This window comes from Hypanus sabinus, chromosome 3, assembly GCF_030144855.1.
Source record: "Hypanus sabinus isolate sHypSab1 chromosome 3, sHypSab1.hap1, whole genome shotgun sequence".
Lineage (NCBI taxonomy): Eukaryota > Metazoa > Chordata > Chondrichthyes > Myliobatiformes > Dasyatidae > Hypanus > Hypanus sabinus.
The window spans coordinates 68,845,234-68,917,322 of NC_082708.1; positions in this window are offsets into that span (position 1 = coordinate 68,845,234).

Below are 72,089 nucleotides of genomic sequence, written 5' to 3' on the forward strand. Positions count from 1 at the left end.
CTTCTCACTATAGATGCTGCCTGGCCTGCTGTGTTCCACCAGCATTTTGTGTCTGTTGTTGTTTGAATTTCCAGCATCTGCAGATTTCCTCGTGAATGCTTTCTAGAAATGAATAGAATCATGGATCACAGTAACGACAGGTCAAAGCCTCAAACGTGTGTCAAGCAACTCCTCAACCCACAGCATCATCTGCTGCAATCCTTATCCCTGTTGCAGAAGCACACTACATAGCAAACCCAAATGCAAGTAGCAGCCCAGGACTTCATAGCATTTCAAGCTCTACAAAGGCTCCTCTTGGAGAAATATGAGAAAGAACAAGCAACTTCTAATATAATGATTACAGTGATTCCAGTTGTCTCTACATGACCTTTGGGTAACTGAAAGCTGCCAGTGGATCAGTGTGGACACACAAAGCTGAACAGCAGAGGCAAGAGCCATGCGCCTGAAACAGCCATTTCTGAAGGCAGCTGCACACATTTGCCATCTGACCAGTAAAATATAATAAAGACTCCACTCCAGCTGAGGCTACTCATATTAAGACAAAACTATATAAGTAAAATGAAATTATATAGGTAACAAATAAAAACTCAATTATGCTAACTGGAAAAGTCATCACTAGGCAAAGAAGGCAAGATTTGTCACAAAATAATGACTCATATAGTATGATTCTGATCCAATGAATGCTCAAGAAAATTGCATTATTACACAATTAGCAAAAAGGGCAAGCAGTTAATACTGTTCAAGTAAACACCATCCCCAGTTGTATTCTACTGTCCCTGACAACAATAAATGGAAAAGTCTTTGGCCTGGTCAGCCACAGTCACAATTTGAGGCAAAGTTTTCATCTAGGGCAGAAACAATTGTAAAGATAAAACAAACTTTACTCTCGCATTCATTCTAGTATTCCAAGGTTGTAACAAGAGAAAATGCAAATGTACTTGAAATGAAAATGCAAGGTGTGTTCGACAGCCTTGGATGAACAATGAAATCTGGAACCTGCTGACAGCCAGATCAGAGGCATTCAAGTCTGGAGATCAAAAAGTGCTCCAAGAGGTGAAGGTATTATCTCCGGAAATCCACCTCTAGGATGAAGTGGAAATTCCAGCGTAATCTGGAGTCAATGAGAGATGATCAAAAGCTGAGGCAGAGTTTGGACATCATAATTTTGTGACATAGAGGACCGCAGAGCTTTGCTTCCAGAGGAGCTCAATGCTCTCTATGCTCACTTTGATCACCAGAACAGAAAGGAAACACCACATATCCCCCACAACTCCCAATGATCCTTTGGTATCAGTGTCTGAAGATGACATGCAAACTGCCTTCAGGGCAGTGAATCCAAGGAAAGCATCTGGTCCAGGAGTACCTGGCTGTGTACCGAAGACCTGTGCCGGCTGGTGTACTCACGAATATCTTCAACCTCTCGCTCCACCTGCTTCAAGCAGACCAGTCATACCAGTGCCCAAGAAGAGCATGGAAACCTGTCCAAATGACTATCATCCAGTTGCACTTACATCCACAGTGATGAAGAGTTTTGGGAGGCTGGTGTTGCAGCTTATCAACTCCTGTCTGAATTGTGACTTGGATCCGCTCCGGTTCACCTACCGAAGCAACAGGTCTACAGCAGATGCTGTCTTGTTGGCTCTTCACACAACCCTGGAACATCTGATCAGCAAAGCTGCATACATCAGAAAGCTCTTTATCAATTACAGCTCAGTATTTAACACCATCATCCCCTCCAAAACCTGGGCCTCCATACCCCCTGTGAAATTTGATACTGCATTTCCCCACTTGTAAACGTCAGTCAGTTCCGATTGGCAAAAATATCTCGTCCACAATCTCCATCAGTGCAGGAGCACCAGATGGATGTGTACTTAGCCTCCCCTGCTCTACTTGTTTTACAACAATGATTCTGTAGCTAAGTACAGCTCCAACACCGTATACGAGTTCACTGATGACATCACGGTTGCCGACTGTACCTAAGGTGGTGATGAATCAGCATACAGGAGAGAGTTTGAAAACTTGGCTGAGTGGTGTCATAACAACAATCTCTCACTCAATGTCAATAAGACCAAGGAATTGATTGTAGACTTCAGCAAAGGGAAACCAGAGGTCCATGAGCCAGTAATTATTGGAGGATCAGAGGTAGAAAGGGTCAGTAACTTTAAGTTCCTGGACATCACTATTTCAGAGGACCTGTCCTGGTCCCATCATATAAATATTATTGTGAAGAAAGTACAACGGCACCTCCACTTCCTCAGGAAAAACCTTGGCAAACTTCTATATGTGTGTGGTGGACAGTGTGCTGACTGGCTACATTCCGGCCTGGTATCGGAACACCAATGCCTTTGAGAGGAAAATCCTACAAAAGGTAGTGGATTCGGCCCAGTACAATACGGGTAAAAACCTCCCAACCAGTGAGCTCATCTACATGGAACATTGTCATAGAAAAGCAGCGTCCATCACCAAAGACCCTCACCACCCAGGTCAGGTTCTTTTCTTGCTGCTGCCATTAGTTAGAAGGTATAGAGTTAAGAGCAGTTACTATCCTTCAGCCATCAGGCTCTTGAACAAAACGAGGTAACTACACTCATTTAAGCTTTTTTATATTATTATTTCATGCTTGTTACATTGCTATTTATTTTTATCTACATTGGCGTAGTTTGTCACAGTTAATAATTTCTGATGTTTACTGTTTATAGTTTACAGTTATTGCTCTATAGATTTGCTAGATATGCCTGCAGAAAAAGATCTCGGGGTTGTATGTGGTGATGTGTGTCCTTTGAACTTTGAGTCCCTTTCTGATCCTAAGAGGCTCTCTTTATTAAAGGCAAACTCTCATTCGTTTAGGTACATGATGAAACAATTTACTGCCACTTGACACATCCCACTTGTTACATGACATACCACTAGTGCAAACAAGCTATAACAAAGCTATTTAACACATTAACCATTGCCAGTCCAGTGTTTCCTCAGCAATGTTACTTGCACACGTCAGAAAATATTGGTCTTCTTGGTTTTGGTTTATTATTGCCACATGTACGAAAATACAATGAAAACTTTGTCTTGCATAGTGTTCATACAGATTAGTTCATTACATAGTGCATTGAGGAAGAACAAGGTAAACAATAACAGAATAAAGTGTTACAACTGCAGAGAAAGGGCAGTGCAGGTAAAAGATAAAGATACAATGAGGAAAACTGTGAGGTCAAGAGTCCATTTTCGCATTCTTGGGAACCATTTAATAGTTTTATAACAGTGGGATAGAACCTGTCCTTGCACCTGGTAATATATGCTATCAGTCTTTTGTATTTTCTGCCCGATGGAAGAGGAGAGAGGAGGGAATGTTCAGGCTCGGTGGGGAATTTGATTATGCTGACTGGCTGAAGAGGCAGAAGTATAGATAGTCCAGCAGGAGAAAGTGGTTTCTGTGATATGCTGAAATGTGCCCACAACTCTCTGCTGTTTCTCGTGGTGACATGCAAAGCAGTTGCCATCCCCAACCATAATGCATCCAGACAGAATGGTGCATTGATGCATTGAAAGAATTTGTTAAGAATCGATTGGGACATGCCAAGTGTGTTTAGCCTGCTGAGAATATGAGAATGTAGAGGTGCTTGTGAGCTTTCTTGGTATGTTGTCTATGTGATTGGGCCTGGACAGGCTACAGAACTTATCAACCATCTCAAATTCAACATTGTTGAGATAGACAGAGCATGTGCACCCCCTCCCCGCCAACACAATTTACTGCAGTCAATGACCAGTACTTCTGTTTGCTGGTATTGAGGAAAACGTTGTTGTCATGGCACCATGTTACTAGATTCTCTATCTCCATCCTGTACTCTGACTCATCATTATTTGAGATACAACCCAGCATGTGGTATCATCTGCAAACTTGTAGACGCAGTTTGAGAAGAATCTGGTCACACAGTCACATGTGTACAGGAAACAGTAAGGGACTGAGAACACAGTCCTTTGGGGCAGCAATCGTTAGAATAATAAATAAACTAAATTGAATGTGTAATATCACCAGTATGAGTTAATTACAAAGTTCTTGCTATCATACGACAACTTCCTGTCTTTCCTATGTTTTAGTATCTGAAATAAAAATGCATTTCAATTGTTTGTAATTTATCACAAAATCATATATGCGAAGTCAATAATGGTGTCATTTTAAGGCAGTTTAGTCCTGAAAAATAACTGTTAAAAGTCCCTTTGCATAACTACAGAGTGTGCATAAAATTATTTTTTGCAACCTCCACTAGTTCCTCTAACATATACATCTTTAGTCCAAATTTACATGCAAGTTTTAAACCTGCCATTAAAAGACAATGAGGATACCTACCCAATGAGGGGAATTAATGCTAGGATTGATCTTTGGTGCACATCACAAAGATATGGTTTGGCTTGCACATAACCAATGCTATATCTGTTGTGAGATCGCTTAATTCTGAAATGAAAGGTTCTCCTGGAACTCAGTGTTCCAGATCGGACTGCATAGGGACAACATTCTCACTGGACACAAAAGTAAAGGTGAAAACACATGGAGCTAGAAAGTATTTTCATATTCTTCACATTATCACGCAGAGCAGTGAAGAATTTTGGATAAAGACAGTGAACATGGAATGACTGGCACGCCCAAACAGTATCCAATTCCATTTTAATTAATTTGTCATCACTTCTGGAATAAGCCATATTGCTTGTCTTTTGTTAGTTTTCATACTGTAAATCTCAAAGGTTTCACTCCTGTTTCACTCTCATCATTATCAGATTTTTCATCAACAGCATGCAGATTAGTGCTTTTTTAAAAAAATTTTTTATTAGTTTTTCAAAACATTTTACAAATTAAAAACCCCAAATCCCAATGAGAAACATTAAAACAGTGCAAAGTTAAGCATACAATAACAATATGCTACAAAGGAAGAGAATTTAACAAAAAAAAGCACCTAAATTAAAGACAAGTATGCTTAGTGTCCTCCCCAAGCCCCACAACACAAGAAAAAACAACAGCAACTCCAGACCAACCACAACACAATATAGAGAGTATAAGTCAGGACAGCCAAACTCCCAGACTGTGAATACACTCAGCAACAGAGGATAATAATGCCTTCTACCAGAAAAAAAAGGAGCTGAAAGCAAGGGACCGAAAAGAAAAAAAAACCCTAGTCAAGAGAAAGGTTATGAAAGTACTCGATAAAAGGTCCCCAGACCTTATAGAACTTTAGATCCGAATTGAGAACTGAATAATGAATTTTTTCGAGGTCCAAACAGGCCATGATGTCGATAAGCCATTGAGCATGAGTGGGCAGGACAACATCTCTCCATCTGAGGACGAGCAAGCGACTAGCCAGGAGAGAGGCAAAGGATAATATTCGGCATTTGGTCAGACCCAGACATAAATCTGTCTCGCCCCAAAAACTGAACAGAGCAATTAAGGGGTTTGGTTCTAGGTGCTGAGTCAGAATACACGATAACATAGTGAAGACATCTTTCCAGAATTTTTCCAAGCTAGGACAGAACCAGTACATATGGATGAGAGAGGCCTCGCCCCTCTTGCATTTATCACAGAGTGGACTAACGCTAGGGTAGAATCGAGATAGTTTAGATTTAGACATATGGGCTCTATGAACAATCTTAAACTGTAAAAGGCAGTGGCGAGCACAAAGAGAGGTTGAGTTAACTGATTTGAGAACTGAATCCCAGCTCTCCTCAGATAAGGAGATATTTAAATCCTGCTCCCAGGCCATTTTGACTTTATCCATGGGGGCCCGTCGTAAGGCTGCTAGTTTATCTTGGATGATTGATATTAAGCCTTTACCTAGTGGATTCGTGGAAAGAAATAGGTCCATAGCATTTTTTGCAGGCATTTCAGGAAAGTTAGGAATTAAAGGAGCAATAAAGTGTCAGATTTGGAGATATCTGAAAAAATGAGCATTGGGCAGATTGAACTTAACAGAGAGCTGCTGAAAAGAAGCGAAGCGATTATCAAAGAAAAGATCTTCCTATACCAAACCTGGAATGCTGAATCGTATGTAGTTGGTAAAAAAAGGTGATTATGAGCAACAGGGCTGGAAACGGAAAACCCCTGGAAGCCATAGCATTTCCTGATCTGAGCCCATATACGCAAAGTGTGTCTAACAAGAGGATTAGCTATTGATCTGGGCAGACTACTAGGGAGTGCAGAGCCAAGAAGTGCAGAGATAGATAATTCTTTGGTGGAGCTCAGCTCCATCACCACCCAGTTAGGGCACTCGGGTTGGCCATGGAAAAAAGACCAGAAGGTAGCACAACGTATATTAGCTGCCCAATAATATAAACGAAAGTTAGGTAAAGCCATGCCACCCTCTTTTTTAGATTTTTGGAGATGGATTTTATTAATTCTAGAGCACTTATTCTGCCACAGATATGACAAAATAATAGAGTCTAAGGAATCAAAAAAAGATTTAGGAATAAAAATTGGGATAGATTGAAATAGGTATGAAAATTTGGGAGAACATACATTTTAGATGAGTGCTCTTTTTGAAACTGCTACTTGACTTTTTAAATTTTTCTAGTCATTGATTTCTGTCTTCCTAACATACTCCTTGCAAGTGTCATATTTTTTGTTGCATTTTCTACAAGTTTCACCTTTAAGTCTGCATTGGTCTGGTGTATGGGAGCCCCTGGCCACAATGATAACACAATTTGTTCGGCCAGGCTAATTTCCATTAAGATGTTGCAATCTGACACATGCTCACTTTTATTCTCACCACAACTCAATTGTGTCTGTCTGCAGTTTCCAATGATACAGCAATATCAACTGCTCTTTTAAATGTAAGTTGTGCTTCACATAAGTGCAGTCTTTGTATGTTTTCTTTTAAAATTCTGCAAACTAAATGATCTCTCAGTGCATTATTAAGCCTAGCGTTGAAATGCCAATACTCAGACAATCTCTTCAATTCAGCCACTTCGGTTGAAATGGACTCCTCTTTCTTTTGATTCTGATTTTGAAAATTGAAGTGTTCCCCAAACAACAATGCTTTTTGTTCTAAGTGTTCCTGAAATACTTTTATAACAACAATAAAGCGCTTTCTGCTTTATTTTTTAAACTCAATTGTCTCAACACCCGCTGTGCAACATTTTGTTTAACTCGACCATTTCTCACTGTGCTTTACTTTAACTTGCTCATCTTGCTGCACTTCAACAGGTCAGTATCTGTCTTGGGTTCATTTTAAGGACACCTTGTTCTCACGTTATGTTTGTAACTTCAAAATGTTACACTAATTCAAAGGAAGAAAGGAGAAGTTTGAAACATGAGTCTAATGCCATGTTTACTTTAAGCGAGACATGCACCTCTCATGTGGTAGTGTGGTGATGTATACTTTTCACACATTTATACATATAACACATAATGGATTATTTCATCAAACAAGAATGCCTAATCAAACACTATATACACACAATTACTCAAATATTACTGAAATATTAACCAAGGCCTACCTACAGTTGGAAATAAAAGCAAAAGACCAACATAACAGAATCTCCTTCACTTCGTCTGCTAGTGCAACCTCATACCTTCGTTTAGCCCCTCTTGATTTCCTTCTTAAATATTCTCTGTCATTTCTTATACTCCAGTCTGCCCTGACTGAGCACTGCCATGGCATTTTCCCTGGCTAGTGATGCCAGCCCTCCTCCGTCAATCCTTTCGGCTCTGTCATATCTAAAATTACAGAACCCCTGAATATTGACCTGCTAGCCTACCCCTACTATAACCAAGTCTCACTAAGTGCTACAATGTCATAATTCCACATGCTAAACCATGCCCTAAGTTCATCTCCCTTTCCAACAATACTCCTGCTAGGAAATTAGCCCCCTCCAGTTCATGTGCAAACTGTCTCCTCTGCACAGTTTGTATGTTCCCCAGAAGAGAGCCCAACAATCCAAAAATCTGAAGCCTCCCTCCTGCACCAACTCCTTAGCCACAAGTTGAACTATATGATCTTCCTGTTTCTGGCCTCACTAACACGTGGCACGTGTAGCAATTCTAAGATCACAACCTTGGAGTTCCTGTCATTTAATTTAGTACCTAACAACCTGAACAGAGTTTTTCCAGTACCATCATTAGTACTGACACAGACCACAAACTTTTACTGCTCATCCCCATTTAAGTATGCTGAGGACTTGATCTGGCACTCGGGAGGCAACACAACATCCAGGAACCTTATTCATTGTCCACAGAGCTTCCTTTTCGTCTCTCTAATGAAGTTATCCCCACTGGCACAGGAGCCTGATGGTTGAGGGGTAACAACTGTTCTTGAATCTGATGGTGTGTGTCCTAAGGCACTTGTATCTTCTTCCTGATGGCAGCAGTGAGAAGGCAGCATGGCCTGGGTAGAGAGGGTTCTTGATAATGGATGCTGCTTTCTTGTGACAGTGCTCCATGTAGGTGTTCTCAGTGAGTGGGAGGGCTTTACCCAAAGTTTAAATGCCAATGATCAAAGTACATTTGTTATCTAAGTATGTATATCATATACAACCTTTGAGATTCATCTCTTTGCAGGAAGCCAAAAAACAAAGAAACCTAATAGAATCTATTTTCAAAATTACCCAAACACCCAATGTGCAGGGAAAAAAAAACATTGTGCAAACAATAAAGTAAGCAAACAACATTCAGAACTGAAGTTCATGAAAGTGAGTCCACAGCCTCGAAGCCAATTGCAGCAAATCCAGGAGCCGATTAGTGTCAGGCCAAAGCCTCAGTTCAGCAAAAGGACAAGTAAACCTCACCAAGCTAAACTGAACACTGACCCGCGTGACCCTCTCCTTCAGTCCCAACGCCCTTTGAGCTTTTCAATTTAGCATGAAGCTTAAATTGGCCAAACAGCGGGTTGTTCCTGTCATCTCAATATGCTATCAGGCCTGGTTTGAATCACCCTGTACCTGATCTTTCCCATCTGTCCTGCCACTTAAATTGGCTAAACACTGGCTTGTTGCTCACTTGCTGGCCTGGGCCTCACCGCCTCGAATCAGCCTCACCTCAGCTCTGCCCCTTCCAGTCACCTCCAAGCCCACTCCAGCCATGGCCAAATATTGGTTCGTTCCCCGCCACCATGATTTGGCCCGCACAGTGCCATGCTGCAGTCACCCTTCACCTTTGAAACTTCAATTCACACTGCAAAATGTCAGGTCGTACAAGTGGTTCAAAAGCTCCACCCTAAAGGGGAAGTTAAAGGCTATTTATTGCAGAGATCACTTCTGAGAAAAAGTATGATTAATAGAGAAGTTAATAGTTTTATTCTCTGTTTGCAGGTCATTACTGTGCTTCTACAAGTGCCATCTTAAACTGGAAGCTCACAGATGGACTTGGCTGTATCTTCGACTTTTTAGTGAAAATTTAGGATTTTCCTTTTAAGGACAACAATATTTTCATACTAGGCCATGATACATCCTGTCAATATACTCTCATCACATATCTATAGAAGTTTGGTAAAGTTAGACGTCATGCAGATTCTACACAAGCTCTTAAGGAAGTAGAGGTGCTGGCATGCTTTCTTCACAATTGTACCTATGTACTGGGCGCAGGACAGATCTTCTGAAATTATAACACCAAAGAATTTAAGATACTGACCCTCTCCATCTCTGATCCCCTGATGAGGACTGACTCATGGACCTCTGGTTTCCTCCTTCTAAAGTCAATAATCAGCTCCTTGGCATTCAGTGACAAATTGTTGTTGTGGCACCACTCAGCCAGATTTTCAATGTCCCTCCTATATGTTGCTTCAGGGTTCTTGGAAGCACAAGATAAAATAGGGCAAAGTCAGCTTGGTTTCCTTAAGGGAAAGTCTTGCCTGATAAATCTGTTGGAATTCTTTGAGGAAATAACAAGCAGGATAGACAGAGAGGCAGTGAATGCTGCTTACTTGGACTTTCAAAAGGCCTTTGACAAAGGGCTGCTTAACAAGATAGTAGCCCATGGTATTACAGGAAAGATACTAGCATGGATAGAAGATTGGCTGACTGTCAAGTGTGGAAATAAATAAGACTTTTCCTGGTTGGCCGCCTGTGACAAGTAATGTAATGCAGGTGTCAGAGATGGGATCACTTCTTTTCAAATGTTATGTCAATGATTTGGGTGACAGAATTGATGGCTTTGTGGCCAGGTTCATGGACAATATGAAACTAAATGAAGGTACAAGTAGTGTTGAGGAAGCAGGGATTACGCAAAAAGACTTCAACAATTTGGGAGAATGGTCAAAGAAGATATAGGGCATTGAAGTGTATGGCCATGCACTTTGGTAAAAGGAATAATGGTGCAGACTATTTTCTAAATGGAGAGAAAATTGTAAAATCAGAGGAGCAAAGGGACTGGGGAGTCTTTCTGCAGGATTCCCTAAAGGTTAACTTGTAGGTTGAGTCAGTGATAAGGAAACCAAATGTAATGCTAGCATTCATCTTGAGAGGTCTAGAATATAAAAGCCAGGATGCAATGCCAAGGCTGAAGAAGAAATTTTTCAGACCACCATGGGATTATTGTGAGCAGTTTTTGGTTCCTTATCAAGGAAAGGATGTACTGGCTTTGGAAAGGGTCCAGAGTAGGTTCACAAGAATGATTCCAGGAATTAAAAGTTCAATTGTTCAATAGTTTCATAAAATATCAGAGAAATGTATGTAATATACATCCTGAAATTCTTTTTCTTTGCAGACTTCCATAGAAGAGTGCCCTAAAAATGAGGGACAGTAAAAATATTAGAACCCCAAAGCCTCCCTACTCCCCACTCCCGTGTACAAACAATAGCAAGGCAACAACCTTGACCCACCCCCACCACTTCCACAAAAAGAAGCATCAGCACCCTGCACCATCTAGCCCCCAATAAATAACATGATCTGCAGTACAACAAAAACTAATCATTCACCCAACAATTTGACATACACAGGTTCTCTCTCTCCCCCCAATAAAAGGGGCAGAGAGATGTTGCTTTTCACAGCTAGAAGGGAGACATAAACAAAACAACTCACTGATTTGCATTAATAAAGTTTCACGCGTGTTTTTTTTTCCCCAAGTTCTCCAACCCTAGAATTGGCAACAAATTCTTCACAACCAATGAGAGAGAAAGCACGTGATTCACCAAGTACAGAACCCCCAACAGCTGATCCACTGTTCCTGTTGTTCCATTTTCTCCCATAATACTTCAGTTGGCAGCTCCAGCATAGGATCAGCCCATCCATACGACCACAAAACCTCGGAACCTGAAGGTGCATTCATCTTCTAAGCCACGTCGTTGACATTCTGAGAAGCAATGGTCATGGAACCTGGGAACGAGTCCCACCACTGCAAAGAACCGAAGTTTGAGTGTAACTCCAGGTCAGGGTCTTCAACAGAACCCAATTCACCCTGAAAAGGAAAAAAGAGAGACATCAAAGGTAGAAATTAAGCTGTTACTGCAGATGAGCTTGAAGGAGTCACTATTGAGCACCATTGTAACATCGTAAAGGTTAATGTATGTGGAGCATTTGGTGGCTCTGAGCCTGGATTCACTGGAGTTTCGAAGAATGAAGGGGATCTCATTGAAACTTAGCAAATATTGAAAGACCTAGATACAGTCAACGTAGAGGGTATGTTCCTTACAGTGGGCGAGTCTAGGACCAGTGAGCACAACTTCAGAACAGAGGGTATCATTTAGAAAGAAATTAGGAGGAATTTCTTAAGCCAGAGGGCGATGAATCTGTGGAATTCAATGCCACAGATGCCTGTGGAGGCCAAATCATTGTGTATATTTAAACAGAGGTTAATAAGTACTTGATTAATCAGGGCATCAAAAGTTAAAGGGAGAAGGCAGGAGAATGGGGTTGAGAGGGATAATAAATCATCCATGATGCAATCATGGAGCAGGCATGGTGGGCCAAATTTCCTAAGTCTGCTCCTATGTCTTATAGTCTTCTGGACTTACTAACTTACTAGTAAAATAGCTTCAACTTACTAATACAATAGCTTCATCAAAAACATATCACCACAGAGATCCAGTCCTTACCCTTTGAAAGATATTCACTTGGTCCACACCTTCTCTGGAACTTAAAACTAAATTGCTTTTACCTCAATTCCAGTTCTAATGAAGTATACTTAATCAATATGTATCTCTTTTATTCTAGTGCTTTTTGGTTTGCTGAGTGTTTTCAGCATTTTCTGTTTTAATTCCTTTGTGACATCTCTTGATTGTGTTTTATTTATTGAAATAAGTTATCACCTCACAACCAGCATCAACAGCCCCCAAAGAAGGACATGGGCAATATCCTGAGAAGAAGCAGATTTTGAAATATTTTATTAAATTCTAGGAAAACTGCAGCCAGCTATGCTTCCATTCTGTCTGCCCAAACTGCTTCTGTCTTATAGACTTTCTTAGAGAAAAAGATATTTATTCACATGAAGTACATAAAGTTGTGGTCAGCTTCTTCCCCACAACAATCTCTCCAAACCATCTCCACCATTCCCTCCCCTCACAGTCTCTGAATCCGAGACTCTGGGAATACCCACATCAGCCCATTCCCACTCCCATTCACCACCACCCTGCTTTCAAAATATACACTTCTGCAGGGAATACAAAGAGTTGATTTCCAGTCTGATAGTCTGGTCATGAATCCATTTTTATCAACAATGAATAAGTTACACTGATATCATGTGAGAATTCTGCCATGGTTTTGTCAATACCATCCATTCAATGAGATTGAACAGAGCCAAAAGTATCACTTTATTTTTGGCTGTAATATTTGGGTGATAACTGGCTTACTAAGCTGGAAAGTCTATTTTCCTACATGTGGGAGCAGCAATATATCTTATTGGATAACCCTGTTATTGTTAACCCTGTAAAATTTATTAGATCTGAGTAATATCCATGATATATAAACTGTTAGAAGCACCTATGTCATCAGATAACCCATCTGTCAGCAAAGCTGGAAAGTATAACTGAACTAAACCTTGATGAACTTTCCTGCCAGAGGATGGGATATACCCCAAGTTATTGAGGAATGCAAGAGAAGAGATTGCTGGGGCCTTGACCAATGTCTTCATCTCCTCTCTAGCCACAGGAGAGTTCCAGAAGAACTGGCAAGAAGTTCTTGTTTGTTATATATTTAATATCTCAATAATATTTGAATAATAATTTGATTAAGCATTCTTTGTTTGTTTACATATTTCATTATGGGTTGTATGCAAAATTTCTTGTGTGACTGACATATGTCTTCATGCCACCATGTCAAAAGTGCTCGCCTCACTGAAAGTGAAAACAAAACTAAGGCACACATCTCCCATCTTTTCTTTCAATTAGTTTTATAGTTTGGAATTACAACACATTACAATGACAGCAAGTAAGTTTTAAACAATCTCAAGTCAACCACCTATCTGTTGAAACACAAAGATGTTAAAAATTTTTAAGAAGTGCTGTATTCTTTCTTCACAAGAGAAGACATTTGAGTTAAAAGAAAGGCAGAAAATGGATGTTTTAATGGATTCTTATAGTGAGTACCAGTTGATAATAAATGAATAAAACATAAGACAATAGACAGTAGGTGCGGAGTAGGCCATTTGGCCCTCCTAGCCAGCACCACCATTCACTGTGATCATGGCTGATCACACATAATCAGTACCCCATTCCTGCCCTCTCCCCATATCCCTTAACCCCGCTATCTATAAAAGCACAATCTAACTCTCTTTTGAATGCATCCAGAGACTTGGCCTCCACTGCCTTCTGGGGCAGAGCATTCCACATATCCACCACTCTCTGGGTGAAAAAGATTTTCCACATCTCTGTTCTAAATGGCCTACCCCTTATTCTTAAACTGTGGCCTCTAGTTCTGGACTCACCCGTCAACGGGAACATGCTTCCTGCCTCCAGCCTGTCCAATCCCTTAATAATCTTATATGTTTCAATCAGATCCCCTCTCATCCTTCTAAATTCCAGTGTATACAAGCCCAGTCGCTCCAATCTTTCAACATATGACAGTCCCACCATTCCGGGAATTAGCCTTGTGAACCTACGCTGCACTCCCTCAATAGCAAGAATGTCCTTCCTCAAATTTGGAGACCAAAACTGCACACAATACTCCGCGTGGGGTCTCACCAGGTCCCTTTACAGCTGCAGAAGGACCTCTTTACTCCTATACTCAATTCTCCTTGTTATAAAAGCCAGCATGCCATTAGCTTTCTTCACTGCCTGCTATACCTGCATGCTTGCTTTCATTGACTGATGTACAAAAACACCTAGATCTCGTTGTACTTCCCCTTTTCCTAACTTGACTCCATTTAGATAGTAATCTGCCTTCCTGTTCTTGCCACCAAAGTGGATAACCTCACATTTATCCACATTAAACTGCATCTGCCATACATTTGCCCACTCACCCAACCTGTCCAAGTCACCCTGCATTCTCACAACATCCTCCTGACATTTTGCACTGCTTTGTGTCATCAGCAAATTTGCTAATGTTACTTTTAATCCCTTCATCTAAATCATTAATTTATATTGTAAACAGCTGCAGTCCCAGCACCGAACCTTGCGGTACCCCACTGGTCACAGCCTGCCATTCCGAAAGGGACCTGTTAATCACTGCTCTTTGTTTCCTGTCAGCCAGCCAATTTTCACTCCATGTCAGTACTCTGCCCCCAATACCATGTGCCTAATTTTGCCCACTAATCTCCTATGTGGGACTTTATCAAAAGCTTTCTGGAAGTCCAGGTACACTACATCCACTGGCTCTCCCTTGTCCATTTTCATTGTTACATCCTCAAAAATTTCTAGATTAGTCAAGCATGAGTTTCCCTTTATAAATCCACGCTGACTCGGACTGATCCTTTTACTGCTATCCAAATGTGTCGAAATTTCCTCTTTTATAATTGACTCCAGCACCTTTCCCACACTGACGTCAGATTAGCCGGCCTATAATTCCCTGTTTTCTCTCTCCCTCCTTTCTTGAAAAGTGGGACAAGATTAGCCACCCTCCAATCAGCAGGAACTGTTCCTGAATCTATAGAACATTGGAAAATGATTACCAATGCATCCACGATTTCTAGAGCCACCTCTTTAAGTACCCTGGGATGCAGACCATCAGGTCCCGGGGACTTATCAGCCTTCAGACTCGACAGTCTATCCAACACTGTTTCTTGCCTAATATAAATTTCCTTCAGTTCATCCTTTACCCTAGTTCCTTTGGCCACTATTACATCAGGGAGATTGTTTGTGTCTTCCCTAGTGAAGACAGATCCAAAGTACCTGTTCAGCTCATCTGCCATTTCCTTGTTCCTCATAATAAATTCACCCATTTCTGTCCTCAATGGCTCAATTTTGGTCTTAACTATTTCTTTGCTATTCACATACCTAAAGAAGCTTTTACTATCCTCCTTTATATTCTTGGCTAGTTTACCTTCGTACCTCATTTTTTCTTGGCGTATTGCCTTTTTTGTTATCTTCCCAGTCCCCCATTTTCCCACTCATCTTTGCTATGTTATACTTATTCTCTTTTATTTTTATACTGCCTTTTACTTCCCTCATCAGCCCTGGCCGCCCCTTACTCCCCTTAGGATCTTTCTTCCTCTTTGGAATGAACCGATCCTGCACCTTCTGCATTATTCCCAGAAATACCTGCCATTTTTGTTCCATGTCTTCCCTGCTAGGGTATTGTTCCATTGAATTTTGGCCAGCTCCTCCCTCACAGCTCCATAGTTCCCTTTGTTCAACTGTAATACTGACACATCCGATTTTCCCTTCTCCTTCTCAAATTGTAGGTTAAAACATATCATATTATGGTCACTACCTCCTAATGGTTCCTTTACCTCGAGGTCCCTGATCAAATCCAGTTCATTACACAACACTAGATCTAGAATTGCCTTCTCCCTGGTAGGCTCCAGTACAAGCTGTTCTAAGAATCCATCTCGGAGACACTCCACAAACCCCCTTTCTTGGGGTCCAGTACCATTCTGATTCTCCCAGTCTACCTGCTTGTTGAAATCCCCCATGACAACTGTATCATTACCTTTGCGACATGCCAATTTTAACTCTTCATTCAACTTACACCCTACATCCAGACTGCTGTTTGGGGGCCTGTAGATAACTCCCATTAGGGTCTTTCTACCCTTAGAATTTCTCAGTTCTATCCATACTGACTCTACATCCCCAGATTCTATGTCCCCCCTCGCAAGGGTCTGAATATCATTCCTCACCAACAGAGCCACCCCACCCCCTCTACCAGCCAGTCTGTCCTTTCGATAAGATGTATATCCTTGAATATTCATTTCCCAGGCCCTGTCCACTTGAAGCCATGTCTCAGTTATTCCCACAACATCGTACTTGCCAATTTCCAACTGAGCCTCAAGTTCATCTACTTTATTCCTTATACTTCGTGCATTCATATATAATACTTTTAATTCGGTACTCCCCTCCCCTTTCATATCAATTCCTATTTCACTTGGCCATTCTGTATGCTCTCTTCTTGAGCTATCTAATCCATTGCTTCTGTTGTCCTTTTTAACTTTTCTTATTTTCATTTTCCCTTTAACTCCATCCTTATATTTCCAGTTCATCCCCTCCTGCCCACTACTTAGTTTAAACACATCCGTGTTGCAGTGACAAACCTGTCTGCCAGAATGCTTGTCCCCCGCCTATTAAGATGCAACCCGTCCCTTTTGTACAATTCATCCCTACCCCAAAACAGATCCCAGTGGTCCAAGAATGTAAATCCTTGTTTCCTGCACCAGTTCCTCAGCCACACATTCAGATCCATTATCTCCCTGTTCCTGCCCTCTCCAGCACGAGGAACTGGAAGCAAACCAGAGGTAACCACCCTGGAGGTCCTGCTTTTCAAACTTTTTCCGAGTTCTCTGAAGTCCCGCTGCAGAATGTCCTTCCTCTTCTTCACAATGTCATTTGTGCCAACATGCACTACCACTTCCGGCTGTTCACCTTCACCCTTGAGGATTCCGTGCAATCAGTCCATGATGTCCTGGATCCTAGCACCAGGGAGGCAACACACCATCCTTAAATCTCACCTGTTGCCACAGAAACCCCTTTCCATACCTCTTACTATGGAGTCCCCTACTACCACGGCTCTTCCTGATGCCTGACTCCTCGGCTCTGCTTCTGCACCAATTTTCAGCTCACGGACCTGTCCGCCTCTCAGACTGGCAGTATCTTCTGTCCTGAGAGCTTCCAAGAGGGTGAACCTGTTTATGAGAGGTACATCCCCTGGGGTCTCCTGTACTTCAAGCATCCTTTCCTTCCTCATCGTCGCCCCCTTTCTCTCTTCCGGTATCCTCGGTGTAACGACCTCACTGTGAGTCCCGTCCAGAAAACCCCCATTTTCGCAGATAAACCTGAGGTCATTCGTTTCTTTCTTCGGTGCTGCAACATGCTCCTTCAGAAGCTGAATCTGGACACACTTTCCACAGCTGTAGCAGCCTGGGGCACCATCAGTGTCCCTGACCTCCCACATCATGCACGTAGCACACTGAATCAGCTCAGCGGTCATGTCTTCACCCTCTCCAATTGTGCCTGGCGTAGTCTCCTTGCCAAAGACTCTCGAGTCAGTTCCCGACAGTCCCGACAAGTGGACATCTACATTGGAAAAATAGATGCATTTCATTGCATAAGGGATAATGGGAATATGGATACTAATTAAATTGAACAGTAGTTTGAAACAAAAATAATAGCCGATGGAGAATGAGTGCCAGCTTGCTGAGTGTTATTGACGGAACAGCATACACTTTATATAAAGTTTTGATTGCTCCAGCCAAAATTAGCTTTGTTGATGTCATGAAAGTAATGCAGGGACTTTTGAAACCACAACTTTTGTTTATTGCAGAACACTTTAGGTTTCATAAGTGGAATCAAAATGAAGGGGAGTCCATTTCAGCTTATGTAGCTGAATTGAAGAGGTTGTCTGAGCTCCATCAGTTCAGTAATTAGCTTAATGATGCACAAAGATTGTTTAGCTTGAGGAACCTTTAAAAAAAACACTCAAAAATAGATACAAACTAATGCACAGCTTACATTCTAAAAGGCAGTTCAATTTGCTGTTTCAATGGAAACCCCAGACAGAGATGTAATTGAGTTGCAGTCAAGAATGAAAATGAGCATAAATAAAATTGCAATGTTTAAACTGAATCCAACCTGGCCAACAAAATTGTGTTGCCTTTGTGGCAGGGGCTCATATACACCAAACAAATGCAGATTTAAAGGCAAAACTTGCAGAAATTTCAACAAAGTAGGACACATACAAAGAGCATGACAGGCAGATGAAAATAAATGAACTGCTCAGGGTGAGAAAAAGCTACAATGTCAAGTTACATATTAAAATAAAAGCACCAATCTGCACACTGTTGATAAAAAAATCTGATAATGATGAGAGTGACCCGGGATTGTGTGGCCTTAAGATTTACAGTGTGAAAATTAACAATGGCCAAGCAATATGACTAATGACATATTAGCCATATTCATTAAATTTGAATTGGACATTCTTTCAATTATTTCTGTCCTTTCACAAAATTAGTTTGAATGGCAATTCAAAGCTACCAAAGTAAAGTCTGCAGATATTCTCAGATGGAAACAAGAAAGTGTACAGAAGCAAGCTATACCAGCTAATTGTGGTGTCATATCTAAAACATTCCACTCAATGTCATTAAGAACAAAAAGCTGATTGTGGACTACAAAAAGGGTAAGATGAGTGAACATGAACCAATCCTCATAGAGGGATCAGAAGTGGATAGAGTGAGCAATTTCAAGTTCCTGGGTGTCAATATCTCTGAGCATTTAGGCTGGTCCCAACATGTTGATGCAGCTGTAAAGAAGGCAAGATAAGGCTATATTTCATGAAGGGTTTGAAGAGATTTGGTTTGTTACCTAAAACACACACAAACTTCTAAAGATGTACCATGGAGAGCATTCTGACAGGCTGCTTCACTGTCTAGTATGGGGGGGGGGGGGTTTGCTGCTACACAGGATCAAAAGAAGCTTCAGAAAACTGTAAAATTAGTCAGGTCCATCATGGGGACTAGCCTCCCTTGTATCCAAGACATCCTCAAGGAGTGATGCCTAAGAAAAGCAGCATCCATTATTAAGGACCCTCATAAACCAGGACATGCCCTCTTCTCATTGTACTATCAGGAAGGAGGTACAAAAGCCTAAAGGCACACACTCAGCAATTCAGGAACAGCTTATTTCTCTCTGCCATCAGAGAGAAATGTTTAATCCATAAAAACCACCTCACTTTATTATTTCTGATTATCTTATTTCTTTTTTGCACTATTTTTATTTTAACTATTATATATAATTACTGTAATAGATTTGCTTTTTTCTGCATTTATCAGATATTGTTTTGTACTGTTGCTGTTGTTATGTTAACAAATTTCACAACGCATGCCAGTGATATTAAACCTGATTCTGATATACAACTAAGAACTTACACTGGAGAAAAGATAACTCCTGTGGGAATGACATTTATAACTGTGAAATACATCAACCAGCAAAGTCACATAAATCTTGTATGTGGTAAAAGCAGGAAACCAGCATTTTGGGGCTGTGATTGGCTGAAACAACTACAACTTGATTGGAGATCCATCCACAAGTTGCATGTCACATCCCCTGCAATGAAGCCAACTGAAAGTGAATTTATAAATGTACTGGATGATACCACAGTTATCTCCATGCCTAACAACATGAACCATTGCCTAACAGAGGGCAAACAGCTGTTGGTGCCAACCTCTGCCTTTGGTGGGAAGGCATATTGGACAAAGGAAGGACCATGCTGTTCAGAAGAAGCCTGAAAGTGATGAAATCAGTGGTTAGATTACAACAGTTTTTGTTAGCAACATATTTAAGAAAGCTTCTGATATGTTAAGCAGGCAGTTATTTGTGAAATGTGGCTTGGGTTTAAGCTGGAAGAGAGTTCAAGGAGCTTCAGGAAAGTTGCAAACATTTGGTCTTTGTGAGTATAAAAAACCGGAATCTAATCTGCATGCAGTAAAGTTATGGCATGAACTTCAAGTGGGAGATGAGAAGCTGCTTGTAAAAGTACATAGATGCAAAAACCAAAAAGCCCAGCTGGATGAATGGACTGCCAAAAAGATAGGATAAAGATACAAAAACAGAGGATTCATCAGATGTTATGGATGAGGAAACCAATCTGAGAGATCAAATTGTAAAGGGAGCACTAGAGGGATTAATAAGGGAATACTAGAATTAACTAAATGCATCTTTCCAAGATCAAGATGCACAAGCTAGAAGAAAAAGGGAAGAGATGGAGAGAAAGAATGTGAACGAGAAAGAGAATAGTGGGAATGAGAAAAGGAAGTTGAGAAAGAAAAAGAAAGGGATTGAAGTAGATCCAGAGAGAAAAGGAGAAGAAAGGTGTCCAGAGCAGTAAAAACCATCTCCTGCAGTCTGAGTCAACTGCTACAACCACCACCAAATGGGCCTAGATTTACTATGCTGTGGATATTTGTATATGGCAGTTTTTCTTACTTGTATAAGTGTCATAATGGGGGTAAAGGGAGTGGACCCAAAAGCAAGACATAGACCCTGAACTACCAGGAACAGGACTAAGCTTGCGAAGGAAGCAAGGCAAAAGAGGAAGAAAGGACGCTGGACACAAAACAGGCCTCAGACAAGACAAGAACTCTGGGCTTAGGCTAGGACTTGATGAGGATAGGGAACCAGGACATGGAACTGGGAACTAGGAGCCTGGGCTTGGACTCCAAACCAGAGACTGGACAAGGACCCAGAACCTGGGTCTCAACTCGGGCTCGGACTCCAGAACCAGACAAGGACAAGGCTCCAGGCAAGGCGAGGCAAGGCAAGGCAGCAGGGCTTCAGGCATAGGTTGCAGGGCTTCAGGCATAGGTTGCAGGCAAGGCTTCAGAGGAAAGGAAGGGTATTTTTCCAGCCTCAGGGTATCAGCAATGACAACCTGACTTACCCAACAGAGGCAAGGACCAGGAGGGACAGATCTCACCTTAGGCTAACAGCAAGGACAGTCTGACTTACCCCACAGAGGCAAGGTCAGGATACCAACAGGAAAAAAACACACACAGAGGCAAGGTCATGATACTGACAAGACAAACCAGCCCCCATACTCACACCCAGCGCCACTTATATTCCCGGCCTCAAGACGAGAATCAGGTGCCAACGATTAGGCCCCAAATGAGACAAGGGATAGCCGGAAGATCTGGAGTTTGGAGTCCACGGACTGGACCATGAGCCAGAACGTGGACTTCACCGACCGGACCATGACAATATGGTCTGCTCTTATGTCTTATGGCCTTATGTATATGTATTATGCATTCTCTTATTGAGTTGGAGTTAAGCAGGGAGCATTGTTGTGTATTTAATATTTCAGCTATATTTGAGTAATCTTGTTTATATATTAGTTGATAAAGTATTCTTGTTCTCAGAATAATTCATTATGGGTTATATGTACAAATACGTGATTGCATACATCATGATGCCACATGTGATACGTGCGTGCCTCACTTTAAGTAAACACGAAGGTAGACCTGCATTTCTGACTCCCAAATCTTCCTTTGCACTAGTTTAATGTTTTGAAGTTTCAAAACATAACAGTAATGATAGTGACATGGGACTAGATAGCCTTAAAATTTACAATGTGAAAATTAACAACAGACAAGCAATATGGCTTACACCAGAAGCGAATGCCAAATTAATTAAAATCGGATTGGTCACTGGCTTGGCTGTTTCAGTCATTCCAGAAAATGAGTTTGAACAGCATTTCAAAGATATTCTAAACTGAAGTCTACAGATATCCAACTAAGAACTTATACCAGAGAAAAGATAACTCCTGTGGGAATGACATCTGTAACTGTGAAATATGACAAACAACAAGCCATATTGAACTTGTACATGGTAAAAGCAGGAGGACCAGCATTTTGGGGCCATGATTGGCTGAGACAAACACAACATGATTGTTCAACGCTATTTGCATGCTACATCCCCTGCAATGAAGCCAACTAAAAGCAAATTATGAGAGGTAGGGGATGATGCCATGGAAATGTCTAAGGATGGCACTGGAAAACTCAAACATATCATGAGTAAGGTAGTTAAATGACAATGCCACACCCAAGCTTTACAAACCCCATCCAGTTCCTTATAGTACCTTTGATAAAATAGCCTGTGGGCTACGTTGCATGGAGGCTGAAGGAGTTCTGTTCGAGGCTGAGTGGAACCCATGGGCAACACCAGTGGTCTCTGTAGCCAAGAAGGATGGGACTGTCAGGATCTGTGGTCATTTTAAAGTCACCATAAACACTGTGCTGAAAATAGGTCAATACCCTCTGTCCTGGATAGTGGATATCTTTGCAAACCATTCAGGAGGGAAAAACTTCAGCAAAGTTGACTTAGCTGAGGCCTGCCTGCAGATGGAAATGTAAGGAGTACAAATGCAGAGATGGGCTCTGTTTCTTGGAGGACACAATTAGAAGATCAAATTCAGAAGGCCAACTAATCATGGAAATGCTGATGGACTGTCCTGTTTACCCTTGCAACAGGAAATACCTGAAAAATATATAAAAGAGGACATTTCCCTTGAATACTTTTCCTAATGCAAATTGAATGTCTTCCTGTTATGCCAGAAATGATCGAAAGGGAAACCCAAAAATACCTCACACTGTCTCATATCTGCATGGCAACCCAATATAGCCGGAATATGCAGCAGAAATTCTAGTGTCCCTATTTTTACCAGCACCAGGATGAACTTGCCCTTGACAGATGTTGCCTTAAGTAGGGATTGAGAGATGTTGTACCATCCAAGCTGAGAGCTAAAGTGTTGGAAAAGGTACATGCTGGTTATCTAGATGTGGTCAAAATGCAATTGCTGACTTGAAACTTTGTCTGGTGGCCTAGGATAGATCAACAGATCGACCAGATTGCCGTGCACTGTTCGGAACGCCAACAAGTCCAGATGAAAGGTGTCCAGAGCTGTCAGAGCCACTTCCTGCAGTCTCAGATTCAACTCCTACAACCACCATGTAGGAGGGTCCAGAATCTGAGATTGTTTCATAGTCACAAGTCTCACTGGCCAAGCAGAGTGATCTACTACCCTCTCCATCAACTGGTGAAGAAATACATTATCCCACAAGAGTAAGAATTCCTCCACAGCAATTAAATCTTTAGGGCTGAGTGGAACAATTTAAAATTTACAATACTGTGGATGTCTGTATAGTAGCTGTATTATATAGTATACTGTAGATAGATAGATATACACACACACACACACACACACACACGTTGACTAGAGAGTAATATGTTATATATTTGAGTTGAGATGCATTCTTCATTAAGCTGGAGTTTATAGCTAAGCAGAGAGGAGTATTGTGTATTTAATGTTTCTATAATATTTGAGTAATGGTGTAGAAATATTGTCTGATTAAGCATCCTTTGTTTACATAATTCATTTTGGGTTATATATAAAATATGTGAATGCCGTTAAGTCATCATGGAACTACGTCGTAAGTGTGCTCCTCACTTAAAGTAAAAATAAAACTAAAATGTATTTTTTCTTTCAAGTAGTTTTATGTTTTGGAGTTGTAAAACATAACAATGTTGTTTCATTATTCAAGAATTGAACAAGGGACAATTCTGGAAACTGTAAACCGGTGAGTCTCACATCAGTAGTAGGACAGTTCCTGGAAAAAATTCTTAGGGATAGGATTTATGAGTATTTGAAAAACTGGCATATTTAATGAGAACCAGCATGGGTTTGTGTGGGGCAGGTTGTGCCTTGTTGATTTGATTGAGCATTTTGTTAAAATGACAAGGGTGATTTGACAAGGTCCCTCATGGAAGCTTGTGCAGAAGATTAAAATGCATAGGTTCCACTTTGAATTAGCCATTTGGATTCAGAACTGGCCTTCCTATTGAAAACAGAGAATAGTGGTCAAAGTGACTTACTCTACTAGCTGGAGGTGTGTAATTAGTGGTGATCTGCGGAGATCTGCACTGGGATCTCTGCTGTTTGAGATGTATATAAAGGAAATGGGTGATATGTAGATGGGTGGGTTGGCAAATTTGCAGATGATATGAAGATTGGTGACATTCTGAATAGCATAGAAAACTTGCAAAGAATACAAAGGGTTATAGATCAGTTTCAGATATTGGTGGAAAATGGTGGATGGAGCTTAACCTGAGCAAATATGAAGTGTTGCACATTGGTAGGTCAAATACAATGAGGCAGAACACTGTTGAGAACAAGATTCTTAACCGTGTTGATGAGCAGAGGGATCTTGAGGTACAAATTCATAGCTCCCTGAAAGCGGCTACACCCATTGATCAGGTGGTTAAGATGCATGTGGCATGCTTGTTTTCATTAGTCAAGATATTGAGTTCAAAAGTCAAGAAGTAAAGCTGCAGCTTTATAAAACTCTAGTTAGGCTGCATCTGGAGTATTTTATACAGTTCTGGTCACCCTATTATAAGACCATAAGACATAGGGACAGAATTAGGCCATCTGGCCCATTGAGTCTGCTCTGCCATTCAATCATGACTGATCTTTTTTTCTCCTCCTCAACCCCAGTTCCTGGCCTTCTCCCTATAACCTTTGATACCATGTCCAATCAAGAACCTATCAATCTCTGCCAAAAATACACCCAACAACCTGGCCTCCATAGCTGCATGTGGCAACAAATTCCACAAATTTACCACCTTTTGGCTAAAGAAATTTCTCCACATCTCTGTTTTGAAAGGGCGCCCCTCTATTCTGAAGCTGTGCCCTTTTGTCCTAGACTCTCCCACCATGGGAAACATCTTTTCCACATCTACTCTGTCTAGGCCTTTCAATATTTGAAAGGTTTCAATGAGATTCCCCTTTATCCTTCTGAATTCCAGCAACTACAGACCCAGAGCCATCAACTGTTCCTCGTATAATAACCTTTTAATTCCTGAAATCATCCTTGAGAAACTCCTCTAGACCCTCTCCAATGCCAGACATCTCTTCTAAGATGAGCAGCCCAAAAGTGTTCACAATACTCAAGGTGAGGCCTCATAAGTGGCTTATAAAGCCTCAGCATCACATCCTTGGTCTTGTATTCTAGACCTCTTGAAATGAATGCTAACATGGCATTTGCCTGCCTCACCACAGACTCAACCTGCAGGTTAACCTTCAGGGTGTTCTGCACAAGGACTCCTTAGTCCCTCTGCATCTTAGATTCCTGGATTTTCTCCCCATGTAGAAAATAGTCTGCACCTTTATTTCTACTACCAAAGTGCATGACTTATAGGAAGGAATGTTGGGGTTTTCGAGAGGGTGCAGAAGAGGTTTCCCAAGATGCTGCCTGGATTAGAGGGCATGTGCTATAAGGAGACATTGGACAAACTTGGATTGCTTTCTCTGGAGCAGCAGAGGCTGATCTGTAAGAGGCTTATGAGTTTATGAGAGGCATAGAGACTGTTTCAGAGGCATATTTCACTGTTAGGAATGTCCTTCCCACAGGAGTTATCTTTTCTCCAGTATAAGGTGTTAGTTGGATATCTGCAGGCTTCAGTTTAGTACCTTTGAAATGTCATTTAAACTCATTTTGTGGACTGACTGAAACAGCTGAGCCAGTGTCCTATTCCATTTTAATTAATTGGCCATTCAATTCTGATGTTAGCCATAATGCTTTTCTATTGTTAGTTTTTGCATTGTAAATTTTAAGGGTATCCAGTCCCATGTCACTGTTATGTTTTGTAATGTCAAAACATCAAACTAATGCAAAGGAAGACATGGGAGTCTGAAATGTGGGTCTAACTTTGTACTAGTTTGAGCAAATATCATGTGGTAGCAGTGTGATGTACGCAATTCACATATTTGTACAAGTAACCCACAATGAATTATTTAAAGAACTAGGATGCTTAATCAATCAATATATAAACAAGATTACTCAAATATAACTAAAATATTAAACACAGCATTGCTCCCTGCTTAGCTATAAACTCCAGCTCAATAAGAGAATGTATCAACTATATACACATTATATTTTCCAAGAGCTGAAATGTCTGATACCAGAGGGTGTGCATTTAAGGTGAGAGGGCAAACATTAGAGACTTTTCAGAGACATTTAGGGAAGCACATGAATGTGAAGAAAATGGAAGGATATGCAGTTTGTGTAGGCAGAAGCAATTAATTTAGTTAGCCACTTGATTGCTAATTTAATTGGTTTGGCACAATATTGTGGGCCAAAATGCCTGTTCCTATGCTGTACCTATGCTGTACCTTTTATGTTCTATGATAAGAACTGATGAAAATACTCAACTGCTTTCACTGCAGTAAAGACTATTAACACAACTTAAATACTTAAGTACTACAAGAAGAACTTTGAAGATGAAATTGATTGAAATGGTTGTTTTAATGAAGTCAGGTACAAAAGTGGCCTGAAAGACGAACAGAATTGTTGATCTCAGAAGAAAATAATTGCAAAGGAAGCCTTGGATATCCCAAGGACGTGTCAAGACAACCATTTCCTCCTTTTCCAAAAATTATAGGTGCTTTGCCACATGGAATGTCTCAGAATGAAATTAAGAAACTTTGTAAAAGGTAAATACTGCTAACTTACTTTCTGGACAACTGAAATAGAGGCAAAGTATGCTGGAAAAAAAAATCCGCTGGAGGGCAAAGGACATGGTTACTCATTCCGCCTTCATGTCTTTATTCTAACAAAGTTTTAATGCAAGCTTAGGAAGAGCAGCTTATTATTTTAGCACGTCATAGCCCTTTGAATTTAACACTGAAATCAAATAGGCAATGGGCAATTCCAGCCTTTGTATCTCTCATTTTCAGCATTCACAATTTTTTTTCTGTTTTCTGCTACCTTCTTCTCGTACAGATCCATCTTATGCAGTCAAATAATTTCAATGATTTTCTTGTTGGGAAGAGTAAGTTTAACCTAGCCACAGATTACCATGCACTAGACTAGTGACTGAACAAGTTCGAGGTACTGATATGAATACTTTGGTTCCTCTGTTCCCAATGTGCAATACACTCACACTGTGAGGCGACACCCTGCTGATCTAAGTCAAAGGAGCTTTGGTGCTTGTTGGACAGAGACCAAGTAAAACCTGGTAAAAGGATAATGTCTATCGGCACAATGTGATATTGAGGTATCCGTTCAGCAGGAATGACAGGAAAATAAACTGCAGAGCTTCTGGAAATTAAAAAAAAGTCAGCAAATATAAACACAGATTAGATAACAGGAGAGAAAAGCCGCATTCATGTTTTGATGCATACTTTTTCCAGTAGGTCCCATAAATGTTGGGGACCAGCTGGTCTATTATTAACACTGAAAGATCATCCTCTAATAATCAAATTACCATTGAATCTTTCATTGCTCAGTTTATGATCATTTTACTCCCTTTAATCCCAAAATACATGAATTTCCTTCTCCAGAGAAACAGTAGTTAGTAATTAGCTGTAAGCTATTATGTGTGAGCTTGCATCTTACTTAGGAAAGCAGTATTACCAGGACCTTGTACTTAATATGATGATCAATATCGCTCTCCATAAGGCATATATAATATCATAATCCTAGCACAGAAGCATGCAGCATCCCACTGAGGTGAAAGTGTGAATCTTTAGTAGCAGCTATGTGCTTATCTCCAAATGAATTATATTAATGTGTGCAAGATGAACGAGAAGAGAGCAATGAGGGAGGCGTAGGGCAAAGTAGAGCCACATGAGGAAATTAAAAATTAGATATTGATGATTATTTTGGAACAGGAATAAAATACCATGGTCAAAAGTAAACCATGAGGAGGAGCAATGAAACAGACCAGATGGGTCCGAAGTGGCATATACAGAATAGAGACTGAAATGGAAGAATGGAAGTAGTCACAGCCTAATGCTTTACATTGCAACAAAAAGTTCAAAGAATAGAAATATTTTTAAATAGGGCTGAAGAACAATATCCACTTATATACACAACAGAGTACATTATTACTTGACAGTATAATATCTTTATGTACCACATCAACTGAGTACCTCTGATTGCTCTGAAACATTATAGGCTATCTATGTCAGGACAAAGACGGTGATGTATCTCAAGCTCGATGTCCCAGCAAGCTGCAAGATTTGTGTTCACACATTTGTGACTTCATCAGGTATTCTGTGTCAGTTCAATTATCTATTCCAGCCAAGCTTCTGGTGTGGACTGGAGCGAGAAAAACAATTGCCTACAACACTGCAGTGCAGTGGTACAGCAGTTAACACCAGGTATTTGGCAAATCATCACAGTACGGTTTTAGCAATGCTGGCTGACTCTCCTTCCTTTTGGACACATGCTTTGAGCATTTTACCTCACTTGATCTTTTCATTTCCAAATGCTATCATGGTATCAATTGTCACAACTTCCCCATTTCCTTCATGCATTCCAAATTTACCCATTCAAACAGCACTTCACTCACTTTGCAACACACACAAAATGTCTACAGTTTACTCTTTTCCGTGGATGCTTGCTGGCATGTTGAGTTCCTCCAGCATTTAGTGTGTGTTGCTTTGGATTTCCAGCATCTGCAGACTTTCTCATATTTGCGACTCCACTCACTTTCCACCAGTTCCAGTCTAGCCATTAAGCCTGTAGACAAGGACCATGTTGCTGTAATCTGGCACACGGACTCTACCTCGAGTAGGCTAGACCACAGCTGTTGGATTGCTTCTGACTATTCCTTATCTGTGAATTCAACACTAAACACCATTGCCTGCGCCATTGCAGATTTCATCACAGCAGGAGATCTCCTCTCCACAGCCTCCACTTTAATGGAACCCCAACCTCGCACACCTCAATTCTATCTCTTAAGCAGCAAGACTGATGTTGGACCACACATCACACCCCACCCACATGGCCTTATCCCCTGGTATTTTCGCTGAAACTATAAAAGGTGAAAAACTTGTTCCCTTACTTCCTTAGGAGTGTGTAGAGATTTGGCATGACATCAGAAACTTTGACAAACTTCTATAGATGTGTATTGGAGAGTCTATTGATGGCCTGGTATGGAAACATCAATGCCTTTGAATGGAAAATTCTCAAAAGGTAGTGATTTTGGCCCAGTACATCACAGGTAAAACCCTCCCAACCATTCAGCACATCTTCATGAAATGCTGTCATAGGAAATCAGTATCCATCATCAGAGATCCTCATTGATCCTTCAATGATCCTGTTATAGTTATATTCTACAGATTTGCTGAGTATGACTGCAGGAAAATGAATCTCAGGGTTGTATGTGGTGACATATATGTACTCTGAAAATAAAGTTTACTTTGAACCTTGAACTTTCCCTCATCACCATCCAGGGTCATAAATATCTCTACCAGGTAAGACAAAGGTTCATGTACATTTCCTCGAAACATTGTCTACCAAATCTGATGCTCTGATGTGACCTCCTCCAAGTCATTGAGGCCTAGCACAGCAAGAACATCTCTACTCTGTCCACTATGGCTAACCTAGCTCTCAATTGCATGTCAGTTCAAATCTCTTTCCGTTTCCCACATCAAACTGTCTGTCCTCAGCCTTCTTTGTTGTCAGGCAATAACCAACACAAGCTCAAAGAACAGCATTTCATATTCCACCTAGATAGTCTGCAACTCAATGAATTTTCCAATTTCAGATGGCCCTTGCATCTTATATTCATTCTTTCTCTCTCTCTCTCCTTCAATCCACCTTGGGTCCTCCCATTTTTGTTAATTTTCCTTAACTGCTTCCCAATCCACAGATGCCATCACCCATTTCTATCCTGCTTCCCCTTCTGTTCTGTCTACCTACTGCCCACAACACTTCATCCATCAGCTGCCCTCCCATATACTGTTCCATCTGCCCTTCATCTCTCCCTTACTGGTTCTCATCATGACCTTCCTGATTCATGTGCCCTGGTTATCACCCCTGAGCTGCTGTCCCCAGCTTCACCCTCTAACCCTACCTTCCCACCATCTGGTTCCACCAGCTTTCTTTATCTGCTTCTCATTTCACCCATTGCCTCAGTCTCCCAACTCCCTCTCCCCCCACTTGGCTCCATCTGTCCATCATCCACCTCCTCCTCAGTTCACCTGTCACCACAGCCCCCTACCCATTTCCTTTCTAGCTATCTTCCCTATCTACTCTCAGACCTGATGCAGGGTGTTAACTTGAAATGACAAGAATCCCTCTTACACCCAACTTTCCGCACTTCTCCAGCAATTTTGGTTTATTTTGCTCCACTTTCCAGTAGTCACTTGTGTCTGGCATCAAATTAGCTTGACATGTGGATTTCTACCACCAAATGCCCTTTCTACCTCACATGTGGACATACAAAGCATGTTCTACAGCACTTTCTAATTTGCCAAGTGACTCAATTTGCACTAAAGCCTATTGCTCAGGGTTCACGTTGCTGTGGTTTGCACCAACATGCCCTGCTGAATAGAATGCAATACTGCAGACCATGGCATTAGTCACTCATGGATCTAACTCACATTACAATTTATCTGAAGAAATAAAGAAAATTTTTATTGTTGCACTCTGCAAGGTATTTAACCAGTCCATCATATCCATTCCAGAAAAAAATAGAGTAATTCCTCTTCTAGCTGTCAAAACATTTCTCCATTGATTAGGATAATCCAATGTCCATCCAGTTATATTTTTTAATCTCACAAATTTTCTGCCTTCCTCTATATCAAGAATTCCCAACCTGGGGTCCACGGAACCCTTGCTTAAAGGTATTGGTCTGTGGCATAAAAATGGTTGGGAACCCCTGCTCTATATGCTGAAGAGCAGGAACTGACCAAAGTGAACTGCTGTTAATGTTTACTTAGTCATACATGAAGATCATTTTAAATGAAGTTAACAACATGTGTAATACTACCAAATAAATCAGTCATGGAAATCTTTCAGAAGCTGAAATCCTCAAAAGGATTTAATGAGAAAGAAATGTTTATACACTTTTGAAATGTAGGGATTTCTTGAACATTCATAACATTTAAGACCCTAAGGAATTATAAAACTTCAAGAAGAATTAAATGAAACATTCTCATTGTTCTTTAAAGATCCTGCACACTTACAGATTTTGACTGAAGCCCAGTGAAACATGTCAGAAATATTAGAAATTCTTTAGACTCTAAGGATTATACAATGGAAATGTAATAATACTTCAAAGCTTTGAGGATAATACTTAAAAGGCATTTTATATTAGAAGACGAGCATGCCTTCGGGATTCTGAGGTTTTCGGCCCTGGGGACAAATCGATTCCACGCAGCGCTGCAATCTGAACATTGGGAACAGCAGATCAGTTGGGGGGCTCTATCCAGCAAATCGCACGCTCTCTGACTTTCTCTCGGTGGGGGGAGAATTTGTTGCCAATCCTCAAGTCAGAGAGCTTGGGAAAAAAAACAATGCGGCAGACTTTAACACCATAAATCAGCAAGATGTTTCATTTATTCCTCTCATCACTGTGAAAGGCGGCACCTCTCTGCTCCTTCATTAGGGAGAGACTGCAGTATGTCGAATTGTTGGGTTAATGATTCATTTTTGTTGTATTGCAGATCATGGTCTTTCCTGGGGGCTTTGCTATTGCTTGTTTTGGTGGCTGGAGGGTGCTGATGCCTTTTCTGCTTAAGTAAGGAGGGGAGAGGTGGATCATGGCTTTGCTGCTGCTTGTGTGTGAGAGAGGGAAGTGGGGGGCTTTGGGGTTCTAACATTTTAACTATCACTCATTCTTTGGTGCACTCTTCTGTTTTTGTGGATCTCTGCTTGTATATTGTATACATTCTCTGCTATAAATTGGAAGTATTGAACTATTGAACTCCATTATCACAATTAATATGGATTAATTGGAATTTTTCATGTGGAACTTTTTCTCACAGTATACAGTACATGGTTGGGAAAGGTTCTTCAATGAGTTAACATAAAAATCTAGTCTGCTTTCAAAGAAAATAACACACTTAGGGATAATTTTTTATTCTGGCATTGTGATGCTGATAGATTTGTGGACTTCTGTATTAACCACTGACAAAGTAAATGTTTGTATAACACCACGTAGAATACATTCATTTGAAATCTCTTCCTTATTATATAGTACCTCTATAAATCATTCATCTGTAAATAAATTAATATCTCCATTAAATTTGGAGAAGCAAATTTCAGAGAAGCACACATAAGAAATAAGAGTAGGAGTAGGCCATCTGGTCCATTGAGCCTGCTCCACCACTCAGTAAGATCATGGCTGACCTGGCCATGGACTCCTCTCCACTTACCTGCCTTTTCCCCATAACCCTTAATTCCCCTAATATGCAAAAAATCTATCCAACCTTGTCTTAAATATATTTACTCAGGAAGACTCCACTGTTTCATTGGGCAGAGAATTCCACAGATTCATCATTCTCTGGGGAAAATAGTTACTCCTCATCTCTGTCCTAAATCGACTCCCCTGAATCTTGAGGCAATGGCCCCTAGTTGTAATCTAACTACAAGTGGAAACAACTTTCCTGCCTCTATCCTATCTATCCCTCTCATAATTTTATATGTCTCTATAAGATCTCCTCTCATTCTTCTGAATTCCAGCGAGCGCAGTCCCGGGTCACTCAATCTCTCCTCATTGTCTAACCCTCTCATCTCTGGAATCAACCTGGTGAACCTCCTCTGCACCACCTCCAAAGCCTTCCTCAAGTAAGGAGACCAGAACTGCACACAGTACTCCAGGTGTGGCCTCACCAGTACCCTGTACAGTTGCAGCATAACCTCCCTGCCCTTAAATTCAATCCCTCTAGCAATGAAGGCCTACATCCCATTTGCCTACTTGATAGCCTGCTACACCTGCAAACCAACCTCTTGTGATTCACACACAAGCACTCCCAAGTTCCTCTGCACAGCAGCATGCTGCAATTTTTTACCATTTATACAAAGTATAATAATCTGATCTTCCATTTTTCCTTCCAAAGTGGATGACCTTGCATTTACCAACATTGTACTCCATCTGCCAGACCCTTGCCCACTCACTTAACCCATCTATATCTGTCTACAGACTCCCCATATCTTCTGCACAATTTGCTTTGCCACTTTTTTCACACAGCCTAGGTCACTATTTAATGCTTTTGATGTTATAGTTTGTTAGAGGGATAGTATATCCTGATATTAAATGTAACTCTGCTTCAATTCTATGAAGTGCCAAAGAAGGTAAACATAGACATTGGCTACAATTTTGCATCATTTTCTGAAACTGTTGGTGGGAGTGGTTTCCTGGTTTAGGTCTGTGATCCTGATCCTATTACTTGTATTCAAGTGAATAATAAAGTAGCTGCAGAGTACTTTCACTTTTGAAATCAAATCAATACCTGCATACCTTTTATTAAAAAAAATCTTAACTACTCCATTAGTCAACACAGACACTGCAAAAGGGATTCATTATCCCACTCTCATTCATTTGGCAATGTTTCATTCTACTTTTTTGGGCACTAGTTATGTCAGAAATAAAGATACCTTTATTTCTTCATCCCAACGGGGACAGTTCCTCATTTAAATCACTATCATGTAGTTGAGGTGTCCCATCGGCAGAGCTGTTGGAAAATCATTCCTATAAATAGGCTTCAAATTATTCATGCTCCTTCTGTTTTTTGAATATCTTGTTGAAATCTCTGTGGCCCTTCTTTTTGCCAAGTATACAAAATCATTCATTTATCTTTTGCTAAAATGGATGATGCAGGTTATGAATTTGATTTGCATGGACTATTTCCGGTTTAATGACAGGATATATTCCTCCATAATATATAACCAAGATTATACATCGTAATCGGGTGGAATTTGTCTCGTCCATTTCATGTTCATTGCTTCAGCAGTGTAATAACTGTGACACTCAGCAAATAACAGGAAGGCTATGAATCAAAACCCACCAAGCCAGGCTGAGTGGTTAAATGATAATCAGTCGGTAAGTATCAGAAAATCAAAGCTTCAGTATGCCAATGGCAGACGGGAATCTTTAATTCTTACCTGAACTGGCCTATGCACAGTACTATCTAACTTTTAATATCCCCTCAAGTGGTAATGCATAATTGTATGATCACCAGACAAAACTTCCTTGGTCCATGTTCAGTAATGAATACGGGGTTCATACTGTTATCCACACAATTATGATCTCACTTGTTACTGCACTGTTGTTGTACAGTATGTCATTGGTTTCAGTGAATATCCCACTAACTGCATTATTTTGCTAACATTTCATCTTCCCATTCCCTTTAAATCTTTCTGGGCTCAACAATGATTGACGAAAGATCTGCATTAAACAATGTCTATCATCAATCAGATTGATTTTCTTAATCTTGCAAATCGATCTGTACTTGATTCACCCTTCCCAACTATTGATTTCTCACACAAGGTTTGTCAAAGTAACATATTTAGCCCAACGTTAGGCATGTGGTAATGCCAAGAAAAATACAAGAGTAGAGGCAGCCATTTCACATCATCCTCACCAAAGCCTTTGGCTCTATCAGTTACCTTTCTCAAATTCAGCTGCCTGCAGAAATTCATCACCATCTTGGACTTTCTCCATAATGACATGCTAGTCATTATACAAACCAACATGTCTACAATAAAAACAATCCGAATATCTTCAACAATTTTTATTGCCATAATGTTATGTATTACTTTCAACAAAATTTCCAAGGGGAGGGCAGCTATAATTTAAAAAGGAAAAACCGCTCAACCTACAGTGACTATCTCTGGAGCTAAGGGCATCCAATTTCAGTAGTCAATCTGTCACATGCAGGTAAGACCTACATTTATTCATACATGAAGGCCAAACTACAAGCCATTGTCAAGATGTTCACTGAAGTATGCACAAAAATTACCCATACTTTCAGCACCCTCTAGACCAGTGATTTCCGACATGGGGTCCACAAACTCCTTGCTTAATGGCATTGGTCCATAGCACAAAATATTGAGAACTCCCACTCTAGAAAATGGTCCTCTACTGACCAGCCCTTGCTGCATAATACCGTACTTCAACACTAAAGGCTACTGAGATTTTGATCAATTGAGTAATAGATGTTTGATGATCAAGACTTCAGACCAGGTACAAAATTTAGAGTCTGCTGAGCAACAATAATCATTGCCTTCCTCCATGCTTCTGAAACCTGGACCACCAGAATTTCTGTCAGCCACTGAGTTTGAGAAAAATGACTGATGGAGTCAAAGGCTCGCAAGGTGCTGGAAGTTACCACAAATGCAATGTCCTTAAAATCCTCCAATTATATTGGAAGGATGAACAAAACGATATGAGAATCCTCTGCAAGACCAACATCTCAGAGTGAAACTTTAATTATTCTCAGGCAGTCCATTTCAATCAAAAGCTTGAAACAAGAATCCCAAAACTCTGCTTGGGAACAGACTACCATGGGAAGGGAGGAGTAAGTTCAATGAAGTGCCTGAGTGGTTCTTCAAAAAAAATGCCACCAGATTCCGGAGGAACTGTAAACCATGGGGAAGCAGAATTTAGTATGGTTTTGAGAACCTTAAGACAATGAATATGGATCACATAGAACCAGCAAAAGGAGCAGGCATATCCCCCCTGCCTGTCAGACATCATCCCCCCCCAACCCCAGGGAAGAGTCTATGGTTCCACATTAGCCACCAGAATCACAAAATCAGAGTACAAATTGTCTTCAATCCCAAAGGACTACCTCAGAGAAGAGTAGAAATTTAGCCGGAGTGATTTGCTTCCCTATTTTAAATCATACATGTACAGAGCCCTCCAGCACACTGATACCCATCTCTTTCTGTGAATATCATCAATCTTGTATGTCTCTCCACTGTTTCCACCAATCTAATTTACCTTTCTTTTCTGAAGCTAGTACCTATTCATCTCAGTCCTTACTTAAAAATATCTTACAAAACAAATTTCTTTATACTACTGTGTCAAAATCTTTGCTGAAATCTAATTATGCCTTGGATATGTGCACAGTATATTGATTTTCAAGGCCATCCTAAAATGTTATCAGGGAGGCCCTAAGGACTTTAACATGACTTTGGCAAAATGTCCAAACAAAATGAATGGAAAATAGCTCTGGCTTATTAAAATCAAATAGCTGACAGCTGTCACAAGAGACCAAGGAATGATCTGAGCCTGACAAAGTAGTACAGTAGTTCTGAAAATAAGTCCAGTTGGGAGCAGTCAATTTAATATTTAGATTGAGATGCAATTCAAAAGTACAATGAAAGTTACTTTGGAACCTCGTGTAAATTGCTGGTAAGCAGTTACAAATATAATTTGACATCTTATGGACATAGGGGCAAGTATTTAGAAGCATTTTTATTGCCGTATATTATTACAATTTTTTATTTCAATTTTATGATTTGAGTGCACAGGAGTGAGCTCATTGACCATGTATCACTAAGTTGCAGATATTGATTAAGCTATTAAATATAAAATTACTTTTTTCTATCATGTCTGTACTATTCCTTTGTTAGCATATTTCTTTCAGCTTAAGATAATTTATTTATGTTTTCTTATTAAAAAACAGCCTCAGCTGCAAAAAAACATAGAAGGTGCAGATGCAATCTGTAATTGATATCATATACTACTCCTGAACCACAAGATGGATTAATTCTGAATGTCCCTTTGTACAATCATGTGTAGCTTATTTTGTTTATCACATAACGCAATCTTTGGTTCCATTAAACTTTCCATTAAAAGTAAAGTTAAAAGTGTACACCCCTTAAAAAATTGTAACTTTCCACAAACATATTTAGTACCAGCTGGCTCTCAAAGGCAACCTTGATCTATCATGCTCGAAATGCAAATTTCCAGCAAGCAATATGATTTCCAAAGATCAAATATTCAAGGGGCATATTCAAAGTAGTTTGAGCAAGATGAGACATAATGACATTTGGCCTGAGATTCTTTTCCATTATTTGGAGTGTGCAAGTGCTTGATCTGACTGGTGGAATATTAGAGGAATTCTCTGTCAAAAATCAAAATAAGATCAAGGAGCCCTGACCCTGAACCACCTCATAAGGAACAAGAGAAATGCCTCCATCAAACTAACCTGAGTATCCTGTTATCCTCATTGAAGCTATTTTGCTGCTGATTCCCAGCTGTGTTGTCCCACTTTTTCAGAATTCTGACATAGATGAACAATGGTGAAGCAAAGGGAAGTACAATGTCTAGAAATGCAAATTCAGTCTGCTCAAAATTAATACCACCATTTCAATATCTACCACCTTTCCATGAAACATGATAACATATTCTTATTGCTTGCTTTGACAGTGATAAAAATTGGCCAGATACAATTTCCAGTGCAAGCTTTTAGCCTAGCTAATTTTTAAAGTTACAACTAGATGAAAAGAATTTCAATTATTTCACCAAAGGTAGATCCAGTTCACAGACCGTTAAGAGATTTTAGCTTACCTCTTCACTTTAGCTTGATTTCCAATTCTTTTAGTGTGAATCTTTGATTTTCCTCATTTTTAATTAAGCATTTGAAACACTCGGCTGCGTAAGTCTAGGAAAGACAATCTTCAGCTCTGCCAAAATCCCGTTTGCGGCGCGAGCCCACCCCAAAACTCCATTTGTGTGGATGTTGTGTAATTCGTTACCCTATCACAAATGTGTGCCACAAAGTATCAGGCAGTACACCGCTGTTATATAATATGTTGTCATCTTCCAGAAACATATATTACATGAAACATTAATTTTACTAAGCTTTGTAAAATTCCATGAATTCAGAACATAGGACACAGAATGTTAGATCACAGTACAGACCTATTGATCCAGAATATTGTGCCGACCTTTTAACTTGCTCTAAAATTAGTCTAACTCTTCCCTCCCACGTAGACCTCCATTTTTCTTTCATCCACGTACTTACCTAAGAGTTTCTTAAATGTCCCTAATGTATCTGACCCCACCACAACCCCTGACAGCGCATTCCACACACCAACCACTGTAAAAGTGTAAAAGTGTACCTCTGACATTGCCCTTATACTTTCCTCCAATCACCTTAAAGTTATGGTCCCCTTCTATTAGGTATTTCTGACCTGGGATAAAGTCTGTAGTTATTCGCTCAACTTATGTCTCTTATTACCATATACATTTCTAGAAATTCTCTTCTCCTCTTCCTTTGCTCCAAACAAAGAGGTCCTAGCTTGCTCAACCTACCCTCATAATGCATGTACTCCAATTCAGATAGCATCCTGCATCTTCTCTAAAGCCTTCCTATAATGAGGCAACCAAAATTGAAGGCAATATTTCAATTGTGGGTTTATAAACCTGAAACAATACGTGGCTGCTCTTCAACTCAATCCCTTGACTAATGATGGAGCTGCACGCTTGAGTGCTCGGTGGAGGGCACCGTGCTTTTTTGCTGGTGGGGGAGGGTGGGCCGTTGTTTTGCTGCTGCTTGTACATGAGAGGGGGGAGCTGGGGCAGGGCGTTAGGTTCTAACGTTTAACTGTCATTCTTTGGGGCACTCCTCTGTTTTTGTGGATGTTTCTGAAGGAGAAAAGAATTTCAGGATGTATATTATATACATTTCTCTGACAGTAAATGTACCTTTCGAAGGCCAACACAGTAACTTTGAAGGACCTATGTATGTGGATTCCTCTGTTCCTCCATATTGCTAAGAATCCTGAGAAATCTAAGAAAAAAACTAATTACAATTATGATGAACTCAGTCACCAGCTACGTTAATGAAAATGCAGCAAACTTGAATTCCTTTCCACATAGAAGTTATGTTCCCACATCGAAAAGGAGCTTTGTCCTGTGGCCAATCTGGACATCAGAAGTTTTGAGAGGAGGGGACTTCAATCAGGTCCAGTGCTCGAGGATAAAAAGCAGCAAAACCAATGAGTTCAGCACATACCCAGCTCAATGAACGGCAACAAGATACAAACTACTGCAAGAACTCATTGGGTCAAGCTGCATTTGTGGAAGCAAAGGGATGGTCAAAAGTTGGGGTGGAGATTCTGCATGAGGACTGAAAGTGGGACAAGATTGTAGGTAGTACAAAGATGTGAGAGGGAAGGGTGAGATTGAGGCTAAATGGTGCTAGGTGGAACCAGGAGAGGTGAGGGATGATGGACAAACGGAAACAATTGGAGTAGGGGCAAGATGGATTCGTGAAACAGAGTATGGAGAGTAGAAACAGTTAAGGAAGGAACACAGGTGGTTCTTCTAGTTTGCAGTTAATCTCACTGTAGCAGTGGAGAAGGCTGGAGACAGACAGGACAATGTGGGAATGGGTTGGGGAGTTGAAATGACCTGCAGACGTACCCTCAAGATGACTACTGCAGACAGAAATTTCCTTTGTACATTGTATTCTGTAGGTTCAATCCATATCCTCTGTGTGTATAGCACTTTGATAACTCTTAGCAAAATTGGTTTGTGCATTAAAGACACTGTCTAATGTAGTGCTACCACCCTTTTCCAAGCAGACTGCAACATCAAAGTTGATGACTTTTCAAGCAAAAGATGCATTAGAAAAGAGTATGAATCTTATATGAATTGTTTCAGCTATTGAACATACCCCAAAAGCTTCATTAGCTGCATCACCAGGGTAATGAATTCTGCAGGTTTCACATTATGGATTACTAAACCATCAACTATGTAAAAAGTCATCTTATTTTGGTAAATTAGCCAGCCTTTGGCCTTTGCAAGTTGGGGCATCATATAATCGTGACTGGATGTTATTACTCTCTAATTAAATCTGCTTAGTTTTTTTTAGAAAGAAAAACAAAGCTTAGAACCTTTCGCTAATCATGTATTAAAGTAGCATGAAGTTTGTTAACCTAAGACATATAACCATATAACAATTACAGCACAGAAACAGGTCATCTCAGCACTTCTAGTCCGTGCTGAACGCTTACTCTCACCTAGTCCCACCTACCTGCACTCAGCCCATAACCCTTCATTCCTTTCCTGTCCATATAACTATCCAATTTTTTTTAAATGACAAAATCCAACCTGCCTCTACCACTTCTACTGGAAGCTCATTCCACACAGCTACCACTCTCTGAGTAAAGAAGTTCCCCCTCGTGTTACCCTTAAACTTTTGCCCCTTAACTCTCAACTCATGTCCTCTTGTTTGAATCTCCCCTACTCTCAATGGAAAAAGCCTATCGATGTCAACTCTATCAATCCCCCTCATAATTTTAAATACCTCTATCAAGTCCCCCCTCAACCTTCTGCGCTCCAAAGAATAAAGACCTGTAACTTAGATGCTGAAACCCAGGTAACATTCTAGTAAATCTCCTCTGTACTCTCTCTATTTTGTTGACATCTTTCCTATAATTCAGTGAACAGAACTGTACACAATACTCCAAATTTGGCCTCGTCAATGCCTTGTACAATTTTAACATTACATCCCAACTCCTATACTCAATGCTCTGATTTATAAAGGCCAGCATACCAAAAGCTTTCTTCACCACCCTATCCACATGAGATTCCACCTTCAGGGAACTATGCACCATTATTCCTGGATCACTCTGTTCTACTGCATTCCTTAATGCCCTACCATCTACCACGTATGTCCTATTTGGATTCGTTCTACCATTACGTAGCACCTCACACTTATCAACATTAAACTCCACCTGCTATCTTTCAGCCCACTCTTCTAACTGGCCTAAATCTCTCTGCCAGCTTTGAAAACCTACTTCATTATCCACAACGCCACCTATCTTAGTATCATCTGTATACTTACTAATCCAATTTACCACCCCATCATCCAGATCATAATGTATATGACAAACAACATTGGACCCAGTACAGATCCCTGAGGCATACCACTAGTCACCAGTCTCCAACCTGACAAACAGTTATCCACCACTACTCTCTGGCATCTTCCATCCAGCCACTTTAATAATATAATAATTTTGAATATATTCTAATTCTAAAAAAAGGAATAGAATAGAATTATTTCATGCTGTGTAAGCACAGATTCTTTGTTAAAATTTCATATTTTAATTAGGCATGCTGTCTTAATTCATGTCTAAGGAAAAATTCTAAACTTTGTTTTTTAAAAAACTGAGCATATATAATAAGGTAGTGAGGAATAAACATCCAGTCACGATTACAAAACTCCCTAACTTGCAAAGGTCAGGAGCTGATTAATTTACCAAAATAGGATGACTTTCTGTGTAGTTGATGGTGTAGCTAATCAGAAAAACAAATTATGCACACTATCTAGAATCAGAACCTTTGATCAGAACCAAATGAAAAAAAAAATTGGCATGGAGTGTCAATGATGTGTGCTAAGAAATCAACATGCACTTGAAGTGCCAAAGCACCTTCTTTACTGCTGAAACAATTTTATAGGTCTACATTTACAAATCTGAATATGTACATCAGTAATGAGAAATTCAGAAGTTAGTTGAAGGGCAGAGTAATAAAGGATGCAATGATGAAAGTATTTCCATGGAATTGAAAATCCAGGAAATGGAGAGAATTCCTGATAGGGCAAAACCGATGATTATAGAGTTAGAGTTCGAATTGACTGTAAGATTCATACAATACAGAAGCATACTTCAAACCAGAGGCTTCCTCACAGTTCCAGAGAGCTGCGTTCATTTCTGAGCTGCTATGCTCTCTGTCAGAGATTAACACAGTGACTGCACAGGAGGTTTTTCCATGGTGCTCAATTTTCCACTCAGCTCCAAGTAAGGCATGACCTTGTGGCAAGTTAACCTCTGTAATTTGCGTTTTGTGCTTTTGTGTTAGATTCGAGAGGACAGTTGATGGAAATGGGGGCAGAATCAAAAAATGGATTTAGTACACTGAATTCTCAGTGAGAATAGATGCTTAATAGTGAGAGAAGATACGATAGACTAAAGGGCTATTTCCATAATTTATGACTATGATTCATCATCCAGCTAGGTTCCTTCTGTTCACCTCTCTCATCTCCATTCTCCCATCTTCATCTGGGTGTAGTGCTCTGGTTTGCATCTTTACTGTTATGCTGTTGGTGTGTCATTTAGCAGCTCTGTCAGAGCAGCCTGTCTGCATTCAGCCTGTTTGGGTTCTTGTTGAGATGATGCGGAATTTGAGCTATCCAATTAGTGGGAGGTTTTTCTTGGTGAGGGACAATAAGGTTGATCTTGGGCTTGTGTTCAGGGGGAGAGAGAGAGAAGACGCTGGGGAGAACCGGTCGTAGCATACGATCTGGTGGGAGACCCATTTGTTCAAGATGGATTGCAAGCGACATTCAGAAGGTGGTGTGTGCCTTCACATCGACCAAAGGCCCAGCGTGTAAGTGACAGAGAAGGTCAAGATGAGTTCCAGCTTGTGCATTTTTGTCTGTTTAATTAGAATGGCCCCTTTTCCTTTTTGTTATTCTTTACTAACCCTTCAGTTAAGTTAAGAATCATAAATATAATTCCTTCACCTATTCCCCACTCTGACTGTTCACTTCTTCTCACAACCTATTACTTCTTCCTGGGTCCACTCCTCCTCACCTTTCTCCTATTGGTCACTCTCCTCTCCTATCAGATTCTTTCTTCTCCAGCCAGTAACTTTTTCCACCCATCTGGCTTCACCTATCAACTTCCAGCTGGCCTCTTTCCCCTTCCCCCACCTTTTTATTCAGACATCTTCACCCTTCCTTCTCAGTCCTGATTAAGGATCTCAGCCCGAAACATTGACTATTTGTTCTTTTCCATAGATGCTGCTTGACCTGCTGAGTTCCTCCAGCATTTTGTGTGTGGTGATTCTTTTTACTGTTGCCCCTACCATTTCTGTTCTTCCATTGTCCCAATGCCCTGCCCATGCCAATGCTGACTCATTTCTCTACCATGTCACTTCATTTAGGCTGCGTCCATTTTGTTCCTCCACTTATCCTTGTAGTCCCCACTTCACTTTTCACTCCCACTGAAACAATTGTTGATCAACTCCCTTCTTCCACACATATGTCATATTCTGAGGGAAAGGTTTTCAAAGCATTGAGTGTTCAATCTGTTCCTCTTTATAGCTGCTGCCTGATCTGCTATGGACTTCTCTGCTTTCGCTATAGCTTAAGTTGTTGCACTGCACATTAAGCAGATAGTTTGAGTCAAACATGTTCGGTTGCTAAAGCGATAAGAACTGATTAAGCTTGTAAGAAGCAGTGATGGTGATGAATTTCACAGTATCCAGTTGAAAAATGGAGCATTCACAGCAATATATTTGCTCCAAGTAGTGGTTGCCACAAATACACTTCTTTCGGTGAGGGTAGTCATATCAGAAGCATGTTACAACACATAAATCAATTGATAGGATACTAGAGCTTCATATCCATCCCATTGCTCAAACTGATTGAGTGCTTTCACATGTCAGCAAGGTGGAAATTGGAATACTGTGATCTATTTCAAAATTACTTCAGACCTTCATGTGATGGCAAAAGAAATATTATTTCAAATGATCAAACAAGGAAAGGGAGCATATTTTACCCAATCCATAAATATTCCATCATCATTGAAAGAACTGTACAGGAAATAGAAATATCTGCATTAGACAATCAAGACAATACATCATTTTAATTTTGTTTGACTTCAATTTATTTATTCCAATTGCATTTTCATACATATAATTATGGTATGGCAATGGTATTGTGGCAGAGAGTTAAAACTGATAACAAAATGGAAAAGAAATAACCTAAAGTATCAATCCTACTTACGTTTCTCCAAAGTTGTAGCTCAGTATTTAATTTTTTTATGCGTGTTGCAAAATACAAAGAATATTTTGCTGCAAGATTCTCAGTCTCTGGTTATTCTATTCAGTTACTCTAACACCTTTTCATAATACAGACAACGTACTTATCTAATTATTGGGAGGAGTTAATCTTGCCTGAGGGATAAAATAAGCTTTCATGTTCACATGAGGCTTAGTCGTTTTCATCTACCATTTGCTTCTGTGCTTGGTGAAAGTCGAACACGACACCTGCATTTTTGTAATCTGTGTTTTCCAGAAGTCCCTGGACATGGATCACATCTACCTTCAAGCATCTTTTGCAATGGAAACAAGTTCAGCTGTGTAAAATATACATTATGTTGGGGAGTAATAATAGTTTCAAAATATCACGTTTTGCAAAAGAAATTCCTGCGTATAATGCCACAAAAGATGTTTACACTTTTTTTGACCTTATCAGATATTGCATTATAACATTAAAAAGCAGCATGAAACACAACATGGGAGTGCATTTGATTAAGTTTATTTGAGCTGCTATTGTTAAAATGTTAAATTGGTTGATTGGAATTGGAATTGGTTAATTATTTTCACATGTACCAAGATACAGTGAAAAGTTTGTCTTGCACACTGCTCATACAGATCGACTGAGATAGAACAATAACAATATATTTATTTTATCCCGTTGCATAGAGAAAGCGCAATGCAGGTAAATAATGAAGTGCAAGATCACAGCAATGTGGAGGGTAAGGTCAGAAGTCCATCTTAATGTGCTAGGGAACCTTCCAATAACCCTATAACAGCTGGGAAAATGCTGACCTTGAACCTGGTGGTATGTGCTTTCAGCCTTTTATGTCTTCTGCCCAAAGATGCAGGGGAGAAGAGAGAATGTTTGGTGTTCCAAGGCCGTTAGAGTACAAACGGAGTTCATAGAGAGGAGGCTGGTCTCCGTAGTGTGCTGAACTTTCAGCAGGTGTTTGCAGTCACGTGCAGAGCAGTTGCCATACCAAGCCTTTTTTGCATCCAGACAGGATGCTATAGTGCATCAATGAAAATTAGTTAGGTCTGGTGGGGACATGCCAAGTTTCTTTACTTCCTGAGGAAGTAGAGGTGTTTTTGAGCTTTCTGCGCAGTGGCATCTACATAAGTGGACAAGTTCAGGTCATCAGTGTTGTTCACTCCTACATCCTAATGTGCTATATCATAGAAATCTACTCGATTTACTAAGAGAAGAAAATCAGCTCTCCTTATCAGATCCGACCAGTTTATGACCCCAGCCCCTTCAATGTGTAGTCTATTCCTCCTCAGTCAAGGGCAAGTTTAAGACACCAATATCAGTTGGCATTGTCAATATCATGCACAATCCAATGAAGAAATAAAATATTGCAGGGTTTCTCGACAACAAAAATAAACACCTTTTGATTAATTGTACTGTTTCAACCTTGCAAATCATGCATGTTTTGGCAGTGAACCGTGTATTGGTGAATGGTATTTATTGTGGCACGCTGCAATAAAATCCTACAGCTCACAGGCTGTGTTCAGGGTTACAATAATCAGCTCATCACTAGGGGAGACTGTGAGTGTTACATTAAAACCCTTGATGGGTAGAGGTGAGGGGCACAGTTGCGGTGAGGGTGGGGGAACACTGTGCAGTGTTCCCAATCAGAACTGTGTGGTCAAGACCCCAAGTAGAGCTGTTATGAGAGGGACAAATGTGGTTGAAGAGGATCTCATTATAACACTTATTATGGCCTGCAACACAGTAATTGGTCATTGGGTTTTCCAGGGCTTGAGAAACTCAGTTGTTAAAAGGAGGGATGAGGTACAACAGGATTAAATTGGAAAGTGGCCTTTATAAAACTGTTTGGGAATGAGGAGAGCAAAGTTTCAATCCCCAAAATCTTGACCTTTTGCTGCGATTGCTGCTCTCTTCTTTCCAGTCTTCTTCACCACAAACTTTCCCTCACACTAAGCTGCTAAACAATTGTTCCCCTTCCACTGTACATTCTTGTCTAGTCCTTCCTCCCTTTCAATTGCTATTCCATAGCCATAGATCTGATTCACTCCTAATGGACCCCAACAACCAACTACCCCAATTTTACCCAGGAGGCTTTCCTGCTACCAAACATCTGATTGGCTTGTCAATCTGAACAGCCATCAAACAGAAAGCAGATTCAAATATTGTAATGCAGGGGTATGAGATTGGGTCATGTTGGCCATCAAAGAAACTTAGTGTCCTTATATATGAGTACTGAACGTAAACATGAAGAGTACTTTGCATTGATATTTACTGAGGAGAAGGATTTGGAGGATAGTGAGGGCATATTTGGGCATGCTGGGACATTTTGAGGTTAAAAAGGAGGTAGTGCTGGGTCTTCTGAAAAAGCATCAAGTCCCCAGGGAATATGCTATATAATGTTGAGGCTTTGGAGAGGGAGTAGAAGAAGTTTTGCATGATGCTGCCTAGTTTAGACAGCATGTGCATTCATGACCCTAAACTTGGGCTGATTTTGTTGGAGTTGTGGAGGGAGATCTCTTAGAGATTTATAAGATTATGAGAAGCATAGATAGAGTAGACAGACAGTATCTTTTTTCTAGAGTTGAAATGCCTGATGCCAAAGGTATTTAAGGTGAGAGAGTGTAAACTTAGCATTTGGGTGATTTTTTGTTGTTGTTGCTTTTGGCCTGTTCCTGTGCTGCATGGTCTATGTTCTATGTATCCCAGAATACTGAAAGAAGTGAGGAGGTTGCCGAGGCTTTGACAAAGATCTTTGTGTCCTCACTAAAAACTCATAAAGTTCCAGAGGACTGGTGAATATCAAATGTTGTGCCTTAGTTCAAGAAAGGTGATTATAGGCCAGGGATCCTCAGGTCAGTGGTAGAGAAGCTATTGGAGAGGATTCTGAGGGATAGAATTTATATTCATATTGAAAGTCATGGCTGCCTAGGGACAGTCAGTATGCCTTTGTGCGTGTCTTGCAAACTTGATAAAGATATCTGAGGAGGTGACAAAGGAGCTTAATGAGAATAAGGCAGTGGACATTATCTACATGAACTTCAATAAGAGATTTAATTAGATCCCCTTTTGCAGGTTGATTCAGAATATAAAGATGCATGAAATCCAGAGTAAATTGCAAGTTTGAAATGGCTTACCTATCAAAGGCAGAGGACAGGAATGGAAGGATGTTCTTCTGGCTGGAAGTCCATGACAATGGTGTTTCACAGGGATCAGTCCTGGAACATCTGTTGTCCATGATGTATATCAGTGACTTGCTGAAGATGAAGATGGGTAGATTTGTAAGTTTGTGGATAACACCAAGATTGGTGGAGATGTGGATGGCGTATCTGAGGTCAAAGAATATAGTGGGATCTAGATGTGCTGCAATGTCATGCTTGCCTTCATTGGTAGGGTTGTTGAATAGGAAAATAAGGAAGTCAAACTTCAGCTAAATGCAATTTTAGTCTGACTACACTTGGAGTGTTGTGTGTGGTTCTCCTTGCCCTATTATAGGAAGAATGTGGAGAAAATGGAGAGGGTGCAGAAGAAATTTACCAGGATGCTACCTTGATTAGAAGGTATGAGCTGTAAGGAAAGATTGACAAACTTGGATTGGAACCCTTGAGCATTGGAGGCTAAGGGGAAATGTAATAGAGGCTTTCTTTAAATTATGAGTGGTATAGATAGGGTAGACAGTCAAAATCTTCTACCTGGGGTAGAAATATCAAACTTCAGTGGACTGCTTTTAAGCTTAGAGCATGGGAAGTTTAAACGTGATGTAAGGGGCAAGCTTATTTAACACAAAGAGTTGCAGTTGCAAATGTAGCTGTAGTTGTGGAATAGATTACCGGGGTAGAAATGTAAGAGGGGTTTAAGAGGCATATAGATAGACAGGTAGATATTAATGGATGATACACAGTAAGTGTCCTTGATCCTTGATTTAGTATAAATTAGCATCAAGATCAGCACAATATTGAGGGCCGAATAGACAGGCCAATGTTGTACTGATCTTTAAGCACAGGAGTGAAAATGTCTTACAGGAATTGTACTGTGCCTTGATAAAACTGCAAGACTGCTCCTGGAGTATTGTGCGCAGTTCTGTTCTCCTTACTTTAAAAAAAATGATGCCAAGTGATGTGAGGTTTCCCAGATGAGGTGAGCTGAACAAATGAGGTCTGTATTGTATAGAATTTAGAAAACTGAGAGGAGATTTAAATGAAGCTACAAGATGTTACAAGGCTCAACATACAACACAGAAGCAATGTTTATGTGACTAAGATGAGGAGAAATTACTCCATGCAGTGGATAGAGAATCTTTGGAATCCTTTGTGGAGGCTCAGTTATTCAATCAATGCAATCTAAGTTCAGAAGATGAAGTACAATATGTGAACATTCCATATTATGTATCTAGCAAACATAGCACTTGCCACAATTCTATCATTTGATTTGGAAATTTGCATTATTGCTCCAAATTTTTGAATAATTTTGCAGAAAATTAAACCATGCAGCAATATTGTCACAATATTATTCATTAAATGCAACATTGAATTCATATTGTAATGAAGGTTGTGTTGAGTAGCAAAGGGAGATGTGTGAATGTTTTTTTAAAAAAAAGATTGACAAAACAAAACAAAAAGGGAACAGCTGACAACATCCATCCTTGTGAGAGAAGACAATTTGCACCAATTAGTGTTGAATTGTGGTGATGTGGTGAAAGGAACTAATGTATGGAAAGAATTGCTTACCTCGGAAGCAAACTCACTCAATGAACTACATAAAAATAACTAGCAGGAAATCTACAAAAGCACCAAAAGCTTTTCGTTAGGAGAATTGATCAGGAAAAAAAATCAACAATATCAAAGTGTAAAATTCAGCCATATTTGGAGCTTATTTATAAACAAGCCTGGGCTGATGATATGGCTTAGCTACCTGTAAGTATACCAGAGTACACACTTAAAGTACAAGAACTGTATGGAAGGTTTTCCAAAATAATACTTCCAATCATAATTTTGATGTCCTATTATGTTTTAAAATGAGGAAGTATATTTACTGCCCAATTAGTCCAGCTGCCTGACAGGAAGAAGAAGATAAATGTTATAATGAGGTGCAGTATTGCTGTTCCCAGCCTCAATGTATTTCACAGACACTTCCCCCCTTGCTGCCACAACATAAATATTAGGATCATTATACCCCAGAGAAACAGAGATATTATTTCCTTAAAATATATATCCTGAACAAAAACAAGGCACTTTTGTGAAAACTGCTTGGACAGAATGTTTTGAAAAGGGTTAGTGAAAGAACTTGGCCCCTTCTGGTCTCTTTCTGTATTTCAATAATAACCCCAACCTCTTTGGCCATACCATAGCCTGCATTGATTTTATCTCTTAATCCTCTTCCCACTGTTCTTCAAAAGGATGTTATCTGGTGTTGTCCAAAAATAAAATTCTAAGCAACACACACAAAATGCTGAAGGAACTCAGCAGACCAGGCAGCATCTATGGAAAAAAGCACAGTCGGCGTTTTTGGCCGAAACTGGGACTGTACTTTTTTCCATAGATGCTGTCTGGCCTGCTGAGATCCCCCAGCATTCTGTGTGTGATGTTTGGATTTCCAGCATCTGCAGATTTTCTCTTGTTTGTAATAAAATTTTAAATTTTCTTTTAAAATCACTTCCATGTCTCACTGATTTGTACCTCTGTAATCTCTTCTAGTTCAGAAAATAGAAGGATGGAGAGGAAGGTCAATGTCAGGGCCAGTAAAAACAGCCAGGCACAACGTAATAAATACAATGGAAAAGCGAGTTTGAAGTGTAAGCATTTTAATTCTAGGAGCATTTTGAGTAGAGGAGATGAGCTCACAGCATGGACTAGCGCTTGGAACAATGATGCTGTGGCAATTACATGGAATTGGTTAAGAGAAGGACAGGTGTGAGTGCTTAATGCCTCAGGATTTCCATGTTTTATTTATTATTTATTTATTTTTATTTAGTGACACAGTGGAGTAGGCCTTTCCAGCCCTTTGAACTATGCTACCGCAACAACCCCCCCCCCCCCTCAACAAAGCCTGAACTAAGCACAGGACAATTTACAAAGCCCATTAACTTACCCGGTACATCCTTGGACTGTGGGAGGAAGTTGGAACACTGGGGAAAACTCACACATTCCACATACAGACATATAGACTCATTACAGACGGCACTGGAATTGAACTCCGAACTTTGGAACATCCCAAGGTGTAACTGCTACATGATCGTGGCACTTACTTCTTCTTCATAAAGCATAGTGATGGAGTGGAGGTAAACGGGGGGGGGGGGGGGGGAGGGGAGTTGCACACTGATCAGGGACATAATGGAGAACTCATACTCTGAATCGGTATTAATAGAATGCAAAAATAGGAAGGGAGTGATCACTCTGATGAGATTGTACCACAGACCTCCTCCCCCCCCCACACCAATGGACACCGGAACCTTGAGGAACAAATATGCAGGTAGATGAAGGAAATGTGTAAAAGCAATAAGGACTTCTATTTCCCTAATATAAACTGGAACCTTCTTAGTGCAAGATGAGGCAGAATTTGTTAGGTGCATCCAGAAGGGATTCTTAAATCAATATGTAGATAGTCCAGCAAGAGGAGGAGCTGTACTGGACCTGGTTTTGGGTAATAACCCTGGCCAAGTGACCAACTTATCAGTGGGTGAATAGTTAGGGAATAGCGACCAAAATGCCTTACATTTTAAGATAGCTATAGATAAGGATAAGTATGGGGAGATGATGGAGAGATCAGTACCAAACATGTTAATATGCCAGAGCATTTCAAGGTAAAGGAAGAGGTTGTTTTAGGTCTCTTAAAGAGCACTGAAGTGGATAAGTCCCCAGGACCTGATGGGATATACCTCAAGTTATTGAGAAAGGCAAGAGATGAGATTTCTGGGACCTTGACCATTATCTTCATTTCCTCTCTAGCCACAGGTGATATCCCAAAGGACCACTGAGTAGCTAATGTTGTTCTATTATTCAAGAAGGGAGCTAGGGATATCCTGGAAACTATAGTGCAGTGAGTCTCACGTCAGTGATATGGAAGTTGATGGAATGAATTCTGAGGGATAAGATTTATGAGCACTTGGAAAACCATGGCCTAATTAGAGAGAGTCAACATGGCTTTATGCAGGGCAAGTTCTGTCTTAATAACTTGATTGAGCTATTTGATGAGGTGTCAAGGAAGTGTGATGAAGGTAGAGCTGTGGATGTTGTCTATGTGGATTTTAGTAAGGCAATTGAGCCTCATGGAAGGCTCATCCAGAAGATTAAGATGCATGGGGCCCATGGTGAATTGGCTATTTGGATTAAGAAATGGCTTGTCCACTGAAGACAGAGAGGGATGATAGGACATTCTAGCTGGAGCTCTGTGATCAATGGTGTTGAGTGGGTGTCTGTACTGGGATCTCGGCTGTTTGTGATGTATATGAGTCACCAGAATAAAAATGTGGAAGGGTAGATTAGTGATTTTGCAGATGAAACAAAGTTTGGTGGTGTTGTGGATAGCTTAGAAAACTAGCAAAGAATACAGCAGTATGTAGATCAGCTGTAGATGTGAAAGCAGAAATGGCAGATTAAATTTAATCCAGCCAACTGTGAAGTATTGCATCTTGATAGGTCAAATATAAAGAGACAGTACTTAGTTAAGGACAAGACCCTTAATAGTGTTATTGAACAACAGCTTCTTGGATTCCAAGCTCCCTGATAGTCACAACATGAGTTGATAGGGTGGTTAAAAAGGCATGTGGCATGTTTGCCTTATAAGTTGATAAATTGAACACAAATCAGGAAGTTATGTTGTAGATTTATAAAACACTAGTTAGGCTGCATCTGGTGTATTGCATACAGTTTTGGTCACCCCATTATAGGAAGGATGTCAAGACTTTGGAGAGGGTGCAGGAGAATTTTACTGGGATGTTGCTTAGATTGGAAGTCATGTGATATAGAGAGAGATCGGACAATCTTGGGCTGCTTTCTCTGGAGTAACAGGCTGCTGGGAGACATGACAGAGATTTATAAAACTATGAGAGACAACGAGAGAGTAAATTATCAGTATCTTTTTCCCAGGGATTGAAATGTCTAATATCAGAGGGCATGCATTTAAGGTGAGAGGGGGTAATTCAAAGGAAATGTGAGGGGCAATTTTAAATTAAACACAAAGAGTGGTAGGTGCTTGAAATGTGCTGCCTGGGGTGGTTGTAGAGACAGATACATTAGGAACAATAAAGAGACATTTAGATAGTCACATGAAGGTGAAGGAGATTTAAGAATATGGACATTGTATAGAAGAGGTTAGTTTAATTGGCCACTAGCTTACTAATTTAATTGGCTTGGCCCAGCATTGTTAGCCAAAGGGCCTGTTCTTGTGCTGTCCTGTTCTATGGTCTAACTAGCTTGACAGCTCTTCAACATCTATGCACTCTGCCAGTTCTGTCCTCTATTGAATCCATGATATTCATTACCCACTATTAAGGTGTGTGCCTTCCAGTTCTTTAACCATTCTTCTACTTACTTGCTCTAATATCTTCACATGTTACAGAGTCAATTTTTTTTTAATAGTGCATCCATGAAACATATACATAATGCACACTTGCAGTTTCATTATGATGCTGCAATAAAAGTAGTTGGTTATTGGCTGAGTGGGAATGGTCAAGAGTGAGAATGAATGGAGGATGATAGGAGAACTTGGTGACAGAAAAACACAGCTGGAGTAGGAGAGAAGAGTTATTTAGTAAATTTGTGAAAATATGTTTAAAGATGGAAATGAAGAAGCATTTGCAAGGAAAAGCTTGGTGAGGAGAAAAGGGGTGCTATGGAACAAGGGAGGTATGAATGATTTGGGAAAGATATTAGCTGGGACCCATTTACTATCCCTAAATGGAGCACTGGCTTATTCACATGGAACTGCTCTTAGTTATCTTGAGATTATCATTTAGATGTTGATAAGGATGCTGGTGCCCATATGTAGATGGATGGCCCAATCTGGCTGGCTAAGTTGTATACCACTTTGCTAATTGTTCCTCCCTGTTAGACTCCACAATGAAGAGCAGGAATATTCTGGGATTCTCAGTATATGCATATATAGAGGCAACTGCTACTATATTCCAGAACATATGCGTATGAGAAAAAAAGTGACATTTTTGAAGTTATTTCCATCGCTTTAGTTAATTCTATTACATTGAAGATATTTAAGTGTTTTTACATAATTTTACTTGTTAAAATTTTGTTTCAATCATTTTAAGCATTTTTTTCAGTTGCTTAACTCATTGTTAATGTTTTTAAGTATTTCTGGATGCTGGGAGTGTTGAGGAGCACCGAGGAGCCTGACCACTTTAAAAAATCTCCCAGATATTTCCCATAGAGTTCAGTGAGTGGGATTAGATATGTACATGAGAGCTACATCATCAATGGCCAACCACACTCAAGACTTTATAGCCATACACCAGAAGTGTCCTTCTGGAGTCTGATAAGCAGAATAAATTAACTCAGGCCAAGATTGCAGAGTTAGAGACATAGACAAGGGTTCAGATCAGATTAATTCAGGGCTAAATGAGGAATGAATGTGGACAATGTACCTCATCAGACAATCAAGAGTGCCCAATAAAGATTATCATTAACCAATCTGATAAATCTAGTGAAGTTGTTTGTCCTATTCACATAGTTTCTAAGTGCCTTTGTAGAGACTACCACAATATTCGCCTATCCTGCAACCAGTAGTTTTCATGTAAAAATTCATGAAAATAAAACAGTAAATTGTATTTCTAAATAATCAAGGAAACTACTTTTATCATTTTCCACATAGTTAATTCTCCTCATTCTTTGTTACATGTTCTGAGGGTTTTATGAACAAATGTTATTAACTTAATGCAGTTTGCCAGATCATTTCCTGAAAACCATGGCAACGATAATGTTGTTTATGTTTGTGAGGCCACATGAAGTACTCTGATTTTTATAAGCCCTACAAGTTCACATTGGATATTTGGAAAGCAATTTCCCTTCCATATACATGTCTAAGATCAAATCTGAAATGCCAATCAAGCTCTCATTTATTGTTCAAAAAGTGACCTACCACCCAAAGAGGCAGATGCTTAAGAAAGCCTCTGTAAATATATATAACATGGAGCTACTCACACTGCGAGTGTTAATGTAGATGTAAGGAAACCAACCTTATTTGAAATTTATATCACTGCATGTGCTTCAGGCAAACACATTCCCATCTGATCTCCATATTTCTTGCTAGCTTTGAAACTGTTCTGTACTTAACATGTTTAGGAATTTTTGTACATTTCTTGAATAGAAAAATGTTATCCCTACTAATTTAGATTAGGCATTTGCAATTGGGTTCATATATCCTCTATATTAACATAAAACAGAGAAATTTCCTAATTCAGTTCTCCCTAAGCATATAATGAGGATCAAGAAATCTTGTATCTCTCAGCCCACAAATTTTCTAACCCTTCATTTCAAAATGTGGTGCATCATGTGATTTACAGAGAAAAGATTTGCTGTCTTGCCATAGCTACTTGTGAACGGTTGTGGACAATTAAACAGCTGATAAGATGAGGTGGATCCAAGATCATCACATTGCACAATCATGACAGGGATCTGCAGGTCAGCACCAAATGCAGCTGAAGTAACATTTACTTTCACGGAAGCCATTTTTCAACCAATTCAGTCATGTCCACATGATGTGAGAAACTGAGTGAGAGCATTAGATACATCAAAGGATGTAGGACTGATCAATATCTGCTCTGTATACTCAAGAACTAACCATCCCTCTAACCAAACTTTTCCAATGTAGTTATAAGGCTGGCATTTACCCAACAAAAAGGTTAGTGAAGAAAAAAGAGTGAAGTGATGGAAAGCATTGCCTATAGTATCATGAAGTGACACAAAACTCATCAATAACCTGCTGACCAATGGCCTGCTTGAGTTTAGCCAAGGCAATTTAACTCCAGGCCCTCTTATAGCCTTATGTTTATGGCAGTGGAAACCAGGTGGCCATGAATAATGCACACGAGAGAGGGAGAGGTGGGAAAGAAACACCCTGCTGTTTATGTTACTTGCAAATCATCTGCACAGAATGCCCTCTTACATTATGTTCAGTACGTAACACACAGAGAAGATCAACAGCAAACTGTAAGGGTCAAAACATACATGAGCACATAACATATCCCTCCCTTCATATTTTAGAGGTTTATCCCCCTTCCCATAAACAGACCAGCTGCTGAACCATCAGTGGAGTAATCATCAAATTCAACCAACAACAAATAACATTTTATTTCTAAATTATGGAAAGAGGGTAGACTGCTTCTTTTCCCAGACATAACATGGGGATAATTCTGCCCCATGTGCTGAGGGTTTGTCACTAAATCACCAGTCTGGTAACCACCTGTGCCAGTGAGGGTAGCAACAACATAGGGATGATGGCAAAGCCATTTTATCTCTTGGTAGCGTATATCTGGATCTTGGCTTGGAAACTGCATTGTCAATAAGGGGCACTTCAGAAAGCACAGGAGATGGGGGAGCACTGACTGTATCATTTGATCTTACTGGAGATTCTGCGGTCATTGTCCCAGATTCCTGCCCCATCTCTACAGCTAAATCTGGATTGGTCAGTTTGTATTGGTTTTCACTAGCCTCAAGAAGAGGGCAACAGCTGATCAACATGCCTTCTGCGGATGTTATGGTTACTTATTCCACTGTGTACGACACAGGACCAGTTTGTGTCACCACTGTCACAGGTGTCCACTTTGTTCTAGAGATGTATTTCTGAACGTACTCTCTCTAATATGGTGAATCCTCTCTACTTTGCTTTGGCACATGTCTTTGCTTGAGTTTTCTGTTCATTTAGCATGTTACGTCCGTGGCCCTCCTTTTTGAGAATCGCAAGATCACTATTAAGTCAGTTCAGGAGACCCAGGAAATGAGAGAAAGACTTATGGAGGAGAAAAGTTCTAGAGGCACGAAATAAAGATGAGAAACACATAGAGCTCTTAAAAGGTCCAGAGTTGGACATGGATGATCTGTCTGGTTTGGCAGAACTGTTTGAAGAAGTTGAAAATTCTAAAGGTGTTCCCGATAATGAAATGAGGGCAGTCCTGGATGGAAAGGATGCCCTTACCTTGAAGAAGTCTGCTGGGGTGGCAGATGAGGTTGTTTCAGTCCGTGGGGTTGAGTTTACTCCAGAAGGGAGTTGCCCAGAGAGTAGCTGGGACAATCAGGGGAATTTAGAATTTGGACCGGGTACGAGTATTGAAAGCCTGGAAGAGGCAAATGTCCCGTTTGAGTGTGTCCAAGATGTGGATGCACGTGGTACTGAACCTAGTAATGGAGCTCAGAAAAAGTCTGAGGTATTTGATTCAGTTGAAAAGGAATGCAGACCTTGTGGATCAGATAGTCTTGGTTCAGGGAAGAAAGTGTTAACCTTGGTAATAGTGGGAAGTGAGAGTTCCCAGGTCTTTGTGCTCGAAGGTGTGTTAAAAGTTAATGCGGATATCAAAAGTGGTGAGATGAATATTATTATTGAAGGAAAAGGGAAATATGTAGTTCCCAAATTGAATGAAGAAAATTTAACGGTTGGGTTGATAACAAAGGCAGCAACCAGGCTACAGAGACAATGGTGTGGTACCACAAAGCCTGCGAATCAATTACAGGTTGAATTGGAAGGTAACGGGGCCCCACACGCTATTGTTATTCCAGAGTGTGGTGTGAAAAGGCAGAATTTGAAATGCTGTTTGAACAAAGAGTTTGAACTGAAAACTAATAGCCTGAAGGGTCCTGAAGATAAAACTAGCAACTTGCGTAAAATTAAAGAATAGAGTGGAAATTCGGAAGATGGTCTAAGTTTGGGACACATTGTTGATAAAATAACTCCTATGGAAGGAGTGGATGAAAGCCTATTTCGCCAGGGTGCCCAAGCTCCCCACGTGGGAATTAACCGGAAAAGAGGCGAGGGTTAATGGGGACGCCATTTTTAAATAGCAAAAGCCAGTTTTACTGGATTTCGACAAAGCATGTGAATAATAAAGACAACCCCATGGAAGCCTGCCTGCTAAGTTTGAAAGATTAGTATTTGTATGAACTTTTGTAGTATACCCGTAAGCTAAGATCACAACTCTTTAGTTTTTGTTTGCTAAAGAAAAATAAGACCTACAAATAGTTGGTTACTAAATTGGAGTCTGATGCTACAAGACTTTAGTAAGGTACAAGATGTTAAGGTATTAAAGGAAGTGACAATGCAATCGGTAACCATCTAGATACTGAATTGAATGAATAACTGTATCACTCTGTAGAAAAAAAAACTTTGGTGTTGTGTTAGATTCTAAAATCCTGTAAGACTCTATATTACTTTTTTTCCGATGGTAAAAAACGCGTTGAAGAAAGGGGGTGTTACGTCCGTGGCCCCCTCCTTTTTGAGAATCGCAAGATCACTATTAAGTCAGTTCAGGAGACCCAGGAAATGAGAGAAAGACATGCAGAATCCACAAAGAGTTTGGAATGTGTCCTGGCCTCCGAATGGCGGAACCTTTGATAACGGCCGTTGTCTCTTGGAGATTGAATTCTGTACGATGCATCAAAGCCCCCAGGCAATGAACCAAGGGGGGGGGGGTTGGTGGAGGGATTGCATCATTCCACCCTGAGTGACACCTGAGACCCCGTGAGTGGGGATAAAAGAGGGTCTGGGGAACAGTCCCTTGAGACGCACCAGAAGAAATGCTAGAACTCCTGTAACAGCGTAGTAGCGAAAGCCGGTGGAAAGCCACGTGCGTCCTTTTCCATTTGTCTCGGAACTGGTGGGCCTTTATCATAGAAGCTCGGCTTTAGCTAACCACAAAGGGGAAATCAGTCCCCCAACGACTCTCGAAGGATTGACATCATAAAAGGAATGGGCAAGTTAAACGTCCATCTTTCTCTCAAAAAGCTGCAGCTTGAATGAACTTGAGTGACTTTTATATTTCCATCGGACAATACATTATCCCCTAGACAACGATAGAGCTATTTCTTATTGATTATTATTATACCCGCACTTTTAGATTTAGTATTGATGACATATATTATCTGTATGTTTGCATTGATATTATTTTTGTGTATTTTTATCAATAAATACTGTTAAAAATAGTACCATCAGACTTCAACGGACCTCTCTATTTTTGCTGGTAAGTGACCCAGTTACGGGGTACGTAACAAGCACAATATGTTTTGTATTTGGTCGTTTAAGCAGACAAGCTGGGTGCAAAGCTGTCTTTTCATCAGTACAGTGGCTGGAACCATTTTGGTGGTGGGTCGAGCTGTGTTGTGGTTTGTCCGCAAGAAAGTGCTGAGATGCTGGTCGAGGGATCCACCTTCCACTGAAGTCTTGAGGGCTTGTTTCATTGTTTGTATGAATCATTCTGCAAGGCCATTGGCGAGTGGATGATATGATGCTGACATGATGTGCTGAATACCATTTGCTTCCATCAATGCCTTGAACTCTTCAGACAGGAACTGTGGGCCATTGGCATTTACAATCTGTTGAAGAAGCCCAAACCTGATAAGGATGGAACATAGCTCCTCAATGCAATTCTCAGATGTAGTGCACTTCATGATAGCAATATTGGGCCATTTGCTGTGTGTGCCCACTGCAACCAAGAACATGTAGCTTTCCACAGGTCTTGCAAAATCTATGTGAATCCTCTGCTAAGGGTCTTCAGGCCATTCCCATGGATGCAAAGGAGTAAGTTGAGGAACAATTCTCACTCGGTGGCAATTCGGGCATGCTCTAGCTTTCTCTTCAATGGTTACGTCCAGTCCCGAGCCACCAGAAGTAGCTACATGTGATTTCTTTCACGAGTACTACACCAGTGTGCTGCTCATAGCTCATCAAGCTCTTGCTTTCTTAATGATGGAGGAATGGCAACAACATTCAAAGGGTCAAAACTTCATTTTACTATCAAAGCATGTGCACAGAATACAACTCGGAAGTTTTTCTTCTCTGAAAAAAACATATAAGTAGTTGAAAGAAAGGCATCAACTTCTTCCCCCCGCACAAAAAGAAGCAAACAAAAACTCACAAACCACAAACTCTCGTAACACTCCCCCACACAAAAACTAACAGACCACCCGAACTTCCAGCCCACCAATCGGCTACAAGAAAGAATGGGCAAGAACACGAAAAAAAAACACAGAACTGAAGGAGGCCAATATGAACTGTAGTTAGTTTGAACTACAGACCAATCCATGAATCCCAGAATTTCCATAACATCTCTGAGAGCATCAGGACCCAGTGGCTCCTCTGATGCCAGCGACTCGAACCAGTGGCCCCTCCGAGAGTGGCGACTTGCACCAACGGCCCCGCTGAGTGCAGCGATTTGAGCCAGCGTCCCCGCCAAGGGCGGCAGCTTCGAATCCGCAGTCTCACCGAGGAAAGCAATGCAGATCAGTGACCTCTCCAAGGAAAGTGACACGAGCCAGCAGCCTTTTCGAGAACTACTCTCTCTCCTCCACATTTGCTTCAATGTTTAAATCTTCCTCAACACTTTAACCAGTGAGAAATGTGGTTGATCATGGGCCCTCATCTCATCTCTGAGCTTCCCCTGGTGGTAGGTGCTGCTGGCATTTCTCTCCTGGAGATTCCTTGGGGACAGCAGAGTGCTCAGTCGATCAAACCACAGACTGTAAGTCACAGACTCCAACAGCTTCACAAACAAAACAACTTTTTTTTAAAAAGTAGAAAACGTGGAAAAGCTGAAATGATTGACTATCCAGAAAATGTCACCTGAGGGATTGTAGTTTGCTGGCATCATCTTAACCGGAAGTGTCTTTTTACTATTGATAGCCCCATAGTAAACATCCTGCTTAGACTGTGAGCTTCTTCCGTCGAGCCTGGTAAGGTATAGATGGCTCTGCTTTCCATTCATGAGTTACCATGTCCACCACTTTAGATAGAACAGGCTCAGTGCACATGTGCTTCTGGGCCTGCACCAAAGTTACTACAGCTTTACGTACTTCCTTGAAGTAAAAGATCCCTTTTGGGAATGGCTCTGGAGCTGTACCAGCTAGCTGCTGATAGCCCTGTATTCAACTGCCTGTGATGATCAGCATTCAGCTTCCTGTGCTTTATACCATACTGATGTGCAGATAGAGCCCAACCTTGCATTCGACTAGTAGCAAGGGAAGGAATGCCCACATGTGGACCAAATATTGATGTTAAGGGGCGATGAACTGTCAGTAGTGTAAGTTGTCAGCCAAAGTGGAATTGATTGTATTCCTTAACTCCAAAGATAATTATGAGTGCTTCCCACTCAGTCTGGGCAGTGTAGCTTTCTGCCTTGCTTAATGCCCTCATCGCGAAACCAGATGCACGTGAATCCTAAAACCCACAGGTCGTGCATAATACTGATCTAAAGATATATCTCTGGTCCGTCACATTATTGTGTTTAAGTCCTTGGATCTCCCTCCACAGGAGCACTTTGGAAGCATGCTCACCAGGAAGACTGGAAAAAGCAGCTAAATCTCACCACCAACTTCTCAAGAACAAGAAAGGAGAGGCAATAAATATCAGTAACAGTCAGATTACAAGAGATGAATAAATCAAACATCCAGCAAGTGACAACCACACAGAAACAGAAAATTCTAGCTATCAACTTAATTAAATGGACTGATTCGAGAAGTATGAATGTATTCCAAAAGAATTTTATAGCAACATGGGAAAGGATTGATACACTGGCCAGATACACCTTGTGTCCTTTTGTGTTTTAGGGTAAAGCTTGTCAGGAAGTAAGCTTTCTGTCAACTTAAGACATTCAAAAGTAAGAACTAATATATTATTGGCTGCTCGATATTATAAGCATCAAATCATAGAAAGTGTTTTCAGCTGTGCTTATACTATGGCCAGACACAGAGTAAAATTAGAATAGCAAAGCTCCAGGGAGACAAAGAAAAACTGTATAGGATAGCTTACAGATGAATTTGCCTCATTTTTCTCTATGATTTACTTTTCCTTTCTCTTCTCCTTTCCTGAAGTATTGGACTATTAGGAATGATCTCATATCATCACCTTGTGCTTAAATTTTCCAGTGGAAACCATTGGTTAGCAATGAGGGAATCTGTTTGCAGCATTGCACAAGAGTCAAAGACAAGTCAACGAACCATAGCTTCTTCTAGGCTGTTAAGCCTACAAATGAACATTTCTCACCCTAAATAAAGGACAGAGACCACCTATTCCACTGAACTCCTTCCCCATCCCAACAACCTGAATGTCACTGAAGTGATGATTTACAATATTGTTCCATTCCAAAGACCCTAATTCAACTCCATTCCTATCCATCCAGGCCACACACAGGACTCCTGCAGATGCCTAATTCATATACTAAGTTCATTAGCATCTTGACTTACCAGTGAGTTATGGAAATGTTTCCCAGATGGGAGCAGTTAATACCCAAGCTGAGTCTTTGTTTTGGCACTTGGAAGACCCTGACCTTCAGCATCCTCTGCCCTCTGAGACTGAGGGCCGGGTATAGAGCTACTCCCCTGGGTCCCCTGTTGCAGTCATTTTGTTCCTGGCTTTCATCCCACCTGCAGGGAAGACTGCCCATCTGACCTGCTGCTGGGGGAACTCAACTCAACAAAGAGGGGAGCACTGTCAATATTTTGCTAGATTCTTTGCAGATTTCTGTTTCCACCACTCCTCATTAATATCAGAGCCAGTCAGCTTATTAAACTCTCAGGCAATAGCTTCGCTTAATGGAGTTGAATATCCTGTTTCTGCACTGGATATTTGATTACTTCCTTTAGGCAAACATTTTTATTTTATTATTTTAACGAAAGCTATTGATTGGTTTAAGACATAAGGGCCTATTTCTGTGTTGTAGTGTTCTATGACTCTATAATGGAAGTATTAATCTCTTAGTAGAGAACAAAATAGTCTTCTGACTTACATTTTGTCCCGGTGACTTGCATCACCTACTGTTGTTTTATGTCTTCCAAATAGTAGCAATGCCAAAGATGCAAATTCATCTTTCCATTGCATGCTTCCTGCTGAATTTATGTTGTATCTTTTCTGGCATGTGTATCTCAATAACTCTGACATGTAAATATGTGACAAATTGATTTACTCACGGGTTTGAACTGCATATCTGAGTCAGCACCATTCATCTATCTTAAAGAGATGTGTTACCATTCTGAAAATTGATCATTTGTCCAAACCTCACAATAAGAATAGTGATGAAGTTGTTATGATTCATCATTCAAACCACAATGGCGTTATACCAAAGAAGCACTACACTGATAGAAACCTTTGTCCGCCACACATTGAGTATACAACTGGGATATGCAGTATAAGACACTTGCTCTTCCACAGGGTTGCCAGTTTCACTAGAAGCTTCAATATCACTGGAAGTGAACTAACTTGTGATATTTGCCCATAAGTTTCACACTAAGCATTACTGAGACAATGTAAAATAATCATGAAAATTTAAATGCTGGAAACTTGAAATCAAAACTTGCAAGTTCTCTCGCCATTGTCACTGATTGAGATTCAGATTAATTTACTTATGGGATGTACAGTATTGTGCAAAGAACTTTGGCAACCCAGCTATATATACAGCTAGGGTGCCGAAGTTGTTTGCACAGTACTGTATTTGTCAACATGGAGGGAGAGGAGTCTGTAAATCTGGCAGGAGCAAAGGATGTTGGGATTGGCAAGGGTGGAGTGTTGTAGGAGGGATGCAGGACAGGTGTCAGAGAAGGAGTGCCAGGAGCAGGAAGTGGTGTTGGTGCAGACACACCCAGCCCTGAGACACCAGGGAAGCCCATTTGATTTTGAATAATTAGTCTGTTGAGTGCTTCCTACTCCCATCCCTCTCCTTTTACCTTTTCCCAACCAAGATACCACTCTCCCTGCCTCTTTCCCACTCTCCATCCACAATGAGACCCATTTCAGAATCAGGTTTATCATCATTTACATGTGACGAATTTGTTTTTTGTGGCAGCAGTACAGTGGAAGACATAAAACTACTACAGTATTGTGTGAAACGTCTTGGGCACCCTGACTATGTATATGTACCTAAAACTTTTGCACAGTACTTTACATTGAAACATACAGTGAAATGCATCTTTGTGTAATGTGAAGGGTTGATTTACTTGCTGACTGAAAGCAGCTTCCACCATGTTGATCATTGGTTGCCCTGTTCAAAGAATGCCGCAGATCCTACCCATTGGTTGCCTTATGTGCCCTGGCACCAGTTTCCAGTTCCAGGCTCCCCAGTGGTGTAAGAATAACTCAAGCAAGAGGCTCACTCTTACCTTTTTCTCCAAAGGCTCACCTTCACACTGAGGTCACAACCAATGCTGAAGAACCAACTGGGAAAGTGATGCAGATATAGGGGGGTCCACGTGCACACTTAACAAAGTATCTGCTTGGTGGATGTTTAGTTTTGTAGTTATTTAACTTGGGGAGACTTAAACAAGTACCTGTTGAGTTCAAAGTGTTATTAAACATTTAGTATCATAAGTTTTTTTTAACTTGGATGAGTACTTGTTTGACTTGGATATCTGGTTGCATTCTTTTACTGTTTTTTGTAAATAAATAGTCAATGTCCCATTTACTTAATCTATTTCCCTGTAATATTTGGTGCTGTGAGCAGGATTCAGTGGTGGGAGAGAAGATGAAAATCTCTAATACAGGGATTCCCAACTTTTTATGTGCCATGTGCCTTACCATTAATCAAGGGGGTCAGTAGACCCCAATTTGGGAAACCCTGTTTTAGGTTATATATGAGAGAGGACCTCCTGTGTGAGCAGAGCAGAGTCCTGGAGTGGGCCAAAGGATTTGGGAGTCTCACCTACCTACTGACGGACTATAGGATGCCCACAGACTGGTCAGAGATGTTGAACTCCTGTGGGTCAAAAATTGGACATCGTGTCCATGCAAGAAAGCCGGGCTCCCCAATAGGAAGGGGAGCCAGATGCTTTCTGGCTGCTAATAGCTATCATAAGTCACCAGTGTAAGATGATCGAAAAGGAAGTGCATTAGGTAGTAAGTCTCAATAATAAGGTGGTGGTGCCATATCAGCATTGTGCCAGCATGGGGCATGCTGCCCAGTCAGCACACACCTGGGCAACAGAGTTAGAAGACAAGAGTATGGAGACATCCTATCAGCTAATGAAGGTGCAGCAATTAGAGGCTGCCCCACAGACTAATTGGCAACTGGATCCCGTTATGGTCTGAGCCTGATGCACCATCAATAACTCACACTGAGACGTAAGGCGAGATATCGGCTTTTATTGACTGGAAGAAGGAACCAGGAGCGAGTGTCCATCATACTATGTCCTGGAGACTGAGGCCGAGCGTCAGGCCTCAGATCGCCTTTATACAGGGGCCTGTGGGAGGAGCCACAGGAGCAGTCAGCAGGGGGCGTGTCCAGACAGGCACATAGTTCACCACAGAGCCTTAATTCAGCAAGGCAATGATCACAACGCCAGGATGAAGGATGGAATATCTAGCTGGGTGTTGAGGATGGGAAGAGAGGGTAAAGTGGAGTTCTATGATTCCCCTCGAGATGATCACCCTCTCCCCTATGCACCTGAAACAATACCGACCAGGCCAGTGACTACGCAACCCCATACCTGCCATGGGAAGCATCCCCATGGTCACTCCCTCCTAGGAGGCAGAGGAGGATCAGCAATGTGGAGAGTGATACGTGGGCCTCTCCGTGACAACAGAGAACAAGGAATTCTCTGTTAAAGAATTGTCTGGATTAGGGGATAGGTGCATACAATGGCCAGGAGAGCCTCTGGCCATGTAGTTGTTTAGGATATGGGTTGACATGGGTACTGGAGTGAGCCTATCCTATACAGAGATGGGCATTCTTGGAGTCATATCATCCCATCACATGGTCAATGAGGACACCATTCACTTCCCATGAGTGCAAAGCATCATTATGGGATTGGGTGGCAGCAGTGGTTAGGATCAGATACCCTTTCCTCCTTGCATGGTATTTAAAGCCCAAAGAGGAGAAAAGCACAGTAGAAGAAGGGACTGGAGCCCTTCACATGTGGGCTCTAATTACAGGTTTATACGGTGATACTGAAAGCCAGCCAGAGTATTATGAACTAGCCCTTGCCATGAAAGGATGTTTTGTTACTACAGAGGCTCCCCAATTGAAAGGAGTGGAGCTCTCTTTAATGGAACTGGCAGTCGGGCATCCCGAAAATGCAGCCGTTCGGTTGCTGAAAGGTGTGCTTATCCAGGTACAGAAGTTGGATAATTGGGGGATCCTGCATGATGTTTCTAGGGATACTCAGAGCCCTGGTCCTGAAGGAGCAGGTAAATGGAGTTCCCGCTACCACAATCTATCCCATGGAGCAGTACCAGATCAGGAGGCCATAAAGGGAGAAAGATCACTCTTCAAGCCCTCTCCCAATAAGTGCTCTTCCTGTCCTTCCTTGCATTCCATTCAGGATTCCCTATATCCCTTACTGGAGGCTCTGCAAATGGCAGACCTTCAGTGGCAGCAGAGGTCATGGGTGGGTGGCACCGTCCTGCCTCACCCATCCAGGGTAGAGTCAATTGCCCTGGATCCCTTTCCCCCATGATAAGCTGTAAATGGTTTGAGTTTGGGAAAAATATGGCCTGAGATGTGGCCACACACGAGTGTGTGTGCACAGGCAAAAAATTTATCGGAAGGGTGTTTGATTTAATCCAATGAAAAAGGTGGCCAATTGAAACATTTTGCTACTTGCTGAAGTGAATTTGCAGGACCTCTTATCTTTCAACAGCAGTGCCTTAAGCAGCTGTGTGAATCTGTTAATGTGTCCAGGGTTCCCAGCCAGCAGTCTTTTGAAGAACATTAACACATTTTCCTTTGTTCTTTGGAAAACGTATTAGTTTTTCACTATAGCAATTAACTGTTTATTCTATGTTTTGCTGTTCAGTGCAAAGGTTCTGGTGGAAGAAAATAGAAGCATGTACCTTTTATAGGGAGAAGCGCTGTCGACGCCTCAGCCCGAGACGTCAACATCGCTTCTCCCTATAGATGCTGCTTGGCCTGCTGTGTTCTACCAGCATTTTGTGTGTGTTGTTGTTTGAATTTCCAGCATCTGCAGATTTCCTCGTGTTAGCATGTATCTTTGTCCTTTCTGTGTTTTTAGCTTGTTACTTTATCTGTTTTCTATGGATTTGGTTTTAGAGAGAAACCCAGACTCCATACTGGCCATGTGGAATCCAGGTTAAGGAGATGAAAATGAGTGTACTTTATGCTGGATATGAGTTGCCCACGTTAAAGAGGGCAATTGTTCATTGGTGGACAGTTCCATTGGAAAATTAGAATTCATATTTTGGAAGATTGGAGGATTCAGGGAGCAATCCCAAGTTGTTGTTTTAGCTAACAAAGACTGTTTTTATGTCTAAGTACCCAGCGACTAAACCAGCTGGTGGTGTAGTGGCATCAGTGCTGGACTTTGGGGCGAGAGGTCCCGAATCCAGCGGCTCCCTTGCTTTCCAGCATGCTCTCCGTCTATGCTGATGATCTCTTAAAATAACTCACCCAGCAGAGGGCAAAGGCGAACCATTGCTGTAACTTGCCACGTACATGAATAAGTGGCGTAGAGGGAAATCGTCTGCCAACTGGAAATTCCAGATGTGACCTACCGACAACGATGACCCAGCAACTAATCAGGAAGGAGCTATGTTCCCTCTAAGCTGTGCGCATGTGCGTGTGCAGATGCGTTTCTCAACCAGCGCACAAAGGAAATTAATGTGCACACAAAAGTTTATTTACCTAAAGTACCGGTAATGTAGTAATTAATAATTATACTTATTGAAAATAATCTTTTAGCTAAATGTTTCTGTTAACTAGTTAGTAGCAAAGTTAAAGTTTTGCTAAGCCAACAAAGCGAAGAAAATGTCATAGTAGATACAAGTTCGCTATTGACTTTTATAAATAGTCTTTGTGTTCATTTAGAAGAAAGGGTTCCTGGTCAGCTTTTGATTTGTCCACAATTGTAGATTGTGACTTCACATTTGGCGATGAAGAAGATAATGCCTTATGTCTAACATATCATGATTTTCTAGCTGAAGATACAGCAATAGTTAGACAGTTTAATGATTTCAGATTTTCTGTGCAAGAAAAAATTAAATCCAAACTGATTTCAAACTTTGCTCAAATAATGGCATTTGTACTTCAAAATGAACAGTTTTGTGACCTTGCACAGTTGATGGACATTGGGGTAACCTTTCTGGCATCTAGTCGGACTGTGAGCGAGGTTTCAGCCTAATGAATCAACTCAAAAGCAAGCTGAGAAACCGTTTAGGTGAATGTCATTCGGATATGTTAATGAGAATCAAAAGCTATCAGTTGGATAGAAGTTCTATTAGTCTAGATAGAGTTTACAAAGAATGGGTATATGCCAAAGACAAGAGAGAGAAAAAAGAACTGAGTGACTTAAGTACGTATGTTATTTTAATAAAAACACAAAATGCTGGCAGAACTCAGCAGGCCAGACAGCATCTATGGGAGGAGGTAGTGACGACGTTTTGGGCCGAAACCCTTAATCTTTCCTCTTATAGATGCTGTCTGGCCTGCTGAGTTCTGCCAGCATTTTGTGTTTTTATTTATTTCCAGCATCTGCAGATTCACTCGTGTTACATATGTTATTTTGTCGCTATTCTGTGCAGTTTTATGTCAAATATTTTGTAAACCTACATAAATTGTGCCATGTGTGCATTCAGTGAACACATACTTTTGTCACAGGAAAAAAAATTGCACAACATAAGATTTTTGCACACACTGACTACTAAAAATTAGAGAGAACATTGGGAAGGAGGGAGTTTGTTTCTCCATACATTACAGGTGCTGATGGCGGTGGTGTTGATGCAGGCTTGTGATGGCAGATCTGAAGTAAAGCATGCCCATGATGTTCAGCAGAACAACACAAGCACAACAGAACAGCAACAAAGCAACAACAGCAAAACAAGCCCATGTCCTCCTTCTCACCCACTGACATGCTCACACTGAGACAATCCTCCAAATACAGGATAGGCAGTCTCCGAGACTCCTGCCTCCCAGCAGATTCATAAACTCAGGGGTTTCAGGCCTCTGACTTCCCTAGTGAACTCAAATACTTGCAAACACAGAGCTCTGACCATCACAACTCCAGAATTCCAATTAACCTTTGGAGGCTGATTTTGGCATCAACCCCAGGAATTGCTAACGGCACTCTCAAACTCCTCTCTCATGCCCAGAGGGTCACCAGTTCTCCTGCCTCCTGCCCACATGGACCTCTGATTCCACCCAACAAAAGAACTGAGAGCAGGATTGAGTCACACACACAAAATGCTGGAGGAACTCAGTAGGTCAGCAGCATCTAGGGAAATGAATAGACAGTTGATGTTTCAGGCTGAGACCCTTCATCAGGACTGGAAAAGAAGAGGTAAGATGGCAGAATAAGAAGAACCCACTGAAATAGGGGATCTTACTGATCTGGGAGGCCATGTATGTTTGTCCTCACTGGCCTTTGTCCACAGCACCAGTTGGCCAACATCTCTCACCATGGATGATTTTTGTTGCATTATCATGTCGCAGGCCTTGAAATGAGGAGCACAGGACAGAGAGCTAGACTCCAGTCTGACCTCTAACACTCTCACATCCCTGTCCCTAAACCCTAACCTGACCCCTAATTCCCCTCTCTCTCTCCAAAACCATCTTTACCAACCTTTCTTCCATCTCCACCAACTATTACCCTTCTCAGGGCACCTCCCCAACCAACTGCAAGATAATATGTCCTTTTTTATACTTTTTCCTCTTCCTCATCACCTAGGATATGATAATCAGAGTTCATTAAGTGATCTGATTTATTCTGGAACAAAAAAGGCAAATTAGGTGACAGGTCACATAGATTCAGTCCACAGGGACACTGGACAGCTTCTATCCCACTGTAGAAAGTTATTGAATGGTTCCTTCGTACAATAATATGGACCTTTGACCTCAATCTACCTTATTATAACATTGCACATTATTGTCTACCCTTCATCTGTAGTTGTTGCACTTTATTCTGTAAATCCATTATTGTTTTGCCTTTTACTACCTCAGTGAACTGTGTGATATTTTGATCTGTATGAACAGATACACGAGAGGTTTTCCACTGATCTTTAGTACGTGTGACAATAAACCAACAAACTAATTCCAATTCCATTTCCCACTCACACTCTTTCCCCTCCTGTATGCAGCCTCCTGCACTATCATAACAAAGACCAGCAGTAGTTTGTGAAACAAATCTGCATCTTCCTTATAGGTATGCTGCAGCCTTTTGGACTCAGTACCAAGTTCTACTTTCAGGTAAAATGTTTTTTCTGCATCAGATTAAAGTCATTTCTGCTGTAGGTGACTTATCTATATAACTTTCTTCTCTCCACACATTTTTCCTGACCTGCTGGGTTTTACTTAGCACACTGCATTTCAGAGCTCTTACGATCAGCCATCAGAAACACTCTGCCTCTTGATGCTGGGCTGAGCAACAGAATAGGCAGTGCTGCAGCTGTCATGGCTAGATTGAGTAAGAGTGTGGAGCAACAGCCATCTGACTGCGAATACCAAGCTGCGTGTGTACTAGGCCTGAATTCTTGGCATTCTCCTTTACAGCAGTGAAGCCTGGACAACCTGTGCGAACCAAGAGAAGAAACTGAACAGCTTTTGTCTGCTCTGCCTCAGGTGCACTGTCTGCACGTACCCTGGCGGGACAGAGTCACTAACACAGAGGTATTACAACATGCAGCATCCCCAGTATGTTCATCCTCCTTAGCCAGAGGCAGCTCAGGTGGTTAAGGCAAGTGGCCAAAAGACCTGCTGTATGGGCAGCTGGCAGAGGGTGCGTGCCTGCTTGGTCACCCATCGCTTTGCTTCAAGGATGTCGGCAAAAAAGACCTTAGGCTGGCCAACACTGATGCAAACAAATGGGAAGGCATAGCAGATGACCGGGCTGCCTGAAGTCTGGCAGTTCAAAAAGGCATGCAAAAACACCCACATCAACGGGCTGGCTGCCAAGAGAGGGCTGCTCCAACCTTAACCCTAAACTTCTTCACCTGCAGCCAGTGTGGAAGAGATTGTCATTCCAGAGTGAGGCTCCTCAGACACTCTGGGATGTAGACCAGCACGAGCTGACTGTTCCCCTGCAGTAACCACTCTCTTCCAAGACAGAATGATGCCAACAGCAGCAACATATCCCTTTCTATATTTATCCCTTGATGACTACTGTCATTAACTTAAGAAACTAATGGCTTCATCCAACTGTTCCTACCCTCCTTTTGTCCTCTCCATCTCTCCCCACAATCACTGGAAGTTAAAACTAATTTGCTTTCTCACTTTTCCAGTCTGACATATTAACTTTATTTCTCTTTCCACATTTGTGACCTGCTGAGTGCTTGCAAAACTTTCTTATTTTGTCTATTTCCCCTGAAAATGATGTGAAATGCACTCATTAAATGCAGATATATTGATTGTGCAATGCATGTGGATCTATTTCATTTAAAGCAATGACCCCCCCCTCCCCACCTTAGCACTACATATTGATCTGTTGTCTGTGTATGCTGTTGTCTATACATGCACATTGCTCTCTCTCTCTCTCTCTCTCAATGTGAATACTACATCAGTTAAAGCCATCTCCCATGTGCATGCTTTTACTTAATCGATATGTAGTTGTGCACAGACACAACAAATTGGTGGCGAGTACGAACCAGAATGTCAGTAAATATCATGAACTGCACAACAGTCATGGCACGAAACAGTGAGAGTTGAATAGCATGAGAAAGGCGAAGGACTCGTGAGTAACAGTGAAAGAAGCACTGAATTTAAAGTGAAAATAATGTGGCAATGGCTTCATTCGGGAAAGTTGATGAATTTAATAGCACTAATGAAGGCTGGGAGTTGTATATGAAGAAGGTTGAACTGTATTGCAACACAAATAACATGGAGGAGCAAAAAAATCCCCTATGTTTCTAAGCTTAATGGGCCCAAAACATTATGTAACCTAGTAACCCCTGAAAAGCCAGCAAGCAAGACGTTCACTGTAATTACAATCTCCTGAGCCCTAAACCACTGGTAATAGCTGAGAGATTTAGATTTTACAAATAGAACCAGTCTAAAGATGAAAGCATTTCTGAATACATTGCAGAACTGCACAAACTTTCCCAGTACTGTGACTTTACCAATGGACTTTCTGATGCATCAAATGACAGGCTTGTATGTGGCATGCATAGTCAAACACTCAGAAGAAGCAACTGTCTGAAAGAGCCCTAACTTTAGAACAGACACTGACCATTGTAATATTGTTAGAGACTGCAGCAAAGGATGCACCAGAACTACAGAAAAGGGGGTTTGAATGTGAAATGCACAAAATGTCCCTGAATGGTGCATAAAGCCAAAAATTTTATCAATGTGTCAAATTCTGCCATGATGCAAATGACTTTTGGTTCAAAGGAAAAATTCTGCAGAAAGTCACAGACAAGGTCACATAGAGAGAATGTGCACAGCAGACAAAAATCACAACTGAGTGGAAAGTCTCAAGCACAAAACTAAACAAATGCATAAAGTTACTGAATGCAAAACAAAATTAGACAACACAGAGTCTGACAAAGGTGAACTGTCATGCCTAGAACTGCATAGTATAACTGCAGCAGATCACAAAGTCATCTGAATCACAATAGATGTGTCTGGTGTAAAGCTGAACATGGAGCTGGATACAGGGTCAGCTTTGTTCATAATTTCAGAGGCTGACCACAATAGAATGTTTTCTAAGATACCATTAGAAAAGACCTCAGTGATGCTAAAGACTTACACAAGCATAAAAGCATCTCCCAAAGGCAAACTAGGAGTAAATGTGACATATGGAGACCAAACACACCAGTTAGAGCTTTACCTATTGAAAAGTGGAGGGCCAATGGTTGAGAATGACACTCAATTAAAGCTCTCAGTGTGATATCAACAGGCAAAGTCAGTCCAAAGACTAACCAAAGACTGGCATAGCAGCTTAATGCTAATGAGAAGATGTTTGAGAAGGGGATTGGTAAACTCAAAATTATGAAGGTCAGAATTAAACTAGATGAAACAGCAACACCAAGATTCCATAAAGCACGTCCAGTATCTTATGCACTACTCCCCGAAGTGGATGCTGAGCTTCAGAGCTTGGATGCATCTGGAATTCTCTCCAAAGTTGAGTGGAGTGAATGGGCCACACCCATTGTCCCAATGACCAAGAAAGGGAAGGCCAGAGCTGTTCGCATATGTGGAATTTCAAGTTGAGCATCAACACCTGCTGCATACTGTGCCACAATGAGAAGACATCTTTGCATCTTTGGCTGGTGGGGAAACATTTTAAAAAATGTAAGAATGCATTCAACCCCTCACCTGAGAATGCTTGTGACCCATTGCTGGGTAAGGAAGAGCAGGTGAGCAGATTCACTGACTTCCAACTCCTCTGCAACGTACA